The sequence below is a fragment of the Aulonocara sp. 'chitande type north' Nkhata Bay genome, linkage group LG18 (assembly GCF_057382095.1).
Source record: "Aulonocara sp. 'chitande type north' Nkhata Bay isolate Kocher_YH1m ecotype deep benthic linkage group LG18, A_spYH_male_GT1.1, whole genome shotgun sequence".
NCBI classification, from domain to species: Eukaryota; Metazoa; Chordata; class Actinopteri; order Cichliformes; family Cichlidae; genus Aulonocara; species Aulonocara sp. 'chitande type north' Nkhata Bay.
Genome location: NC_141361.1, coordinates 5,592,932 through 5,646,863, shown reverse-complemented (window position 1 = coordinate 5,646,863; position 53,932 = coordinate 5,592,932). Strand labels below are relative to the sequence as shown.

Here is a 53,932-nt window from a genome sequence, read left to right as displayed (position 1 = left end):
TACTGAGAGGTAAAGTTAAAGAAAACGAGTTTCCTTCATCTCACTAAACCTGCCCACTAAACATGACCCTGAATGAACCCATATGTAAAGGACTGTAGGTTTTAAGCAGGCTCAGGTAATGGCAACACAATAGATGAGGAAAGTGGGGGAACTCTGACGACATCTAGTGGACATCTTGAAGATGACGGGTCTGAACAGAGAGCAATGCAGGTCTGTGGAGAAGATTGCAGCACACTGTGAAATATGAACTATGAATAATATCTACATCTGTAATGATGTAATCAAAATAGGCTCCATGTAGTTCAAGTTCTGTTACTGTACTTATGAAGCAAACTGCACACACAGAGTTGGCAAACATTGAGTTTACTTGCATTTAGGCAAAATGATATAAACACTTATCATGAGCCAATATAGCACATTTAACTGCTTTTATTTAGCAGGGATTACACAATACACAAAATTAGTCACAAACATTTTTAATCAAATCTTGCAACATGTTGCTAAGAAGAACCAGGACAACCAGGTCAAAGCCATACTGAAGTATAACCTTCATTAACATAAATCACAAAGAAAACATATTTAAATAAAAATTGTATACTTGTCTTGAACTTTTTTTAAATCTTTAGTCCTGTGTATCAAAACTTATTTATTGGCTGATAAAAAGGAATCACATCATGGTTGTTACAAGGAACAAGTGATGAAAAACTCATTTTCATGTTTGTTTTCTTCTATACTGAAGAAGAAATACAAGTTTCTGTGGTAAATATTAAAAGAGCATCCATGTTCAATAAATATTTGTGTCACCTTTAAAGACCAATAAAAAAAATATCAAACTTAGAGAAACATAAAGTCAGGGCTGGAACAAACAACATAGAGTGCCCTTCACTGCTGTGGACAGGAAATGTACCGTGACTTGGAGCATGAGGTCATTTTCTACCTCGGGTGCTGCAGTGATTTGGTTTGTCACTCAGGTGGATCCTTAGATGAAAATTCAGTCCTGATTTCCAACTGAATCTTTCCCCACAGGAGCTACAAATATATGGTTTCTCACCTGTGTGGATCCTTCTGTGACTTTTCATAGTCGACAAGTCTCTAAACTCTTTCCTACAGACGTTGCAAGAATACGCTTTCTCACCGGTGTGGATTCTCAAATGAGTTTCTAGTCCTGATTTCTTACCAAATCTTTTCCCACATGTGCTACAGAAATACGGCTTCTCGCCTGTGTGGATTCTCACGTGACTTTCAAATCCGGATTTCTTATTAAATCTTTTCCCACAGGTGATGCAAAAATATGGCTTCTCGCCTGTGTGGATCCTTACGTGAGTTTCCAATCCTGATTTCCAAATGAATCTTTTCCCACAGGTGATGCAAAAATATGGCTTCTCGCCTGTGTGGATCCTTACGTGAGTTTCCAATCCTGATTTCCAAATGAATCTTTTCCCACAGGTGCTACAAGAATGTGGCTTCTCACTTGTGTGAACTCTCATGTGTCTCGTCAGGTTGGATTTACACTGAAAAGTTTTTCCACAAGTGTCACAGCTTACAGATTTTTTACTTGTATCAGTTTCACTCCGAGACTTATCTGTTCGGTTTTTGTGACGTCTCCTTTTCTTCAGCTCCGCATTTCTAGTTGATCCCGAGTCCACATGCTGGTTTTCTTCCTGTTCCTCAAGCTCTGGTTCAGGAAAGTTAAGAGCAAGGAGCTGGTCATCGTTTGGTTCTGATTCACTGAGGTCACTTTCCTCAAAACTAGAAGTCACCATAAAACTATTGATCTCCTGCTTCAGTACAATCTCCTCCAGCTCCTGACTGGTGCAGAGTTCCTCCTGTTCCTCTTTAATCTGTGGAGGATCTGGGTCCTCCTGGTCCAGACTTGAGTTCCTCTCCTGCTGATTGGCGACAAACTCCTCCTCCTTACAGGCAGTTTGCTGGTGGAGGTCTAAACGAACAATAAAAAAAATGTAATTATAGAAAAACACTTCTGAGAAGATAAAGTTTTAGTTAAAGTCTGTAATGAGGGCATGTTGCTCACATTTGCAGGTGAAATTAAAAGTGTGTAAAAATGAAGTTATTTGTGCACTCTGATGCAAATGAGAACTTGAGTTCTGACATTTTTCAGCAACATTAAGAGTAAAAAAAACCTTTCAAACAAAAAAGAACTCACTTATTACTGACTGACTGATGATCTATTTTGGAGTTGATCTCGAAACTGATCTACATCTTGATATTTTTCAAAATAATCTTCACTATTGGGGGTGGCTGTAGCTCAGGCGGTAGAGCAGATCATCTACTGATCGGTTCGATTCCCGGCTTCACCTAGTCTGCATTTCAAATATCCTTGGGCAAGATACTAACTCCAAGTTGCCTCAAGTTGCTCTTTGATCTGTGGAATGTGTGTCTGAATGTTGGTAGAAAGCACTAAGAAAAATGTGCTTGTGCGAATGGGAGTGAGTGGGTGAATGCACAAGTTTTGTAAAGCGCTTTGAGTGCTCAAGATTGAGTAGAAAAGCGCTATATAAGAACCAGTCCATTTAAAACTCCCTGTCATGTTTTCACGAATACACATTAAATAGATCTGACTTTTTTAAAAATTTTATTCTTTATTACTTTTCCATCAACCAAAAAAAACCAAAAAACTGAGTATATAATAATGATTTATGTACATCGTAAATGATTAATGTTAGGAGGACACAGAGATATATTATATATACTCTCCCATGAAAATCATTCATATATTATTTCAGAAAAATATATGCAACCCAAAATAACCCCCCAACAACAAAAGAAAAAAAAAAAAAGAAAAAAAAAAAGACCCTGAAGCAAAGGTTTACAGATAGTGCTCCAGAGAGAAAAAAAATCAAGCAAGTATAACATTCCAGGGTTTCGGGCTGAAGTTTAATCCAAGGATATCATGTTAGTTAGAGAGGCATCCAGATTAGTGGTTGCCATGATAAGCTGCGTCCTCTTCCGTTTCCAATCCATTTAATTTCACGTCCCTTCTCCTGTCCTTCTATTTAGCAGACCAGCAATCGCAGGTTCCCCAGGTTTTCTTTAGCAGCTGTGACGTTACTTCTCCATACAGGTTAAATAGATAGAATCATTTCTGTACATTATCGATCATTTCCTCACCTTCCAAAAATAACAAAAAATTTCCCCACATTTTTTTGAAGGAAGCATGTTTACCCTTTATCATAGACGTAAGTTTCTCCAGAGCAAGGGTTTTTGACAATGTCGATAACCAAATTCTCACGTGTGGTCTACTAGTGGATCTCCATGATTTGGCTATACTGTATTTCGCCTGTAGCAGGCAGAAGGTTGTGGTTTTTTGGTTAGCTTTGCTCAGCTGGATTTCAGCGGGGAAAATTCCTAGGATGCATAATTTAGGACATGGATCCAATTTGACACTTGTAATATGTGCAATTATTTCTAAAACTTCCTTCCAAAACTTTTGAATTTCTGAGCATTCCCATAGGCAGTGCATCAGTGTGCCTTTTTCCCCACATTTAACACATATGTCCGGAGTTTTGGGGTCAAATTTATTTAATAATGTTGGGGTAATATATGTTCTCATTAACCATTTGTACTGGATTAGTTTAAATTGAGTGTTTATAGATTGTGTTTGAGCTTTCAAGCAAGCTTTTTGCCATTCCTCTGTAGTTATACTACACTCTAAGTCTTGACACCATGCGCGTCTTTCTTTTTCTGAGGATATTTGAGAGCCGTCTCTAAGGTTATTGTAGAAGCGAGAAATTAAACCCTTCTTCAGCTGATGGTTTATTGCTATATCCTCTAATGAGTTTAGGGTGGGCGGTGTTAGAGATTTTTGAGTTTTTGAAATGAAGCTTCTGATTTGAAGAAATTTAAAGAAATGTTTGGTTGGAATGTCAAATTTCTGAGTCAAGCCATTGAAACATATTAAGGTGTCCTTGTCAAATAGATCTGCAACTTTGCACAGGCCTCTGTCGGCCCATATTTTAAAGCCCAAATCTTTCCAACCGGGTTTAAAGGCCTTATTGCCCCAGATAGGTGAGAATTGGGATAGTGCTGGCATTTCATTTTTAAACTCGAGTGCCTCGAACCGCACACGAATAGTATTTTTAACAAAGAGGTTTGATGTATCTTTCATCAGATCTTTATATTTTGCAGAGTACAGATAAGTGCTGAGTGGTAAGGGGGTAGTACTTGACCTTTCTAAATTTACCCAGGGTAGGGTAGTTGTTGAGAACCAGCATGAGGCCGCAGAGAGTTGGGCAGCCCAGTAGTACCATTTGAGGTTTGGAACACAGAGACCTCCTCTGTCATACGGAAGATATAGTAGCGAAAGCCGCAGTCTAGCTCGTCTGTTATTCCAAATGAATTTACTGAATATTGTTTTTGTCTTTGTGAAGAAGTCATCTGGAGGGTTGAGAGGAATGACTCGGAAGAGATATAGAAATTTTGGAAGGATGTTCATTTTGAGAATATTTACACGTCCAATCATCGAGATTGGTAGCATAGACCATCTATTGATTAAGCCAACAACAGAGTTGATAGTAGGAGAATAATTTGCGTTTACCAAATCGTTAATTTTTGGAGTGATTTTTATACCTAGATAAGTGAGACTGTCTCTGGCAATTTGAAACGTTGTTTGAATAGGTGGTTTAGTTCTTTCAGAATGATTAAAAAAGAGGATGGCCGATTTGGATTCATTAATTTTATAACCGGAGATATTGCCAAAGAAGTTAATTGTTTTAAGTAGCTGAGGAATTGAACTCTTTAATTTAGACAGCATTAAAATAATATCATCTGCAAATAATCCAATTTTAGACTCAATATTATTTGTTCTAATGCCAGAGATGTTTTGGTTGTTCCTTATCGCAATAGCCAGTGGTTCTATTGCTAGGACGAAAAGAAGAGGTGAGAGGGGACAGCCTTGACGTGTACCTCTACCTAGATAGAATGGTCTAGATATAATATTGTTGGTTCTAACTGAGGCTATAGGTTTATTATATAATATTTTAACCCAGGTCATGAAGTAATTGCCAAAGCCGAATTGAGATAGTACCTTATAGAGATAATTATGTTCGACCCTATCGAAAGCTTTTTCTGCGTCTAAGGAAAGCAGAGCCATGTCTAGTTGTTCTGAGTTTGTGTAAAGTACATTCAGTACTCTGCGAATCCCATGCTGCGTTTGTCGGCCTTTTACAAACCCATTTTGGTCATTATCAACAAGAAGATGAAGGTACCGTTCAAGTCTGTTTGCCAGTACTTTGCTTATTATCTTGGCATCAGAGTTTATTAGTGAAATTGGTCTATAAGATTCACATTTTGTAGGCAGTTTCCCAGGCTTAGGGAATACCGTTATAAGTGCATTTCGCAAGGAGGGGGGAAGCTCTTTTGAATCATAGCTTTCCACCAGCATGTCGTACAGAGGGAATATTAATTTATCTTTAAATATTTTGAAAAGGTCTAGTGGAATTCCATCTGGGCCGGGAGTTTTTCCCATTTTTAATTTATCGATTGCATTGGAGAGTTCATTCATCGATAACTGAGAGTCTAATTCGCATCGGGCTTCTTCAGAAAGTAAAGGGGTACTTATTGAGTCAAAGAAGGATTCTAGTGATTCTCGAGTCGTATCTCCTGTTGAAGTATATAGTTGTGAATAGTAGTGTTCAAAGAGTTCACTTATTCTATGAGGATCTGTGATATTTTCGTCTGCAGTTCTAATTTCATTTATTGTTTGTTCGTTCAGTAGCGTTTTTATACGCCATGCCAAAAGTTTTCCTGCCTTTTCCCCTTGGTCATAGTAGGTCTGTCTCAGTCTAAATAGTCCGGCTGAGGCTTTCTCAGTAGTTAATTTATCGTATTTTGCTCTTAATCTTAAAAGTTTTTGTTGGTTTTCTTTAGAGTCATTCAGGTTTATCTCAAGTTCCACTTCTTTTATTTGACCTTCGAGGTCCAACATCTCAGTATAGTTTTTATTTGCTTTGTTTTTGGTGTAGCCTATCATCTGTCCACGAATAAAGACCTTAAAAGCTTCCCATCTTACTGAGGCTGTAGTTTCGGATTTGTTGAAGTAGAAATAGTCATCAATATTTTTGCCTACATATTCCAAAATATTTTGATTGTGCAGCCAGTGTGGTCTTAAACGCCAAATAGGGTTACGTCTAAAAGCTGCTGTGACTGAGAAGTTAAGCGTGGTTATTGAGTGGTCAGATATAAGCACACTTTTATATGAGCAGCTGTTAATTCTGGAGATAAGAAAGTTTGAGATAAGAAAATAATCTATGCGACTGCGGCTATTATGACTGGCTGAGTAGCAAGAATATTCTCTCCCTGTTGGATTTTTTAATCTCCATATATCTTTAAGATTCAATTCAAACATAAAGTGTTGTATGACTTGTCTAGATTTTGGATGGGAAGAGTCTAAGCCTGATGATCTATCAAGCCTGGGCTCTAGGGTACAATTAAAGTCCCCCCCAACAATTATCTCACCGTGAAGGTCTGTAATAGAGAGAAATAGATTATTATAAAAGTTGGAGTCGTCAATATTGGGGCCATATACATTAACTAATATTAAATCTTGATTCAGCACGGAGCATTGTAGAATAATGAATCTCCCTGCGGGGTCAAATGGTTTTTTTTAATACACATGGGTACTGATTTATGAATGAGTGTTGCCACTCCTCTAGCATGTGTTGAGAAGTGGCTAAAGAAAACCTGACCTGGCCATCTCCTCCTTATCCGGTCAGTTTCATTCACGAGTAAGTGTGTTTCTTGAATGAAGACTATCTTTGGGTGATATTGTTTTATTCTATCCATTACTCTTTTCAGTTTAATATATTTTCTAAGGCCTCTTACATTCCAGGAAATTAGATCAATATTTGAATAACTACTCATACAGTTTGTACCTTTAGTAATCTGGGTTTGACTACATCTCGTCTCTCCTGTCGAGACTCACAAGTTGTTATTTCAAGAGCACTGCACTTTAAAAACAATCTCTTATAAACCAGAAAACAAAAGAAAAAAAGAAAAAAAACAACCCAGAGATCTTCCATCGGTGTAGATCTCAAAACCTTCCCCCCCAAAGTCATAGCGGATTGGTTATGCATCAGATCCGTGTGAAGGAGCTGATAGAGCGTCCTCATGATTGAAGTTACAAACTTAGGTCCGACCGTATTAACTAAAGAAGTGGCCATACAAATGTAACTGAATGAAAAGATTTAGACATAGCATACCTAAGGCCATCTATATCATACCTGTACACCAGCAGCCGTTATATGTCCGGTTTGGAGTTGTTCATCAGAGTTGCATATATTTGATGTAGCGTTTCTGAGTGGGCGTGAAGTTTATCCCTCGTTTGGTTGCCGGACTTTTCGCATGAAATCTTCCACCTCCGCTGGTGTGTGGAAGAGGAGCCTGTTGTCATGGTGGAGAATCCTCATTTTTGCTGGAAAGATCAGTCCGAAGTTTATATGCATTTCACGGAGTTGTTGTTTTACCTGGTTGTATTGTTTCCGTTGTTTCTGGACTTCCGTTGACAGATCAGGAAAAAACATAATGTGATGTCCGTTGTGCGTTATTTTTCCCTTCAGACGTGCCGCTCTCATCACCCTCATCTTGTCTTGATAATTCAAAAATTACATGATGATCACACGGGGTGGGCCATTTGGAGTATTTCGCCCTTGTAGTCTGTGTGCTCGTTCAATGATAGGTGGGGATGGGAGCGCGTCTCGTCCCAAAACATCAATTAAGAAAGTTTGCAAGAATATTGTAATTTCTCCTTGTTCAGTATTCTCAGTCAATCCGACGAGTCTCAGATTAGATCTCCGGCTTCTATTTTCGAGGTCGTCCACCTTTAACTGTAGTTCCTGAATTTTCTTATGAAGGGAAGTCTCTTTACTTACGAGGGAAGAGACGTCGTCTTCAACTTTACTGATGCGAGTTTCTGCGGAGGTGAGCCTCTCCGAAAACACTCCAATCGCCTCTTTTATTTCTTGGTTTGATATTTTAACTTCTTGCAGTTGAGCAGTGAAATGTACTTTCAACGACTGAATTGCGGCCAAAACACTCGCCTCGGTCTGTTGAGCACTAGCACTAGCGCCTTCCATTTTCTCGGTTTCAGGTTCGTTGTTAGGGTCATCGTCTGATCCATCCTTTCCGGCTGTTTTAGGCTTGGACCTATGTTTGGTCGGCATCTTGGTTGTTTAGATCAGAACAGAAGCTTAAGTCGGTGAGGCAGCCGCTAAAAGATTGGATTTTAACCGCTGTTGGGCGTAGGCAAAGGACGTTGAGGTCGGAGCTCGAAGTCTCACTGCCACTCAGGTGGACGCCATAACCAATCTCCCTTAAATAGATCTGACTGATACAAACTGTAGGTTTAATATTAATGTTAACACTTCAGAAAAGCGATTACAGTTTTACCGCTGGTCTGTAAATCTTTCTCAGGTTTCCAGATGTTATGCAGCTGTCTGAGCCGCTCTTCCCCGCTCCAGACGACGATGCCTTCATCCTCGTGTTTCACTACAAGCTGTTCTCCCTCTTGACTGATGCAGAGTTCCTCCTGTTCCTCTTTGATCTGTGGGGGATCTGTGTCCTCCTGGTCCAGATTGAAGTTCCTCTCCTGCTTCCAGACCTGCTGGCCAGCCAGATCTTCCTCCTCCTTACACTTCATGTTGATGTGGGACTTGAGGAACAAAGTAAAAAGAAAAAGATTAGACAGGTAAAGGTGCAGCCTCAGTCAGCAGGGCTGTACACTGTGAGCATGTTGCTCACATATGTGAGAGAGGTTTGTACAAATGTTTCAGAAGCACCATGTGACTCCCTCTCTTTGTTGGAAAGTCTTATTAATTCACTTTATAACTATTACTTTGAAGATAAATTTCTACCATCACAAAAATATTATGACCTCTTTAAAAACAAACAACGGCAACTACATGACTTAAATTCCATGTTTAGATGAAGGTAATGGTCAATGCCTTTTGACAGGGGAAAAACCTCCACACAGAAGAATCTTACTTGGCTGAATCATAAATTATTCACCATGATTAAAACTGCAGATGAGCAATAATCTGCATTTTATTTTAGCCAAAGAGGAATGTTTCTGTTTGTCTGTGATCTGACTTTTTCTGCTGGCTCCAAATTTCATTTTATCCTGTGTAAGTTTGTTTCTCTTCCTGTTAACTAGCAAAGTCAAAATCACCTTGATTCATTTAACTTTAATTCAATTATAAATGTAATCATTTTATTGAACAATTAATTTCATTTCAATGAAAAACAATTACTTAAAAGAAAGAGATTAAGTTGGAGAGAGACATGTGGCCATCTTTTAGTGAGTTAGACCCTGATTAAGGGCTATTTTTAAAAGTAAAGCCCATCTCTCAAAGTCCCTGCCGGCCTGCCTCCACCTCGGGAAGTCTGTGGGTGCAGACGGAGGTGAGGAGCACCACAGGCGGCAGAGAACTGTCTGTAGCCCCGGAGTGAGGCGTCGTGAACCGAAGCAGACAGCGAACTGTGGCACAGTGCAGAAAACCGAAGCTTTCCCTCCCTGTTTGGTTTTGATGTGTCTCATGAAAGTCTATTGTTAAAAGTTGACCTTTAAAAAAAACGGACGCACTTGTTTGATTAGCTGCTCTCTGATTTTAGCCTGTTAGCTTACAGACTGAGCTCAGATCGTTCCTGTGTTAGTTCATTGAGAACATCACAGTTTTACATACCTGCTGCGTGACTTCATCTCGGGTCTCCGGCTGATATACAGCAGTCTGAGCCAGTGGCGGATCTCATCATCCTGGACGACTGTTTTTAATGTTTTTAACCACGGAGATTTCTTCTGCATCATCAGTCTCTCATTGTTAAACTCTCCCAGAAACTGAAGACAGTTGTGCCATTTCCGCGCTTCTTCTTCTTCTATTGAGTAGACGGCAGACTACACATGTCCAAGGGTAATACTGTCCTCCTCAGGCCATTGGCATCAAGTCAAAGCCTTAAAGTCTGGTACTTTGCGCATGGTCATTTTTTACGAACAGCAGAATCACAAGACAAAGCGTGCCAATGTTTATACTTTTCACTGTGACTGCCAAATAGATGAAAAAGTAGATGTTAAAAAACAACTTATAGTTTTGTCATTGGGCTGGTAGAAAGCTATGAGTTTCTGTCCCTTTGTCTGACCTTAGAGACTTATTTTAAAAGGAAACATTACAATCCTTTAAAGCAAGTATTTTCACCTCTGTTCCCCCCTCTGTACTTAGCTTTTTTGTTGTCATGTCAGTAATTGTCCAGTTGATGGCTCCCTTGGATCACAAGCCTGTCTCATGAGTCCAAGTGAATATATTCTTAATAAACAGCTTTGAAGAATTTGTGACCAACTTTGTTTAATTCGGAACATCATCATCATGAGTCAAACTCACTCTTGGATCTACAAAATATTTAACAAAAACAAACATCACTGAATCATAAGGTATTTGCTCCAACTCTTAGTCCAGAAACACATGAGTGAACTAGATCAGCTGCTCCTCCAGTTCAGCTGTGGATTTATATCATTATTTATATTTGTAAAGTGGATATGCAGTTTTTCAGTACTAATATAAGCATTTTATATCATTGCTTTATTGACAGATGTTTGGTGTTCAAGGTCAGGCATCAGTTTGAAAAAAACAAACAAACACACTGAGTTGAACTTGAACTTCCTACTGACAAAAACTAAAATTGGTGCAAAAATAACCAGAAACATATAAGAAGCATCCTGGAGGTGCTGCAGACAAGATAGGACCAATAACATGTCAACAGGAAATCCTTTTTACTAATTTGTTTATTTCTTTTTAGATTTTTACTCTCCATTTTAAGCCATGATGTTTGCTGATACTGTGTTCCTACTGTTTGTTCTCATTAATAGTTCTGTTTTTAACATTCTGTGCTGAAGCTGGAGGAAATGTTTCTACAGTGTCAGATGATACAGCTCCAAACTAAATAAGTGACTAACTAACGATGCTTTAATACACTTTACTATAAATTATGATATAGTGCACTTTCTTAAAATTTCTTATTGCTCTGTAATTAATTGTTTTCTTTATAAATGTACAAATGAGAATAAAATCTGTGTGATAAAGGAAGGTCTGTAGACTTCTCTGTTAAGATCAGTGAAGAGAAACAACAACATACAAATACCTAAGAAAAATATTCAGTAAACATTTAGAAGATAGAGAAGTTTATGTTGTCATGTGGAGAAATTTTTCAAATAAAAATATCCATAAGCATTGATAGTCTCCATGGCTGAACAGACACAGGAAAGAGCTCCACCTATAAAACGTAAAAACATCAAGACAACATGTTGAAGATGTCGAGGTACTGCCCATAATGTTTGACTGACATCTGATTTATGTGCAGCACATAAATACCACAATAATGATGGAGAGAAACTAAAAGGGAACTAAAATACAGATTTAAACTTACAACAATATGAAAGACTTCAGTCTATTTCACTTTAATCAACTCAGCAGTGGTTCCATAACAGTAAAGCCTCAGTCCAGCATAGAGCGGCTGAGTGAATGTGGTCTGGACTCTGTGGAGGAGAGTCATGGTTTCAGAGACGCTGTAGAAGGACAAAATACCTGCTCTGTGATCCAGGTACACTCCTACTCTGGAGGAACGAGGACCTGAGACAGGAGTTTTAATGTTGTTGTACCAAAATGTAAAACTGTTGTTGTAACAATATAATGACCAAGATTTGTCATTACATCCAAAAACACATTCACCTCCTTCTCTGCTGATATTCTTGTATGCGACTGCTACATCAACTCCTCCCCCTCTCCACTCCACCTCCCAGTAACAACGTCCAGTCAGACTCTCTCGACTCAGGACCTGAGACCACCATCCAGTGAATCTGTCTGGATGATCAGAATAAGACTGTTGTTGTTTCATTAATGTTGCTTTTCTGTTCCCCTCTGATAATAACAGCCATGTGTTTGCTGTGTTTGGATCCAGTGTGATTTCACATGAATATTTTAAGAATCCAGCTCTGGTCTTTGGCTCTGCTGGATCTGACAGTAAAACATCCACTTCAGTGACTGTCAGTGAGATGTTTGTCCATTCCTCTCTCAGAATGTCCTGTAGTTTATCTCTGACCTCTGACACAGCTGCTGTCACATCCTCAAAGTAGCTCAGAGGACGGATATTGATGCTGGATGAGTCTGTAGACTCACTGAGTGCTGACAGTGAGGGGTAGTTGTGTAGAAACTGGATGTGATCCTCTGTGTGTGAGAGCTGCTTCAGCTCAGCATCTTTCCTCTTCAGCTCAGTGATCTCCTGCTCCAGCTTCTCCTGAAGCTCTTTGACTCGACTCGCTTCAGTTTCCTGCTGGGATCTGATCTGCTGCTTCACATCAGAGCTTCTTTTCTGGATGAGATGGATCAGCTCAGTGAAGATCTTCTCACTGTGCTCCACTGTTTGATCAGCAGACTGATTGATGGCCTCCACCTCCTGTTGAAGCAGCTTCACATCTTTCTCTCTGTCCTGGATTCTCTGCTGGATGTTTTGTCGACTCACCTCCAGCTCTCTCTGCCTCTCAGTCCTTTCTGCTGCAGCTGAGACTGTGTCGTGGCCTTTATGTTCATCCACAGGGCAGAGATAACAGATACTCTGCTGATCAGTACGGCAGAACATCTTCATCACCTCATCATGACGAGAGCAGATGTTCTCCTGGAGCTTCTTGGAGGGCTCCACCAGCTTGTGTTTCTTTAATGGAGCCACATCATAATGAGGCTGAAGGTGTTTCTCACAGTAAGATGCCAGACAGACTAAACAGGACTTGAAGGCTTTCATTTTTCTTCCAGTGCAGACATCACAGGCCACATCTTCAGGTCCAGCATAGCAGTGATCAGCAGGAGCAGCTTGGAGTCCAGTCTTCTTCAGCTGCTCCACTAAAACTGCTAACATGGTGTTTTTCTCCAGGACAGGCCTCGCTGTGAAAGTCCTCCGGCACTGAGGGCAGCTGTAGATTTTCTTCTTTTCCTCTTCATCCCAGAAGCTTTCAATACACTTCATGCAGTAGCTGTGTCCACAGGGAAGAGCCACCGGATCCTTCAGTAGATCCAAACAGATCGAACAAGAGAAGGTTTCTCGGTCCAGCTGAACACTTTTCTGCGCCATTTCACCCAACAGTGTCAGTGACTGTGTGAGTTTCACTTCCTCAGAACTGAAACTGCTCTGATCTAAACAACATAGGTTTCTGTAGCGAATGGGATCTGTCAGCTCTTATACGTCACCACATGTTGGTTGCACCCATCTTCAAACTGCAGATCAGAAGGGGAGGGAACAAGGGAACATGTGGACAGAGAGGAGGTGCTGAGTTAGAGAGCAGGAAGAGGGAGGGTTATCAGACACTAATTCAATCCTGGAACATGTGAGCCTGTGAGTTTTTCATTTAAAAATAGCACTGCTCAGCCTTTAAAGTTGTTAAATAACCTTAACATTTAAAAGACAATCTTTTTATGTAAATTTGTTTAAATTATCATTTTAGTCATTACAGGATATCAAATACTGCAGCTGAACTAAGAAATTGTTGTAGAAAAAAGCAATAAAAGGTCGTTCCCCCTCTGTCCCCTCCTGGTCACCTGTGCCTCAATTTTATGAGATGAGATGGATCAGCTCAGTGAAGATCTTCTCACTGTGCTCACTGTTTTATCAGCAGACTGATTTTATTCCACAACCTAGACATCCACATTACTCACACTCTCATAACACATACATATAGGGCCTTGGGATCGGGCATGTTATACGGTGTCCAGAGGACAGTCTTTGTATTCAACCTCACCTCTGGCGCCGGTGCCCACCTCTCAGTTTTAAATGCATGTAGACATTGAGGGTTCTCAGGAGGGGCCGTGCTGTACAGTACATGTACAGTGTCCATTTGTGTCTGTATCCAGGTTGGATGAGCGCCGAGTATTTGTATATGTGTGTGTAACAGGGCAGCCCTTAGCGGCTGGAAACACAGTGAGACAGACCAAGGCAAGTGTAGTGGAACAAAGTATTTATTTGCTCTATGGCTCTCCTTACAACAATTAACTTGTCGAGCTTCTTCACAGCACAAAAAATCCATCCTCTAATGACAACTGGCAGCCTTAAATATGTTCAGCTTTCACAGACTTAACCATTATTCCACTCTCAGGTAAATTCTTAAATCCCAACCTTCCACCACAGTATACAATATATCAATAAGAATAAATAAATAAATAAATACATCTTCACATTTACATATTAATAAATATTTCACACTTTAATGTTACACCAAACCCAATATTATAAAAACCCAGAAACCCAAGCACAAAAAGATTCACCACACTCTCTTTACCAATGGTCTCTCCCGGAACCTTTAAATGGTGTCTGGACCCCCGGGGAAACATTTGCCCAAACACCTTGAAGAGGACACAGGCAAGAAAGGTGAGTAATCATTAACTTACAAACACTTATTTGCACCACTTTTATCCCTAGATTTCACACACACATTTGCCTTAGTTTTCCTTATTGGTAAACCTTAATCACAATCTCAATCACCATTCTTCTCTCCTGACAGACAACCACCACATTCCTTGACGAGGAGCAGCTGTGCAGGATCTGAAATAAGGCTACCAACTGATTTTAAAATTCCCAATAAATAGACAATAAATATTTAAACTGCTTGTGTGCAAATCCATGCTTAAAGTGCAATGCTCATAAAGTGCTTGATAAGGTGCTTTTAATAAAGTGAAAGGTGTGCTCTAAAGTGCTATACATATAATATAAATAAATGCAGTAAGGGAGTCCTCTTCCTTACAGTGTGCATGAGGGTGGGAATGCATGTTTAGGTCTGTGTGCGCCTATTCGTCTGTGTCTATATGTCAGCTCGGGTCTTACACTCCACCCCCTTGGAACATCTCAGGCCCTCCAAGGTATGGAGGCTTATTTCCCCTCACCACACTCCCTGCTGTTGGCTGATGCCCTCAGACATCGGTGCGTTCTTGGTGTCCAGGGCTGGGCGCTCAGGTCTGTACCAGCTCACTCCCCGGTACGGCTGCTTGGTGGGGCCTGGTGCCTGTGGCTCGGTCGGGCCCCTTGCGGGGGTTCGATTCACTCTGGCACAGCTGACTGCCGGCAGAGCCCGCGTGTACGTCACTGCAGCCCCCTCTGGCTTCTGCTCTGTGGCTGTTGGGTGACCCCTCATCTGGGGTTCTCCTCAGCTCTTCCCAGGAAGGTGGCACGGTTGCCCCTCCGGTGGTCCTCTTTGGGCGCTCGCACTCTGGGGGCCTCTGGATGTCTGGGGCCTGGATCTCCTCCATGCCTGCTTCATGCCCTGGGGGACGGGGCTGTGGCTCCCCACACCAGCAGATCGTTACATGGAGAAGCCTTTTGAATAGACGAGCACTCATCCACACAGGTGTTCACACACACAAGCTACACCTTTCTTGGCTGCTACCTCAAACCACATTATGCGATGTCAATCTTGCGTGCTGCACAATCACATTCAGTATTTAATATTTACTGTTATTTACACTTAGCTAGATTATTGCAATGGTGTTGTGTTATTATGTTGCTCTCTTTTTTGCTTGTTTTCTCTTATTTTCTTCTCTCAACAGGTGACCTGGGAGATATTTTTTAAGTGCCCTTTCTCACTGTCCCTCTTCCCCTTTTCTTCCTTCCTTCCTTCCTATCCCCCAGTCATGTCTGTCCTATCTGTAACAACTGAAAATAAATTAAAATAAATAAATAATAACAAAGGTTGATCAAATGGACCAATATGGCAAGGCCGTGATGGTCCATTTGGTAAATTAAGTTAGTTGGGCATCTTTTTTGGCCTTCAGACAATAATTCTGATGGCTAAAAAACGAAACGGGACAACAACAAGAAAAGAAAGAAAGAAAAAAGTAATAAAAATGTATCTAAAACATATTTTAAGATGAATCTTTTTATGACTGAGTAAAAAAAATGCTAAAATTCGAGTGCAGTGTTGAGTAAAATGGTTTTATTAAAATTTAATTGACCCTTTGAAATTATTTGTTGGAAGTCTTAAATCCCACTGAACAGGGGAAGAGAAAGAGACAGAGACACAAAGATAGCAACACAGAGGTAAATAAACATGGAGACAAGACACTGAGAATAAGACAGAAGGGGAAATGCCCAAAGTCTCATATCTCTGACAAGTTAAGTCACTTTTATTCATAAAAAAACCCAGAACTTAAATATAATTATAAACCACACATAAACATAATCATAGAACAATTAAAAGTAAAACATACCAAAAACACATCAAATGGAGAGTGAAGCAAATATTATTAATAACAACAAATGCACATATTAATAATATAAACCAAAATCCTTCAATAAAAAGGCTACAAACAGAAACAACAATTTGAAACAGCAATAAGAAAACAGTGAAAGTGACTACAGATATAGACCTTCCTAGGGAGGCCTGAAGTGCAAACATACCCTCTACACTCTGTCGAGGAGGGAAATTATTTTACTGCTATTGTTAAATAATTGTCATTGCATTAATAATATAATCTGCAGCATGGATATTGCATTCCAAGGTTTAAACAGTGTCTCTTTCAGAAAGACTGAGTTGCAGGCTGACAGGAAGTTGTATGTAGAAAGAAGCAGGAAGTTATTTTGAGCCGCAGGCTAAGACGAGGCTTTAACAATGTAACAGATAGCTTTAAGAAGGCCTTAAGCAGTTATGACTATTTTATACACAATGCATATCTGTGCTTATTAAAGAGTTGGAGCTCGGTCAATTAATTGGGGGTCGGAAGCTTTGTTCGGCGCGATGTTCGGACAATCTATTGTGCAAGTGACTTGGAGCCAGAGAAGGAATTGCAATACATGCTTACAAAACACATATATATCAGATCATTTTATATTAAGGTTTTAGTAGAGGTTCTTGATTAAAACATTTATTTAGTAGAAGACATACACATAGTCTCAGTGAGCTTCTGGTCTGGTAAAAGGTCAGAAGTGCAACAGGTGAATTGAGAAAGAGCATTTGAGGACGAGACACAGACAGTAGGTGAAGAGGTGACACAAAGAGCATGTGAGGTCAACACACACACACACACACACACACACACACTTTAAATTAGATTTATTTAGAGGAGAGGGTAGTTATGTTTGGCTGTAACTGCAAAATTGTCTTGGTAAAAGAGGAACCGTTTCTTGGTGTCTCGGCAAGAAAGAGGAACAAGACAAGAACTGAAAGGTAGACAGGAAGGGCTAGCCATGAAAATAGAAGATGATTTTCTAGGTGAAAAGTCATGATGATGTTGATCTGATCTATGTATAAAATGTATCTGTGACGTATGAAGGGGCGTCAGTAAATAAACCCTGATGCTATAAAATATCTGTTCATGCTTTGATTAAGTCGAAGACTACTTCCTGTCTGCGTACAGAGTTGTCTTCCCACGCGTGTATTCATTAAAATCATCGTTTGACTTCACCCGGCCGGATCGGTGTGGTTATTCTTCGATCACCTCTTGTACCCTTCCTCAATACTGAATCTTAACATTTGGGGGCTTCGTCCGCGGTTATTGAGGAGGGAGAGTTGGAGGTTTGGACGGAGAAATCCGGGGTCTTGGGTGGTCTGACGGGCAGACATGAATTCCAGTGGTCTAAGTGAGTGGGCATAAGCCGGCTTATCCAAAAGGTAAGGCACTACCTGTTGAATTATTTCCAAAGTGTGCCAAATTGGACATGATAAAATTTAAGTCCACTCACTGAAATTACTGGTGGATGTCTGTTTTGATTTTGATAAGAATCTGAGGATTTAAAGCAGTTGGACTGCTGGTAAGGATTTAATACGGTTAGGACCGTGGGAAGCAGTGGACTGCTTAATGATTTTAGTATGTTAGGGAATTTGCTTATTTTTTGGTTATAAGGGTGGACCTGCTTCAGTTATACACTTGTTTCGGGTGTTGATTGTTGTTTCAAAGTATTATAAATTATTTTAGAACGGAACCGTGGGGGTTCTAGGAAGCGCAGTTCTCGGAGGTAACGCTCCCTCCCGGCCAAGGACGCTTGGCCCTGACCTATCGGCGAATAGGGTTAGTACGGTTGGCAACCGGGGAGAACTTGGGAACCTCCAAAATAGCTAGGAGCTAGAGTCTCCTTACCGTTTGCAACGGTATCTGCGCTTTTTTGGCCAGCAGAAGTGGATTTCGGGCGTGTAACTTTAACCTAAAACTTCAAAAAGTTTGGGTTGGTTGACGCTTTTAAATTGAGTTAGGGATTTTAGAAATGAGGCCAGAAACAGTTAATGTCTTGAGACTGGTTAATTGATCGCAAAAAACGGTTATGTTAAATTTGTCGAAATTTGATAGGTGTTAAAAGGTTTAAAATCTGTGCAGTTGTAAATATAAGACGTCTCTGTATTAAAAAAGATCTCTGTGGGTCGAGTCAGCAATGCACTGACTGCCTGCTGCTATTCTTAGATGAAGAGTGTGTGTGCATGCAAATGAGGCAGCTGATGCAGAGCGCATGAGAGGACTATGCTTTCGGTTTTGCGTGTCATTCAGCTCTATAACTATTGTTTGCAAATGTGGATAAATGTCTGCAGTTAAAATGCTGGCTTAGTAAATAACAACATTGTAAATATATGAATGGTGACAGCGTTTCAAAATAGAATATAAGAATTGTTTGTGTTTAAAACCAACGTTTAGGTAAAGAAGATTTAAGGTGGATTTGAAGGCATAAACAAAAAATAAAAGGGTTACAGTCTGCAAGGGTTGTTAATACATGAGCTGACTGGATGCAGAGTAAGTGGAGTGGTCATCCTGAGAGGATTGAATGATGCTCTAACTCTGTGGTCAAGTCAGACATAGGCTTTAAGCAACCATGAGCCACTAATAAGCGTGACAGATTAATGAGTATGTGTAAATTGAACTTGTTAAATAGCTTTGATAGGAGTAACTCAATGAGCACGCAATAAAGTGGACCTGTTAGAACCTGTTTGACATTTGTCGCTTTAACAGTAAATGATTGTGTTGTGTCCCATGCACTAAACAGTCCCATTTAATACTGTAAAATCGTTGTTTAAATAGAATAAGCAAACATGCTTGTGATTTATTTTGCAACCTGTAACATACAAATTGCAGAGGAAGAGGGTCGACTAGAGGTGACCTGTAAATGTCACATAGTGACTGAGGAAGGTGTTTCACCTTATGAGATGACAGTGTGGTCCGAGATTGAGCTGCATGAGCTAAATGCCTATATACAACGTTGTCTATTTCTATTTCAAGGCTTAAAGGAGATGACTGAGCATGAAAATGATCCAAATTGGGAGCCCACAGAGGCCGCCCACTTTGCTCAGGTTATGGTAGAGTCGGTACTAGACGGTTTTGATTCTGATATGCTTGCTTGGGAAATAATGTAATTATCTGTGGAGATGTCTCCAAGCGATTAGTAGATTTAAAGGAGACAAATGTGCTTGAGAGTGCGTGGTTGAAATTGTATGTGTGCGTGTGCGTTTGATATGTGGGAGCCTTCTCGGGCAGCGATTTTTTGTTAAACCTGTGGCAGGCTGTGCAACATGGAGAAAGCTTTGACATAATGTCATAAAGGTGATTTCTTGGTTTTAGATTTATTAGTACGGGATGCTTGAGGGTGTGTTGCTGTAAAGTATATAAGGGACGCGCAGCGCCGTTAATGGGTTTAAAATAAATGAAAAAAACACTAATCCGAGGAACTATTGGAGAGGTAAGTATACGGAGATGAGCGCGTTGCGCATAAGGGTTGCTGGTGTCATATATTAACACTTTGAGGGCGAATAATTTTGATTGAGTGTCAACGCTTGAGAACGCGAGGACAGCGTCTAAAGGGCTGGGTTAAACTTTGTGTATCACCGAGCAGGGGAAGAGGAGCCAGTGGTTGCGAGAACAGCGAGACGAAGACTGAAACCGAAAGTTAAGCGTGTCTGGGTGACCTAGACCAAGAAGGTGGAGTCGACCAACGCCATTGGAAGAGGTAAGTCTGTGTTTCAGAGAATGGCTGACAGCTCGGGTGCGACACCTAGTAGGAAAAGGGGATGCAAACCTCTGAAGGATCAGCTCGAACAGCGTAAGAAAGTTGTTCGCTTGGCTTCCCCTGGAGTATTAAAATCAGCAGAGAAAGAGTGCCAAGCGATGGAGGTTGAGGTAAGTAAACCTATTATATCCCAACAGAAAGGGCTGGGTGATAAAATACCTCTGAGCTTGGTGTTAAAAACTGAAGGAGAAGTGTATGGACAAATGCATGAGGCCCTACGTGCGTCCATAGAGGCATTAACGGCATTGGAGGTTATAAAGCAGAGAGTAATGCAGGGAGGGCCAGAAGAGGAGAATGAAGGCCGTGCGACGTCATCAGGAGAAGAAGACGATGAGGAGGACGAAGATGGAGGAGCTGAACCTCAACCAAGTACAAGCCTAATTTTGAGGAAAAGAAGTGTGAAGAGAGACCAAGCACAGAGACAGCCCATATTTAAGAGCTCAAAGAGTAGAAAAGTGAGTTTTGAACAAGGAGCTCCTGACCCTGGTTTAAGTCTGCCTCTAATAGCAGGTCCAAAGAACGAACCAGTTTATCGCGCCTATAAGGTGAGAGATTTGGAAGCATTGGTTAAACAACTTCCACCAATAACCAAGGGAGAACATTGGGAAGGAGAAGAATTAGCGCTGGGCGACTTTCGCACTTTGGCCGGACGTTGTATGCTGGGTGGTGGGTTAGCAGATGTAGAGCAGATAGCTCAAACAACCAGATATGCAAATGACCTGAAATATCATGAGGTGCAGAGTGACTTAGCAGATGCAGTTCGGGAAAAGGACCCAACTCCTAACTCTGGAGCCATTCCAAAAACACACCCAGAGAGTGTTTAGCTAAAGCAAAGGAACAATGGTTGTTAGGAACAGGAATACATCCGGGGAAGGAGGGTGAAAGTAGAGCGTGGTTTCGTTCGGCAATGCTGGCAGGGCTGCCCAACCAGGTTGCAGTTGACTTGGAAAAGAACCCAGATTTTGCCGTTGCAGACTCGGTGCAGTGGGAGAGACATGTGACCCACAGACTTCAGCAGGAACAGGATTTGACGAACAAACAAAAGAAAGAGTTAGATGAAGTATAGGCGCAGCTGCTTAGGCTGCAGCTGGGTGAGGCTCGCGAAAAATATAATGCGAAGAAAAGAACCGAAAGAACTAAATAAGACTATAATGGTGGCAAGGCCTCAGCCCGATCCTGTGCCTGACTGGCCAGATCAGGATCCGGGTCTCTACCCTGATGATCGTTGACCCGCCAATGCACCAAGGCAGCGTCAACCCGTAGGGAATTGGGGGACCGGTGGACCGCAGAGAGGGCGTGGTGGATCCGTGAGGGGAGGACAAAGGGCTCGGAATCCGGGGAATCCTGGCAGTGTGTCTTGGACTGGCTGTTACAGCTGTGGAGCAGAAGGACACTGGTCCCGAGAATGCCCTGAATCGCAGCGAAATTATCAGAGGCGAGGCTATCAACCCCAGGCACGAGGAGGCCCAAGACAAAGAGTTGCTTACAGGGGAGCACATCAAGCTCCAAACCCGAATGCAGCACCAGCCCCCAGTACCCAGTAGCCGACTGGGGCTGGGAGGGGGAGCAATACTGATGGAGCCCGGAGAAACTGAACAGCGTGGGGACGGCAGAACCTATGCTGTCAATGATGATGATCCAGCATTGACACAGCTGGGAAAACAGACTTTGAAGCACCAATATGTGGTGTCCTGACAGGTGCCTGGAAAATCTCATGGGCAGGGACCTGCTTGTGAAACTGGGATCACCTTCAAAGACTCAATATCTAGTCCAGAACTCTGAACAACCCACTGCCGAAATCTACTGGGGGAGGCTAGTGGAAGAAGGTATTCTGAGACATTATCAGCTGTGGAAACCCTGGATAATGAGCCTGGCCGTCTATTCCCCACCGCGAGATCCTTTCCACGTTACACTCTTTTATGATAGGGAAGATAACGATATCTATTGGGAACAGTTCCAGTCTGATCTTGAGGGACAGACGTGGAATGTGCAAACACATAACATTTATGTTGGACCAGAAGGTGTGGCCGCGGCTGTGAAATTTACTGATGAACAACTGCCTTGGTACAATGTGGGAGAGGATTCAGCCCCTCACATTACATTGGCGGTCCACGAGGGTCATGGGCCAAGAGATCTGGGACCAATGGTCAAGCGGGCGCTGGACAACGCATGCTGGCCAAGCACCCAAATTCCAAACGTCTGGTATGCACCAAAATGTAAAATATATCGCATAACTTGTTTGTCCAACGATGCAGTGATCTTAGAACATAAAGAAATCTCCAGAATACATGGCAGGGAAAGAATGGATCATCCTGATGCAGTAGCTGAGCTCTCAAAATTGCCTGATACTTTGTGGTCCGCAGGGCCCACAGATGTAGGTCTAGCTAACTGTTCGCCTGTCCTGTTCCGGCTGAAGTCTGACATACCATTTAACAGACCATAATAGAAGCACAAAACTGAAGACCAAAAGTGGTTCACATGTATTGACCTAGCGAATGCATTCTTTTGTCTCCCACTGCACGAGTCACTCAGAGACATTTTCTCATTCACATACAGAGGCCGCAAATTTAGGTACATACGCCTACCACAAGGCTTTGCACTCTCACCAGGAATTTTTAATCAGGTGTTGAAAGAGACATTGTCCCCATGTCAACTGCCAGGGGGCTGTACATTAATAGAGTATGTTGATGATCTTCTTATTGCAGCCCCGTCAGCAGCGGCCTGTGCGGTAGCATTGCTCGTGGTGTTGAACAGATTGGCGGAGTGTGGCTTCAAAGTGAGCAAAGAAAAACTGCAGTTGGTCCGGCCAGAGGTAACATTCCTGGGCCGGGTGATCGCACACAGATCAGTGGGGTTAATGAACACACACAGAGACCAAATTCTGACACATCCAAAACCAAGAACTGTGAAGGAGTTGCTTTCCTTTCTTGGCTTGACAGGTTACAGCAGGCAGTTCATTCCGAACTATGTGGGTAAAACGGCCCCTTTAAGGGACTTGATCAAGAAAGTTGGTGTTCGAAATCTGAAGGCTGAATTGCCTTGGACGCCGGACACAGAGACAGCGTTCATTTCACTAAAACAGGATTTGTCAAGAGCCACAGATCTGGCCACACCTAACTATGATGAGGCATTTTATCTTGATGTTTCAGAAACAAAGGGAGTTGTGAATGGTGTGTTGTTTCAGAAAAAAGGGGGAGGTAGGGATGTACTTATGTATGTTAGCATAAGATTAAATTCAACAGAAGCAAGGCATCCCACATGCACACAACACGCAGCAGGAGTAGCAAAGATAATTCAGAAAACAGCACATATAGTGAGGGAACACCCACTGAAAGTGCTTACTACACACAGTGTAGTGGCCTATGTGAACTCACAGGCATTCACAATGACTCCACTGACGCAACAAAGGTTGAGCAAAATTTTAGAGGCGCCAAATTTGATATTCACACATGAAGGAATAAATATGGCAGACCTAATGGGGTCAGGAGAACCACATGACTGTATTAAGAAAGCCCAGGTTGAAGGAAAAATCGAGGGACAACAGTCGGCCCAGAGAGCTGAAGTGATAGCCCTAACTCGAGCCCTGAGGTTGGCTAAAAACATGAGAGTGAACATCTACACTGACTCAGCATATGCGTTTGGAGCAGCTCATGTGGAACTGGCTCAGTGGAAGAGAGCAGGGTTCAGAACGGCCACTAATGCACCCATCTGTCACAAAAAGGCCCTGGAGGACCCAGACGAGGTAAGTATTATAAAATGCAAAGGCCACTCACAAGCAGACAGTATGGTGGCAAGAGGAAATCAGAAAGCTGACGAAGCCGCAAAGGAAGCAGCGGGCTACAAAGGACAGAGACAACTGGTGCAGGTAACCCCAGGAGAGGAGGTTAGCACTAACAGCATGGAAGAAGTTAGACAGGCTCAGGAGGAGACATCCCCAGAGGAAAAGGGGGTGTGGGAAAACAAAGGAGCCTGGCAAGATGGCGGTTTGTGGAGGGGGCCAGATGGGCGTCCCGCTTTAACGGCCAAAATGGCGGAACAAAAGGTGAATGAGGCTCACGGGCTTGGTCACGTGGGAGTGAAACAGATGGAGAGAAATTTGTGCCGATGGTGGCATCCTGATTTGAGAAGGATGATACTGGAAAAGGCCAGAACGTGCCTAATTTGTGGGGCACACAACCCAAAGCCAGCAGTAAAACCTGAAGCTGGTAAGTTTCTCATGCCAGAAAGGCCAGGAGAAGAGGTCGTGATTGATTATACCGACATGATTGATACAGGCCCAGGTGGGGTGAGGTATTTGTTGGTGTGTGTGGATGTTTTGACTGGATGGCCCGAAGCATGGGCGACTAAATGTGAAGACGCGAAAAGCGTGATTAAGTGCTTAATCAATCATTACATTCCAAGGCATGGGTTTCCCAAGAGAATTAGATCAGACAATGGTACTCACTTCAAGAATAAAGATTTGCAAGAGGTAGAGAGGATGAACCTAAATTTGAAAAACAAGTTGGCTAAAATTTGTGCGCAGACAGGGCTAAATTGGGTCGCAGCCCTGCCCATTGCTTTGATGACCATAAGATGTTTATGATGATGTTAACTTTGTATTTCAGGTGCAGTTATAACTATTTTATACATATTGCATTTTGTGCTTTTAAAGGAGTTGTGGCTCAAATTTGTCTCTGGAGGGTCATGAGCCTTTGGCTAGCGCTATGATTAGCCAATCTACTGTGGGGATAATATGAGTTCATGAAGGATTGCACACGCTTACAGACACAGAGTTAAGAAACACACATGACAGTAGTGATTCCAGGCAAAAGGCCCTAAATTCATTTAGCTTTTAACTGAACTTAAAGAAGGACCAAAGAGGAAGGAAAGTATATATTTTGGTTAAGTCTGATACATTAGAATTAGAAGGTATTGTTACATTAAGGGAGCAAAATGAAATAAAAAGGTTATACCAAAACAGGTGATAACATAGGAAATGTGAGGTTTTAAAATGAAGTTAGTGTTAACACATAGGAGTTGTTTCAAGGCAGCATTTAGCTATGATGAAATGTATACAGGAGCAATTGCTTATATGCTTAAACATAATTGATTAAAGTGGTTGTTTTCTTTTGGAGTAGGTTAACTTGCAGCAGCGACAACTTGTGCACAGGATGTTGATGATCAGATAAGGGAAAGTAGAGCGAGCAACTGGACGTGAAACCAGCGCTTAAAGAATTTTAAAGTGATGAGTAACGTTGAAGAGTATACATAAATACAAGTCAATAAGTTAAGAAGAAGATCGATCTCGGCGACCACAGGAGGGGCGAGGATCCTGGAGATCTCGAGGTTCGAGACCACCAGAGAAGGGTCTGCGTGAGGACACAATGTATTGTGACCTCTGGTGTTCCAGAGGTCAAAAGGGGGAGTGTCGAGGAGGGAAATTATTTTACTGCTATTGTTAAATAATTGTCATTGCATTAATAATATAATCTGCAGCATGGATATTGCATTCCAAGGTTTAAACAGTGTCTCTTTCAGAAAGACTGAGTTGCAGGCTGACAGGAAGTTGTATGTAGAAAGAAGCAGGAAGTTATTTTGAGCCGCAGGCTAAGACGAGGCTTTAACAATGTAACAGATAGCTTTAAGAAGGCCTTAAGCAGTTATGACTATTTTATACACAATGCATATCTGTGCTTATTAAAGAGTTGGAGCTCGGTCAATTAATTGGGGGTCGGAAGCTTTGTTCGGCGCGATGTTCGGACAATCTATTGTGCAAGTGACTTGGAGCCAGAGAAGGAATTGCAATACATGCTTACAAAACACATATATATCAGATCATTTTATATTAAGGTTTTAGTAGAGGTTCTTGATTAAAACATTTATTTAGTAGAAGACATACACATAGTCTCAGTGAGCTTCTGGTCTGGTAAAAGGTCAGAAGTGCAACAGGTGAATTGAGAAAGAGCATTTGAGGACGAGACACAGACAGTAGGTGAAGAGGTGACACAAAGAGCATGTGAGGTCAACACACACACACACACACACACACACTTTAAATTAGATTTATTTAGAGGAGAGGGTAGTTATGTTTGGCTGTAACTGCAAAATTGTCTTGGTAAAAGAGGAACCGTTTCTTGGTGTCTCGGCAAGAAAGAGGAACAAGACAAGAACTGAAAGGTAGACAGGAAGGGCTAGCCATGAAAATAGAAGATGATTTTCTAGGTGAAAAGTCATGATGATGTTGATCTGATCTATGTATAAAATGTATCTGTGACGTATGAAGGGGCGTCAGTAAATAAACCCTGATGCTATAAAATATCTGTTCATGCTTTGATTAAGTCGAAGACTACTTCCTGTCTGCGTACAGAGTTGTCTTCCCACGCGTGTATTCATTAAAATCATCGTTTGACTTCACCCGGCCGGATCGGTGTGGTTATTCTTCGATCACCTCTTGTACCCTTCCTCAATACTGAATCTTAACAACTCCCTTCATAAAACAGGGGACCATGATTACCACCATAGTTGGCCGGTCTGAAGGCACTGACCTCAACTTCCATACAATGTTTGAGCAGGACAACCAGGACAGACCCACAACATACAGAGCCTTAAGTGACCGCAGGCAAATCTCATCCACCCCACCACCACAGTGATGGGCAAGTCTCCCTGCCCACTGTACAAAATGTGCTTCACAGACGTTGTTTCATGTTGTAAAGATTGTGCCTTAAAAAAATAGCCACAAGAAGTTTTAAAGAAATCTTTATTTCACTTTTAAGACACATAACCAACACCAACATACGAATCAACAGGATGAGCACATGCTGAAATTCAGTCTTCATGAAAATCAAGATTAAATCACAAAATGTTTGGTCTCATGTGTGTTTCTTTCCAGCTTTGACTCTGTGGAGTAAAACCTCTCCACTAAACAAAAAAATAAAACATCTCAGCAACTTTTTTGTCACCTCCACAGCTCAACACGATACAAATATCACATCAAATGAATGTAAATACGTGTTTCATCTTCATTACAGGTTTTAATGGAATATGCAACAAACAGAATTAGGGCTGTGACATATCATATGATCTGCAATAATACTGGTATAAATGTTTACAAAAAAGTGTGTTTAGAGGAACATCATGTGTTTGCATTCACCCCAATGAGTCAACCCCAGTCATGTCTCACAGCCAGAGCCATATGTCGGGCTCCAGTCACAGTTTGGTAGCTGAATGTTCGCAAAATATGCAAGAAAACTTTTCCCACTGAAAGTGAAAAAAGCAAACCTGTTACAACACTTTAAGCAAAAACACACTTGAGTACAACCGGGCTGTGAAGGCACGTGAGCAGGAGATACTAGCAGCAGTGATGTGCGACCCAAAGGTAAACAAATGATTCAACCATGCATCACTGGAGCACTCGCGAGTTACATTTCATATAACAGCAAGAGCAGTCAGTGGATGGAAATTACTGATGTGCTACACGGTGGAAAAGCAGGAGGTTAAAAAGCTCGACCCAAGATGAAACAAACCAGGTAGAATTTCTTTTCCTTATATGCAGAGGTGGAAAGAGTACTAAAATATTTTACTCAAGTAAAAGTACTATTACTTTGCTGAAATTTTACTCAAGTACAAGTAAAATTACCTGTCTAAAAATGTACTCAAGTAAAAGTAAAAAGTAGCTCATTTAAAATGTACTCAGAGTAAAAGTTACATAGTTACTTTTCTGTCAGCAGGAGGACAGCCGCTTCTGAGTAGTGCAAAAAAGGACAGTGGGATATAAATCTCAAAGTAGTTCTTTTTTAGTGAAAAGAAAAACTTTACAAATTAAAGTGCAGTGGCAGTTAAACTGCAAGTCTATACATGAAAATGGATAATGGTCACCAAACCAATCAACCAAACCAAACCGTCAGGTATCACAGTGTTTTCAATACAAAACCATATCATTCTTTCACATGAGAATGTGTTCTAAACTGTCAAATAAGAGAACAAGTACTGAACTGAACGGCAGCTGCTTTAAAAATGTTTTTGAATTTTTTAAACTTGGCCCTGCCCTACTGTACCTCTAGATTAAAGTTCCTTTGTATCCATCCTAGAGTGTTACTCTCTGAACTTCCTGTTAATTTTGAGGAGCAGTTGATTTTCAGAGTTAGTAGAGTTCATCCTTGCTCACTTTGCAGTGAACAGTAGTCCAGCACAGCTAAAGAGACGCTCGAAGGCAGCTGAGGCAGGCAGGCCAGTGTTAAGTTTGAGAGAAAGTTTTTTGATGTCCCTAATAAGACATCAATGCATTACATAGCTACCGCTGGTAAATTATACCAATATACCTCGTGGGTTTTTTTTATTGGACAGTAACAGGCTAGTTAACGGGAGGTTGCAAGTGCTAATTAACAAGTAACAGAAGTCAGCTGTCTTTGACTAATCTAAGGTAAGTGAGCGCTCTGTTATTCTTTTGCCTGCAGTGTGAACATATGTGGGTTAAGTAAGAAAGTAGCCGCTTCTGTCTTTAATTTAACTATTTTTTTAAATAAATTCTTATTATTAACAAACAGGAAAAACGTAGGTAAACACATTTTCTTTTGGCAATTTACCAACCCAGTAAAAAAAATGTAAGTTGCGTGGACAACAACGTGCCCGATTACAGCAAGTTGCTAGTACCAACCAACGTTATCTGTGTTCTTCACAGATGTCTTAACTTAATGTGATTAATTTGAACACAGCCTTTTTGCTACCATAACGGTACGAGTTGTATTTAACTTACCTCCACATGCTTGCGCAGGTTTGATGTGGAATTTTTAAAAGCTGCTAACTCGGTCTCTCTGGGCAAACACAGCTTACACTGCATAATAAAGCTGTTGCCTTTCTTGCACTTGAAGCCGAAATGGTCCCTTAAATACGGCCAGGGGTTCACATCCGTTTCTTCGAGTTCAGGGTCAGCAGAATTCGACGGGGCTTCTTTTTTCACTGGATCCATAACACCGATGTCAGACTCCATCTTTAACGTGACCTTAGCGCCAATTTGTTCTACTACCCATCATTCCCTGCAGTATTTCCGAAGCGCAATGGTTTTTTTAATTTACTCAGTAACGGGTGTGATTGAAAACGTAGCGAACTACAATACTTTTTAAAAAATATACTTAAGTAAAAGTAAAATTACAGACTTGAAAAATGACTTTAAAAAGTACAAATACACAAAAAAACTACTCAATTACAGTAACGCAAGTAAATGTAATTCGTTACTTTCCACCTCTGCTTATATGACAGAATTGTGCAGGCTCCGCATTACAAGGTTATTTTGGATATTAAGCTAGAGTGTAAGCACTTGTAATACACTTTTCTTAAAACTTCCAGGAAAAACACCCCTGAGGATACTTATGTGCTCATATTTCATGTATGCCGTGTCACTAACATTGCACTATAATGTTGTTCATAGAGTATTTAAAGGTAGAATGGGAGGCAGAGCCTTCAGCTTTTAAGATTAGACTTAAAACTTTCCTTGTTGCAGATGGGGGTCCCTCCCTGAGCCTGGTTCTGCTGGAGGTTTCTTCCTGTTAAAAAGGAGTTTTTCCTTCCCACTGTCGCCAAAACGCTTGCTAATAGGGGGTCATATGACTGTTTGGGTTTTCTCTGTTTTCATTGTATTATTGTTGGGTCTTTACCTTACAATATCAAGCACCTTGAGGTGGCCACATTTTCACACTTTGAATTAGCTAAGCTGTCATCAGTGACAGCAGCTCACTGGAAGAGAAAGATGGAAAATCCATCATTTACTTACACATATAAATGCTGCTGCCTGCCGAGCTGATAAAATGTACATTATTTTTTTTAAATGTAAGTTTCTTGAAATATTATTTTGAGGCTATATCTCCCACCCCTACATACAATAAACAATACAGAGTTTTTTAAGGAAGGAGGTCATCTGATCTGCTCTGATCTGGCTTCTCAGTGGACTGCTTCATCTGACAGTTCTCTCTCTCTCTTTTAACTAGTGTGAATCCTCATGTGTCTTTGTAACTGTATCCTCTGAATGAAGCTTTTCCCACAGGTGCTACATGAATGAGGCTTCTCACCTGTGTGAATTCTCATGTGAGTTTTCAAGTTTATCATCTGACTGAATCCCCTCCCACAGGTGCCGCAGGAGTGCAGCTTCTCGCCTGTGTGGCTTCTCTGGTGTCTCTCCAGTGTTGGTTTCTGACTGAAGCTTTTCCCGCAGGTGCTACAAGAATAAGGCTTCTCACCTGTGTGAACTGTCATGTGCTTTTTGAACGTTGATTGGTCTCTAAATTCTTTTCCGCAGATGCCACAAGAATAAGGCTTCTCACCTGTGTGGATTCTCATGTGAGTTTTCAAGTTTATCATCAGGCTGAATCTTTTTCCGCAGGTGCTGCAAGAATGTGGCTTCTCACCTGTGTGAACCCTCATATGTCTCGTTAGTTTGGATCTGTACTCAAAGGTTTTTCCACAAATCTCACATTTCACAAACTTTTTACTTGTGTCAGTTTTACGCTGACTCTCTGACACAGGAAAGTTGTCTTGCTGATCTCTGCTCTCTGGTTCAGGAGAGCTGGAAGAAAGGAGATGTTCACTGTCCAGCTCTGGCTCACTTTCCTCATAAGTAGGAGCCACCATGAAGATAATAATGCCTTCAGTCTCCTGCTTCACTACAAGCTGATCTACGTCCTGACTGGTGCAAGGTTCCTCCTCTTCCTCTTTTATCTGTGGAAGCTCCGGATCCTCCTGGTCGAGGCTGAAGTTTCTCTCCTGGTCCCCAAAAACCAGTTCCTCCTCACATTCATGCTGTTGTGGGAAAGCTGAGGTGACAAATGGACAAAATTACTTGTCTTAGATAAATATAGAAGTATAACAAGAATGACTACTCGGCAGTGGTGTCTACAGCTGTCCATTTCCAACTCTACAACAGAGTTTAATCAAAATATCATCCGAAATATCATCATATCATTTACCCAGACCTGGAAACTGTTAAAATAAGATTTCATGCACTCACTTCTAACACGTTAGTAAATTTCTATGCACCAATCACAGTTTGTCCACCAATTACTGTTGGAAAGATGTTTATGTAAATGATAAGACAAACATCAGACAGAAGGGGAAATTTAAAAGTAGGATTAAAATATGGGGATAAAAAGCAGCGAAGCTCTCAGAAAACCTCGACTAACAATCAGCTGAGTTTATTTAAACACTGGCCTTGAAGAACTCTGATGTGTTTCCAAAATATCTTTATTGAATGAATTAAAGTCATATTAATTTTTAGGTAAGACCATTACGGTTTTACATACCCCTGCTGTGTAAGTTCATTTCAGGTTTCCAGATGTTATCCAGCTGTCTGAGCTGCTCTTCTTCAGTCCAGATGAGGCCTTCATCCTCCTGTTTGAGTACAATCTTTTCTACGTCATCGCTGATGCAGAGTTCCTCCTCTTCCTCTTTGATCTGTGGAGGATCTGGGCCCTCCTGGTCCAGACTGGAGTTCCTCTCCTGGTTGGAGACCTGCTGGTCATACAGGCCCTCCTCTTCCTCACACTTCATGTTAGGGGGAGATCTTGAGGAACAAAGGGTCACTGAGGAAAAAGGTTAATAATGTGATGACAGGAAAACACATCTGAGCAAATATAGTCCACTCTGAGCATGTCCTCATATGTGAGTGAAATTTAAACTGTACAAATGTGAAAAATGAAAGTGTAAGTTACTCTCGAGCTCTGATACTCTTATTAGGAAAGTTCAGAGTACAAATCATTCAGGTAGCTGCTGCCAGCTTCACGCTGCAAGTAAATGTTTGTCATTGTTGTAGATTAAACTGAAAATCTCACAGTGCCATAGCAGATAAGTACCAGTCAGGTTTCACAGCCAGTCATTGCACAGAATCAACCCAACTAAAGTCATCAGTGATCTGAAGATTATTAGGGACTCAGAGTTTCAGTCTTAGTTCTATTTGATCTCATTGCTGCCTTTGATACTGTTGATCATGACATTTTAAATCAAAGGTTTCATCATTTAGTTGGTTTAACCGGACAGTTCTCAATTGGCTCTCGACCTTTGACCCAGTTAAACCTCTCAGGTCATCAGGTTCAGATCTGTTAACTGTTCCCAAAATCAGATGTAAGTGTGCTAAGAGTGTGTTCAGTTACTGTGCTCCTGTTCTTTGGAGCATGCAGCCATAGTTTGCCTGCTGTGGCTGCATTCAAAACTAACAACTATGTTTCCATGCTTTGTGAATAACACTGACATCTGTGAGATTTGAGCTGATTTAGTTCGAGTTAAGACTGTTTATTAGAACATTACAAAGTTATTTTAAAAACTTCATCATTTTCTTGAACCCAAATATAATTCAGTTGAAAAATATACATTTTAACATGAAGTGAGGATGGTGGGGGAGGCACGATGGTCTTGTAGGGTTAGACCCCCATCTCTCAAAGTCCCTGCCGGCCTGCCTCCACCCCTGGAAGCCTGTGGGTGCAGACGGAGGTGAGGAGCACCACAGGCGGCAGAGGACTGTCTGTAGCCCCGGAGTGAGGCGTCGTGAACCGAAGCAGACAGCGAACTGTGGCACAGTGCAGAAAACAGAAGCTTTCCCTCCCTGCCTCCTTTATCTTAATCTTCTAAATAAATCTTCTATAAAGGCACTTTCTCTCGGTCTCAAGGTTTGTTTAATGCTAAAAGTTCACCGTAAAAAAGAGACGCACTTGTGTGATTAGCCGCTCCCTGATTTCAGTATGTTAGCCTACAAGCTGAGCTCTGATCAGGTCCTACATGAGTTGTATTCTTGTGTTAGTCCACTGAGACCATCGCAGTTTTACCTGTTATGCGTAACTTTATCTCGGGTTTCCGGCTGATATCCAGCAGTCTCTGCTGAAGGTTGATCTCATACTGGACGATCAGACGTTCTGTTAACCTCAGAGCAGATTTCTTCTGCAGCAGTCAGCCGGTCTCTCCACTATTGCTTCTAAACGAACAATAAAAAAAATGTAATTATAGAAAAACACTTCTGAGAAGATAAAGTTTTAGTTAAAGTCTGTAATGAGGGCATGTTGCTCACATTTGCAGGTGAAATTAAAAGTGTGTAAAAATGAAGTTATTTGTGCACTCTGATGCAAATGAGAACTTGAGTTCTGACATTTTTCAGCAACATTAAGAGTAAAAAAAACCTTTCAAACAAAAAAGAACTCACTTATTACTGACTGACTGATGATCTATTTTGGAGTTGATCTCGAAACTGATCTACATCTTGATATTTTTCAAAATAATCTTCACTATTGGGGGTGGCTGTAGCTCAGGCGGTAGAGCAGATCATCTACTGATCGGTTCGATTCCCGGCTTCACCTAGTCTGCATTTCAAATATCCTTGGGCAAGATACTAACTCCAAGTTGCCTCAAGTTGCTCTTTGATCTGTGGAATGTGTGTCTGAATGTTGGTAGAAAGCACTAAGAAAAATGTGCTTGTGCGAATGGGAGTGAGTGGGTGAATGCACAAGTTTTGTAAAGCGCTTTGAGTGCTCAAGATTGAGTAGAAAAGCGCTATATAAGAACCAGTCCATTTAAAACTCCCTGTCATGTTTTCACGAATACACATTAAATAGATCTGACTGATACAAACTGTAGGTTTAATATTAATGTTAACACTTCAGAAAAGCGATTACAGTTTTACCGCTGGTCTGTAAATCTTTCTCAGGTTTCCAGATGTTATGCAGCTGTCTGAGCCGCTCTTCCCCGCTCCAGACGACGATGCCTTCATCCTCGTGTTTCACTACAAGCTGTTCTCCCTCTTGACTGATGCAGAGTTCCTCCTGTTCCTCTTTGATCTGTGGGGGATCTGTGTCCTCCTGGTCCAGATTGAAGTTCCTCTCCTGCTTCCAGACCTGCTGGCCAGCCAGATCTTCCTCCTCCTTACACTTCATGTTGATGTGGGACTTGAGGAACAAAGTAAAAAGAAAAAGATTAGACAGGTAAAGGTGCAGCCTCAGTCAGCAGGGCTGTACACTGTGAGCATGTTGCTCACATATGTGAGAGAGGTTTGTACAAATGTTTCAGAAGCACCATGTGACTCCCTCTCTTTGTTGGAAAGTCTTATTAATTCACTTTATAACTATTACTTTGAAGATAAATTTCTACCATCACAAAAATATTATGACCTCTTTAAAAACAAACAACGGCAACTACATGACTTAAATTCCATGTTTAGATGAAGGTAATGGTCAATGCCTTTTGACAGGGGAAAAACCTCCACACAGAAGAATCTTACTTGGCTGAATCATAAATTATTCACCATGATTAAAACTGCAGATGAGCAATAATCTGCATTTTATTTTAGCCAAAGAGGAATGTTTCTGTTTGTCTGTGATCTGACTTTTTCTGCTGGGTCCAAATTTCATTTTATCCTGTGTAAGTTTGTTTCTCTTCCTGTTAACTAGCAAAGTCAAAATCACCTTGATTCATTTAACTTTAATTCAATTATAAATGTAATCATTTTATTGAACAATTAATTTCATTTCAATGAAAAACAATTACTTAAAAGAAAGAGATTAAGTTGGAGAGAGACATGTGGCCATCTTTTAGTGAGTTAGACCCTGATTAAGGGGTATTTTTAAAAGTAAAGCCCATCTCTCAAAGTCCCTGCCGGCCTGCCTCCACCTCGGGAAGTCTGTGGGTGCAGACGGAGGTGAGGAGCACCACAGGCGGCAGAGAACTGTCTGTAGCCCCGGAGTGAGGCGTCGTGAACCGAAGCAGACAGCGAACTGTGGCACAGTGCAGAAAACCGAAGCTTTCCCTCCCTGTTTGGTTTTGATGTGTCTCATGAAAGTCTATTGTTAAAAGTTGACCTTTAAAAAAAACGGACGCACTTGTTTGCAGAGGTGGGACCAAGTCATTGTTTTGCAAGTCTCAAGTAAGTCTCAAGTCAAGTCTCAAGTAATGTCAGGCAAGTCAGAGTCGAGTCTCAAGTCACTGGTGTAAAAGTCCGAGTCAAGTCACAAGTCTGAAACTTTGAATTTCAAGTCCTTTCGAGTCTTTAAAAAAAAAAAAAGAAAAAAGCATGTTGCAGTTATGCTAAATGTAAATATTAGACCATGTAATTTTTAAATCTGTGTTTTTCTCAACACATGACAAAATAGTGAACTTAGAAAATATACACAAATTGTGAAATTGCACCTCTTTAAAATGCAGCTCAATTAAACCTAGCTCCAAGAATAATTTTCACCGACAGTTCTGAGATAAGCTGCATGTTATTCTTGGATGCGGTTGTAGGACCGGTGTTGTGCCAAAAAGTGATTGTCTGCCAAAAACTGATTTCCGGTATTTGCCAAAAAGCGATTGCTCATATTTAAAGTGCTATAAGTAACTTGTTGGGCTATAATATGTTAAACATATGTCAAATGCATCCCTTATGGATGACATAAAGTCATCTTGAGCCACAAACAACATTCGTGTAGCAAGATACAAGCCGCAATCAGTTTTTGGCAGCGACTTTTATATAACCTTTATTTATGCAGTAAAAAAAATCTCATTAACATTAAAAATGTATTTTGTAAGAGTAAGTTGCCCAACAGGACAGCAGAAATGGCAGCAAATATTACAATAGTTCTGTAAAAATATTTTAAGTGGGGATAAAGGACCGGATTGGTTATAATGTAAGTACAAGTTGTAAAGATACTTAAAAAACAGATAATTTTTTAATTCTTTATGTAACCCCTTTGTATCCCCTGTTCACCGAAGTCTATTTACGAACATACGTAAAGATATTACACATAAAAAATACACAAACACTGGAAATCAGTTTTTGGCAGACAATCACTTTTTGGCACAACACCGGCTTTAAAATCGCATGACAAAAATATCATATACATTAAAAAAACTGCATCACCAACGTAGCCTGGACAACATTTGCTAGTTAGATGAAGTCAGCTATCTCATCGTAGCATATTTATATGCATATTTATAATTATACGGTTCTTGGAGTGAGCGCATACACTCATGAAGTTTAGTAACTTCCGGTCACTGCAACAAGCCCAGGTACAGTTTACCGACGGATGGGTGCAGGACCTTGAAATGCACCGTGTAGAACTAAAGACCATCGTACGTATCATAAGTTTACCAGTCTCACAAATCGTCCTCATAAATACACATTCGTTATACGTTTATTAATATAACCTTTGAGCTCAACGGTAATTAATTAGTAGTGGAAATAATTTCTGGTTCATTACAGAAATGTAGCAGTGACAATAATATTGTATGCTGTAATCGCACTGGACAATTAGTGATACAAAAAACCTGTTTTATCCTGTGAATAAAAGTATATGTTTTTGTCAATGTACCATAATAACAGAAGCGAAACGCAATATTGTGTCAGGACAATTCACTATTTATGCACAATAAATAAAGGAGCATAGCGCGACAATTTCTGTTCAGCGCCAGACTTGCTTGTAACCTATATCACCAATTATGTTATGAAAATGACGTATTAACTACAACAGCAGACTAACCTGTGAGCTGGAGGGTTCTGGGACGTTATATTTGATCTTTGAATGGCTGCAATCCAGTCGTGTCTTTGTTACTTCGGAAACACGGCTCGAACAATTTCTCTTCAACGACGTAATCCGATAACAACCGATCTCTTTACCCGTCGGCTTCCCGTGGCTGTCATGTGACCGGCTATTGCAGTTAATAATACAACAGCTTCTTGACATTTTTGTGTTTCTTTTTATCGCTGTGTGACTGGTTTCAATTGAAAGCCTGCGTGCGCTAGTACCGCTTGCCACGAGTTCCCAGAATCCTTTGCGGTTCTACCCGTGAATGACGTCACATTTTCAATCTCTATATAATATGCATGTTAAATTTTATATTTGGGGTAAAATATCAAGTCTTTTCAAGTAAACCGGTTCAAGTCCAATTCAAGTCCCAGGTCATTGGTGTAAAAGTCCAAGTCAAGTCACAAGTCTTAGAACATTTTTTCAAGTCAAGTCTAAAGTCATAAAATTAATGACTCGAGTCTGACTCGAGTCCAAGTCATGTGACTCGAGTCCACACCTCTGCTTGTTTGATTAGCTGCTCTCTGATTTTAGCCTGTTAGCTTACAGACTGAGCTCAGATCGTTCCTGTGTTAGTTCATTGAGAACATCACAGTTTTACATACCTGCTGCGTGACTTCATCTCGGGTCTCCGGCTGATATACAGCAGTCTGAGCCAGTGGCGGATCTCATCATCCTGGACGACTGTTTTTAATGTTTTTAACCACGGAGATTTCTTCTGCATCATCAGTCTCTCATTGTTAAACTCTCCCAGAAACTGAAGACAGTTGTGCCATTTCCGCGCTTCTTCTTCTTCTATTGAGTAGACGGCAGACTACACATGTCCAAGGGTAATACTGTCCTCCTCAGGCCATTGGCATCAAGTCAAAGCCTTAAAGTCTGGTACTTTGCGCATGGTCATTTTTTACGAACAGCAGAATCACAAGACAAAGCGTGCCAATGTTTATACTTTTCACTGTGACTGCCAAATAGATGAAAAAGTAGATGTTAAAAAACAACTTATAGTTTTGTCATTGGGCTGGTAGAAAGCTATGAGTTTCTGTCCCTTTGTCTGACCTTAGAGACTTATTTTAAAAGGAAACATTACAATCCTTTAAAGCAAGTATTTTCACCTCTGTTCCCCCCTCTGTACTTAGCTTTTTTGTTGTCATGTCAGTAATTGTCCAGTTGATGGCTCCCTTGGATCACAAGCCTGTCTCATGAGTCCAAGTGAATATATTCTTAATAAACAGCTTTGAAGAATTTGTGACCAACTTTGTTTAATTCGGAACATCATCATCATGAGTCAAACTCACTCTTGGATCTACAAAATATTGAACAAAAACAAACATCACTGAATCATAAGGTATTTGCTCCAACTCTTAGTCCAGAAACACATGAGTGAACTAGATCAGCTGCTCCTCCAGTTCAGCTGTGGATTTATATCATTATTTATATTTGTAAAGTGGATATGCAGTTTTTCAGTACTAATATAAGCATTTTATATCATTGCTTTATTGACAGATGTTTGGTGTTCAAGGTCAGGCATCAGTTTGAAAAAAACAAACAAACACACTGAGTTGAACTTGAACTTCCTACTGACAAAAACTAAAATTGGTGCAAAAATAACCAGAAACATATAAGAAGCATCCTGGAGGTGCTGCAGACAAGATAGGACCAATAACATGTCAACAGGAAATCCTTTTTACTAATTTGTTTATTTCTTTTTAGATTTTTACTCTCCATTTTAAGCCATGATGTTTGCTGATACTGTGTTCCTACTGTTTGTTCTCATTAATAGTTCTGTTTTTAACATTCTGTGCTGAAGCTGGAGGAAATGTTTCTACAGTGTCAGATGATACAGCTCCAAACTAAATAAGTGACTAACTAACGATGCTTTAATACACTTTACTATAAATTATGATATAGTGCACTTTCTTAAAATTTCTTATTGCTCTGTAATTAATTGTTTTCTTTATAAATGTACAAATGAGAATAAAATCTGTGTGATAAAGGAAGGTCTGTAGACTTCTCTGTTAAGATCAGTGAAGAGAAACAACAACATACAAATACCTAAGAAAAATATTCAGTAAACATTTAGAAGATAGAGAAGTTTATGTTGTCATGTGGAGAAATTTTTCAAATAAAAATATCCATAAGCATTGATAGTCTCCATGGCTGAACAGACACAGGAAAGAGCTCCACCTATAAAACGTAAAAACATCAAGACAACATGTTGAAGATGTCGAGGTACTGCCCATAATGTTTGACTGACATCTGATTTATGTGCAGCACATAAATACCACAATAATGATGGAGAGAAACTAAAAGGGAACTAAAATACAGATTTAAACTTACAACAATATGAAAGACTTCAGTCTATTTCACTTTAATCAACTCAGCAGTGGCTCCATAATAAAGCCTCAGTCCAGCATAGAGCGGCTGAGTGAATGTGGTCTGGACTCTGTGGAGGAGAGTCATGGTTTCAGAGACGCTGTAGAAGGACAAAATACCTGCTCTGTGATCCAGGTACACTCCTACTCTGGAGGAACGAGGACCTGAGACACGAGTTTGGATGTTGTTGTACCAAAATGTAAAACTGTTGTTGTTACAATCTAATGACCAAGATTTATAATTTCGTCCAAATCTACATTCATTACCTCCTTTTCTGCTGATATTCTTGTATGCGACTGCTACATAACCTCCTCCCCCTCTCCACTCCACCTCCCAGTAACAACGTCCAGTCAGACTCTCTCGACTCAGGACCTGATACCAGACAGTGAATCTGTCTGGATGATCAGAATAAGACTGTTGTTGATTCATAAATGTTGCTTTTCTGTTCCCCTCTGATAATAACAGCCGTTTGTGTGCTGTGTTTGGATCCAGTGTGATTTCACATGAATATTTTAAGAATCCAGCTCTGGTCTTTGGCTCTGGTTGTGACAGTGAAACATCCACTTCAGTGACTGTCAGTGAGATGTTTGTCCGTTCCTCTCTCAGAATGTCCTGTAGTTTATCTCTGACCTCTGACACAGCTGCTGTCACATCCTCAAAGTAGCTCAGAGGACGGATATTGATGCTGGATGAGTCTGTAGACTCACTGAGTGCTGACAGTGAGGGGTAGTTGTGTAGAAACTGGATGTGATCCTCTGTGTGTGAGAGCTGCTTCAGCTCAGCATCTTTCCTCTTCAGCTCAGTGATCTCCTGCTCCAGCTTCTCCTGAAGCTCTTTGACTCGACTCACTTCAGTTTCCTGCTGGGATCTGATCTGCTGCTTCACATCAGAGCTTCTTTTCTGGATGAGATGGATCAGCTCAGTGAAGATCTTCTCACTGTGCTCCACTGTTTGATCAGCAGACTGATTGATGGCCTCCACCTCCTGTTGAAGCAGCTTCACATCTTTCTCTCTGTCCTGGATTCTCTGCTGGATGTTTTGTCGACTCACCTCCAGCTCTCTCTGCCTCTCAGTCCTTTCTGCTGCAGCTGAGACTGTGTCGTGGCCTTTATGTTCATCCACAGAGCAGAGATAACAGATACTCTGCTGATCAGTACGGCAGAACATCTTCATCACCTCATCATGACGAGAGCAGATGTTCTCCTGGAGCTTCTTGGAGGGCTCCACCAGCTTGTGTTTCTTTAATGAAACTGCAACAATATTATGAGTCTGAAGGTGTTTCTCACAGTAAGATGCCAGACAGAATAAACAGGACTTGAAGGCTTTCATTTTTCTTCCAGTGCAGACATCACAGGCCACATCTTCAGGTCCAGCATAGCAGTGATCAGCAGGAGCAGCTTGGAGTCCAGTCTTCTTCAGCTGCTCCACTAAAACTGCTAACATGGTGTTTTTCACCAGGACAGGCCTCGCTGTGAAAGTCTGTCTGCACTGAGGGCAGCTGTAGATTTTCTTCTTTTCCTCTTCATCCCAGAAGCTTTCAATACACTTCATGCAGTAGCTGTGTCCACAGGGAATAGTCACCGGATCCTTCAGGAGATCCAAACAGATCGAACAAGAGAAGGTTTCTCGGTCTAGCTGAACTCCTTTCTGCGCCATTTCTCCTCTCAGTGTCAGTGTCTGTGTAAGTTTCACTTCCTTAATATAGAAACTGGTCTGATCTGAACAACAAGTGTTGCTGCTGTGAATGGGGCCTGCCAGCTCTAACACACGTTGGTTACACCCATCTTCATAATGTAGATCTAAAGGGGAGGGAACACAGAAAGATATGGACAGACAGGAGGTGCTGAGCTAGAGAGCAGGAAGAAGAGGAAGGGTTTTCATGCTGTGATTCATTCCAGAAAGCAGGAAGAGGCTCTGTGTTTAATTGTTTTTTGTTCAAACCTTTAACTAAATAATATAAATGTCAATAACTGGATGCCTCTCTATTCTTTTTGTTAATCTGCTAAATGAAAAGTTTGTTTCTTTTAACAATTCAAATAGCAGAAATGAACAGCTGACAGCTTGTCAGACTCAGACTGTAAACCATAGAGACAGTTTATATATACATTTAGTCAGGGCAGTGCAGAGATGTTTAAAGGGGCGGGTGCTCACAGTTAAAAAGGGCACATAGAAGCAGGCTGAAGAACAACAACCCACATTCATCACGAATCTAATATGGAATCACATCACACTACATCACTGTCATCAGGTGGGCACAATGCAAAGCAAACGTAGCCCATTTTTTACCTGATGGGTACAATGTTGCTGTTTGGGGGGTTGCTTCTGCTCTTGCTGCTGATAGTGCTGGAGGGCAGGGCTGTGTTGATCTGAGACTGTAGAGATTAAACAGTCCACAGGAGAGAGGGTAGCTGATTAAACAAGTGTTATGAGATAATAATAAAACGCAAAGATTGGTCACGGCGCTTGGAACCATAAGGCAACAAAACTGGGAAATAAACTAAGCTCTGCCTGTGAATCACTCTTTGCCTCTCTTCTTCCTTCCATCTCCTCATCTCATCTATCACATTCCACTTGCTGTCCATCTGAGAACGAGGCACAGTTTGCTATTGAATCCATCTATTATTTAATTATTGTTACAGGAAAAATGATTCTATGTTTCTTTACCTTCTTTTAAATGTACAATGATGCCTTTTGTCTGCCCTCTGCCTATGGTTAGATTAGTTTAGAATTATCTTTTTAGACTTTCCCAGCAAACACATCTTGTTTCTGGGACATATTGTTTTAGATTGTTTTATCTTCCCTAGCTCTCTGCTGACGAGACTAGCACCATATATGGAGTTGTTTTATTTCATCTGTTTATTATTTGTTATCCTGTTCTCACTGTCTCTGTGCTCTGTGCCTATAAAAATTACCAAGCCACTGTGCATGGTGTGAGTTGTTCTTAGCAGCTCACCCGTGTACACGTTTGATAAAGAAAGTAACTTTGTCTCATTGTGTCTTTATTTCTCCTGGGTTTTTTACAGAGTTTTCCCCCAACATTTCTTGGTCCTTCGGAGCCGGAGCGCCTCCATCGTGTCCCATCTCCGTGACCAGTCCACGTTGCTCGTCTGTCGACAGCTCACATACTAGGTGTGTGATAAAAGACCAAGAGCGTTAAATTCGAGTCTTGGCCAACGTTCTTAGAAAGCGACCCACGGTGGTGGGGCCCGATCGAGGTGGACCAGACCCGGCGACACTGACCAGGTAGATACAGACACACTGACACAATCTTGCGTAAAAGCGCATTTTGAATTCAGGGAATTTAAAATAGCGGAAGTAGCTCGTCGACTGGTAGCTCTGGGAGCTCGTCGACTGGTAGCGTAGCTCGTCGACTGGTAGCTCTGGGAGCTCGTCGACTGGTAGCTTTGGAGCTCTGGGTAGCTCCCCCAGCTGGGTCTAGGGAGTAAGTAGCTCTGGGAGCTCCCCTTATCATAAGGGTTCCGGTCGCGCGCGCGTCGAAGCTGTGAATGTGAATGTGTGTGTGTGTATTGTTTTAATTAATGGAGCAAGCTGAATTTTCACGGTCCAATAAGAGACTGAGCTGCTCCTACTGTGTTTTTCTTTTACTGCTATTCACTGACGTGCTGGTGAGTTGAGAGAACGGTCGAGTTCCGTCTCGTAAAGTTCACACCGCTTTTGGAAATAGTCCGAAAGTAGAAGGGCGTGTGAGCAACCACTCTCGTCTCTAATACCAGCGAAGGTGATAGCAGCTGTATTGTGTATATATTACTTAAACAAAAATAAGTAAATACATAAATAAGATGGGTAATCAAGCAAGTGAAATTAAAACTCACTCCTGCTGACGAGCAGTGGTGAGAAAAGAAAAGTCCAGACGCCGGACAAAAACAGTGTCTGTAAACTGAGAGATTTAAGAAAACAAACTATAAACAGTCAGAAGAATAGAACTCAACTGCCAGTTTAGTAAAACCAGAAGACGAGACACTGCAGTTCCCACAATCCTTTTAGTAAACCATCACTCACTCCTGCAGCCGCATCTGCAGCAACACCCATATCAGGAAGAACTTAATAATCCCTTATTAAGTGAAAACTAGAGATCACAGTAGTTTGAAGTAGTTTAAAAGGGTTGAAAACAGACCCCACTGAGTAGATATAAATATAAAAAGTACGAAATAAAGATGAACAAAGGGAAAATTACAGTAGAAATTATCTTTAGAGTATTTGAAATTAATAATAGCAAGGATAACAACCTGTAAAGTGATATTAACAATGAAACACAGTTGGCATGATGACCATGCCCACAATGTATAAAATGAATATAAAGCAAATAATTCACACGAAAATATTTTAATAAGGTATATTAAGGCTGTGTCATTGTTCAGCCAAGGACAGTGTGTGAAAAGGTAACTGTCTCCACCCTGGGAAAAGGATGATTCTGCAGGTCATCTGAAGCCCTTGATGGATACAAAATAAAATATAATATATTATAATAGAACTGCCTGGTCCGCCATGCAACAGAGAGAACAAATGTGACCGCAGATTGGATGAATCCAAAATTATCTGTTTGCTGAATAAGATGATCCTAACTATCAAATTGGCTCAGGAGTAGTATAGTGGTACACACTGATAAAATATTATAATATGCTATTGCTGTCATATAAGACAAAGAGGATAATATTAACAATGACATAATATTAATATGAAGAGGCACCTTAATCGGTTATGATGTAAGGTGGATAATTGTTAAGCAGTAGTCTGCATCAAGCTTAAGGTTTGCTGAAACTCAGTGTAATGACATGTGAGATGAAGACAATACAGAGAATAACTAAACTAATGAAGTGCATAGAGGCACTTGACCAGCTTGAAACCTATCATCCTAGAATGACACATTGCTGAGATATAGAGCACACCTATAATAACAACCAATAAGCAAAACCCTGTAGACAACAGCTACAACTACAGGATTGAGAAGCTGAATTAAATATGTAGACACTGCTAAGCTGATGAGCATGTTACACATTTTCTTTTCTTTTTATTTATTTGTTTCTTTTAGAGCAGAAGCTGCTGTAACACACCAAAAGAAAGACTCTAGGTCTGACCAACCGTCTCAGTCGTGGGCAAAAAGATGTCAGTCAATAAAATTCTAAAAGATAATTTATTGACAAAAAATATATCAAGAGATAAAAGATAAAACAGTCCAGTGTCCCACTTATGAATTGTATAAAAACACACAGTCCCAAGGCCAGAGCCAGCTATGCCACACAGCCAAGTTGCACCCCACATGTTGCCTTTAACAGGGTTAGAAGTTGTCCTTGGAGACCCACCACCCTGCAAGCATATAGTCAGTGGTCACTCAAGCCTCTGCAACTCTGCTGCCTTTAGGCTGTGGCATATAATAGGCCCTGGACTGCACAGAGAGACAAAACGACACACTTAATATAAAATTCATAGCGCAAAACCAATCCATCCCAATCATATCTGATTTCATCACATTACATACCTGCACAGAGAGACAAAACAACACAGCAGTGTTTGTAGTGTGGGCTATAAGAAGACCAGTGTATCAGTGCAATCAAGTACACCTGCCTCTAATTAGTCCAACCCCATTCCAGCCATTGGCTCACCAAAAATGTGACACACACAAAACCACTCCCAACCCAGTGCAACTTCACACAATAATATGGAGCTGAATTAACACAGGCACATTAGTCTACCATGTTACAAGCTGCATGCTATTAAAAGCCAACATATGCAGACTTCTGCCTTGTTCGGGTGGCAGCATTTTTCTTTTTTCTTTTGTGTCCTGACACGTTTATGTTTTTTGTTTTTGTTTGATTATTTTGTTGGTTTTGGAAACGAATTTAAACGAACTTGTGACCATACTTGAGAGTCACAGTGACACATAGTGATAGGCATATGATTGAAAAATGCCTAGGTTTAGAGCTGTGAGCTATGAGCTGTGAGCAATGCAAAGTTAAATATATATATATTTGTATAAATGGGAAACAACCCTAACTTGAAAGTTTGAAATGTGTGAGATCCATGAATTGTTTGAAGAACTAGAAATTATCTAAAACTGCCTTAAGTGAAAATGTAGAGTTGCATCTATTCTCCCAAACCAAAAAAAAAAAAAAAGGAGAAGCATTCTGTAACTTAAAAATAAGGCTGACTGTTGACAATAGACTAAAACACTAATCCGCAGGTGGCTATCAGGAACAGAGAGGCGAGCAAAGTCACAAACACCAAGGCTGCAGACAGCCACGCAGAAACAGCAGATAACATAGAGACAACGCCTGCTAGAACCGTGGAGAGGAAGGTCACTTCACACGAGATTGTAGGAGTAGAGGACAAATTAGTTGTAAAGTCAGCTTCAGGCCACACAACTGTACAACAATTAACTGCCCTTTTAGAACTAGTACACACAGCAAGTGGCCGCAGGTGCTTTATTAAATGCATATATGACCCGTCGTGTCCAGTAAATTTGCTAGGTAGAGACGCTCTGACAAAACTTAAGATAGCAGTCATGCCATTCTTTTCTGGTATTACACCTGAGTGCCAGAAAAAACCACTTTCTTCTTCATGTCCTGCACAGAGCGCTGAGCTGATAGCTGTGATACGCGAAAGCTAAATACACAAAGACAAACTAATGAACATACATACAGACAGCCAGTATGTTTTCTCTGCTGTGCATCATTTTGCAAAAATTTGGCATAACAGAGGAATGATTACACCAACTGGAAAACCGGTTCACCATGCCAACCTCTTACAACGCCTACTGACTCTTTCATTACTACAGGCAACAATTTTGCTGACAGAGCAGCAAAATAGGCGGCACAAAAGACAAACATCACATTGATGGCAGTGAACACACATCAGATTCCACTGGATGTGTTGAAAAATGAACAAAAGCAGCAAGCACAGCAGAGCAGGCAAAATGGCTAAAACACGGTGCAGTTCTGACAAACGACTTAATGATGTGTTATGGCAAGCTAGTGTTGCCAAAATTCCTCCACAAAATGGCGGCATTAGTGACTCATGGCTGTACGCATTTGTCAACGGGGGGACTGACCAGTATTGTCAACTCTCATTTCTACACTGTAAATTCTACACAATACTCTCATTTCTACACTGTAAATTCTACACTGTAAATTTTGAAACCTCAGCAAAACAATTTGTCAGAACGTGCATGACGTGTCAAAAATATAATGCTCAGGGAAACCTGAGACCACACAATCCATATGGACTTTATTGAGCTAAATGAATGCCAAGGGTAAAAATACACCCTAGTGGTTATAGATGTATTCTCAAAGTGGCCAGAAATCTACCCAGTGAAAAAGGCAGATACAATTTCAGTAGCAAAATGTATGTCTAAGTTGTAGGAAAATAAAGAGATGATTGTAAATGACGAAGAATGTAATGATGTCTATCAAGTGTCTTGCAGATCACAGCCCGGTGACTGGGTTCTGATCAAAGTGCTCCAAAGGAAAAACTGGAGCTTGCAAAATAGCGGAACGACCATCTTGCATCCATCAGAGCCAGTAAGTGAAGCCATCTAAACACAGCTGACGGCAGGCTTGCCCACTTGTTGTGATCTCGCCCGGTGGAGGGGTCAGCTTTCCTGGCCGGGGGGTCTATTCGCGACAGGAGGGTGTGTCCCGTCGTCATGAGGTGGTGGCTCTTAATAACTGCAGCGGCCCTGACCATGGCCGGGCTCCTCATCTTTGCTTCCGTGAGGGACAATAAGTCACGCTATATGAAGAAAAGGCAGACACTGTATGACAAAGGAAAGTACACCAAGTTTCCCCATGGCTATGCCACTAATTTCTGGTGGCAGTTTATGAACACTGCAGCTTACTTGAATAATAAAACTGACTGCTATGCAAATACATATACACTTTCTGCCCACCGAGGAACGAGAGGAAGTGTATGGACTGTTCACTCAACGAAACCTGTGCCAGTAACGCGACACTGATGAGCCTCAACTGTCGCTCCAACTACAGCTACCGAATGATACTACAAACAAAGACTCATTACCAGACAGGATGTGCACGGACGGCACCAAGCAGTAAAGGAACCAGAGTTTCGCATCTGAGGAGGAGTGAAATTCTTACAGAGCTTGATCCCCGGCATTGGAGTTGCCGAGGTGCGGGATCATGTGGAAATCAACCGATATGCTCTGCTACGACACATCAACTTAACTAAGGCCCTGGGAACGGCCTTAGCAGGAGAACAGCAGGCCATCAGAACGATGGTGCTGCAGAACAGACTGACACTAGACCTGCTAACAGCATCACAAGGAGGAGTTTGCAAGCTGATCGGGGAAACATGTTGCACTTTTATCCCTGATGGATACGAAACTGGAGGAGACATTTATGAAGCTTTGCAGAATTTGACCGCTCTGCAAAAATATGTCACTGACCACACATCTGGAGCAGCTACACCGCCATGCCTAAGAGTAATGATTTCAAAGATGATAACAACTACAATGACTGCTTATGTTGCCGTGCCTAAAGAAGAACAGCATCCCGTTGCAATTCTGTTAGAGGAGAACTTGTAATAACTGCTAATGAATGACGTGGTGATTAAAAATGACTTCTGCCTTTTTCAAGTGATCATGCACTGATTAACACATTAGTAGTTTATGCAGGTACAATATAAGGTTTTCATCCTTTTATTTTTTGAAGTTTTCATTTTACATATTAGGTTTTCATCATTTTTAAATACAAAGTTTGCATTTTAGTTTTCATCCTTTTATTTATTTATTTTTTTTGTAGTTTAGTTTTATTATTTTTTCTTGTTTATTCCACTTGTTATTTCATTTACTATGATTTTCTTTTTCTTTTTCTTCTTATTATTTTGTTTTGTTTTATTCTTTAGACCAAATGATTTCCATTTCTGCTATGCTGACATTTTGAAAATTAAAAAATTGCTTAAGATACTTAATAAATAACCTTCACAGACAATTGTTGTATACATTTAAAATAAGTTAAAACAGGAGGGAATGTTACAGGAAAAATGATTCTATGTTTCTTTACCTTCTTTTAAATGTGCAAGCATGCCCTTTTGTCTATGGTTAGATTAGTTTAGAATTATCTTTTTAGACTTTCTCAGCAAAGACATACTGTTTTGGGACATATTGTTTTAGATTGTTTTATCTCTCACAGCCTTCTCCCAGCTCTCTGCTGACGAGACTAGCGCCACATATGGAGTTGTTTATTTTATTTGTTTTGTATTTTCTTATCCTGTTCTCACTGTCTTTCCTATAAAAAGTGCCCAGCCTCTGTACACGGTGTGAGTTGTTCTGAACAGCTTACCCGTGTGCACGTTAAAGCATAAAAAGTGATCTTGTCTCATTGTGTCTTTATTTCTCCTGGGTCTTTTACAGAGTTTTCCCCCAACATAGATAAATATAGAAGTATAACAAGAATGACTACTCGGCAGTGGTGTCTACAGCTGTCCATTTCCAACTCTACAACAGAGTTTAATCGAAATATCATCAGAAATATCATCATATCATTTACCCAGACCTGGAAACTGTTAAAATAAGATTTCATGCACTCACTTCTAACACGTTAGTAAATTTCTATGCACCAATCACAGTTTGTCCACCAATTACTGTTGGAAAGATGTTTATGTAAATGATAAGACAAACATCAGACAGAAGGGGAAATTTAAAAGTAGGATTAAAATATGGGGATAAAAAGCAGCGAAGCTCTCAGAAAACCTCGACTAACAATCAGCTGAGTTTATTTAAACACTGGCCTTGAAGAACTCTGATGTGTTTCCAAAATATCTTTATTGAATGAATTAAAGTCATATTAATTTTTAGGTAAGACCATTACGGTTTTACATACCCCTGCTGTGTAAGTTCATTTCAGGTTTCCAGATGTTATCCAGCTGTCTGAGCTGCTCTTCTTCAGTCCAGATGAGGCCTTCATCCTCCTGTTTGAGTACAATCTTTTCTACGTCATCGCTGATGCAGAGTTCCTCCTCTTCCTCTTTGATCTGTGGAGGATCTGGGCCCTCCTGGTCCAGACTGGAGTTCCTCTCCTGGTTGGAGACCTGCTGGTCATACAGGCCCTCCTCTTCCTCACACTTCATGTTAGGGGGAGATCTTGAGGAACAAAGGGTCACTGAGGAAAAAGGTTAATAATGTGATGACAGGAAAACACATCTGAGCAAATATAGTCCACTCTGAGCATGTCCTCATATGGGAGTGAAATTTACAACTAACTGTACAAATGTGAAAAATGAAAGTGTAAGTTACTCTCGAGCTCTGATACTCTTATTAGGAAAGTTCAGAGTACAAATCATTCAGGTAGCTGCTGCCAGCTTCACGCTGCAAGTAAATGTTTGTCATTGTTGTAGATTAAACTGAAAATCTCACAGTGCCATAGCAGATAAGTACCAGTCAGGTTTCACAGCCAGTCATTGCACAGAATCAACCCAACTAAAGTCATCAGTGATCTGAAGATTATTAGGGACTCAGAGTTTCAGTCTTAGTTCTATTTGATCTCATTGCTGCCTTTGATACTGTTGATCATGACATTTTAAATCAAAGGTTTCATCATTTAGTTGGTTTAACTGGACAGTTCTCAATTGGCTCTCGACCTTTGACCCAGTTAAACCTCTCAGGTCATCAGGTTCAGATCTGTTAACTGTTCCCAAAATCAGATGTAAGTGTGCTAAGAGTGTGTTCAGTTACTGTGCTCCTGTTCTTTGGAGCATGCAGCCATAGTTTGCCTGCTGTGGCTGCATTCAAAACTAACAACTATGTTTCCATGCTTTGTGAATAACACTGACATCTGTGAGATTTGAGCTGATTTAGTTCGAGTTAAGACTGTTTATTAGAACATTACAAAGTTATTTTAAAAACTTCATCATTTTCTTGAACCCAAATATAATTCAGTTGAAAAATATACATTTTAACATGAGGTGAGGATGGTGGGGGAGGCACGATGGTCTTGTAGGGTTAGACCCTGATTAAGGGGTATTTTTGAAAGTAAAGCCCATCTCTCAAAGTCCCTGCCGGCCTGCCTCCACCTCGGGAAGTCTGTGGGTGCAGACGGACGTGAGGAGCACCACAGGCGGCAGAGGACTGTCTGTAGCCCCGGAGTGAGGGTCAGAGAGCCGAAGCAGACAGCGAACTGTGGCACAGTGCAGAAAACAGAAGCTTTCCCTCCCTGCCTCCTTTATCTTAATCTTCTAAATAAATCTTCTATAAAGGCACTTTCTCTCGGTCTCAAGGTTTGTTTAATGCTAAAAGTTTACCGTAAAAAAGAGACGCACTTGTGTGATTAGCCGCTCCCTGATTTCAGTATGTTAGCCTACAAGCTGAGCTCTGATCAGGTCCTACATGAGTTGTATTCTTGTGTTAGTCCACTGAGACCATCGCAGTTTTACCTGTTATGCGTAACTTTATCTCGGGTTTCCGGCTGATATCCAGCAGTCTCTGCTGAAGGTTGATCTCATACTGGACGATCAGACGTTCTGTTAACCTCAGAGCAGATTTCTTCTGCAGCAGTCAGCCAGTCTCTCCACTATTGCTTCTAAACGAACAATAAAAAAAATGTAATTATAGAAAAACACTTCTGAGAAGATAAAGTTTTAGTTAAAGTCTGTAATGAGGGCATGTTGCTCACATTTGCAGGTGAAATTAAAAGTGTGTAAAAATGAAGTTATTTGTGCACTCTGATGCAAATGAGAACTTGAGTTCTGACATTTTTCAGCAACATTAAGAGTAAAAAAAACCTTTCAAACAAAAAAGAACTCACTTATTACTGACTGACTGATGATCTATTTTGGAGTTGATCTCGAAACTGATCTACATCTTGATATTTTTCAAAATAATCTTCACTATTGGGGGTGGCTGTAGCTCAGGCGGTAGAGCAGATCATCTACTGATCGGTTCGATTCCCGGCTTCACCTAGTCTGCATTTCAAATATCCTTGGGCAAGATACTAACTCCAAGTTGCCTCAAGTTGCTCTTTGATCTGTGGAATGTGTGTCTGAATGTTGGTAGAAAGCACTAAGAAAAATGTGCTTGTGCGAATGGGAGTGAGTGGGTGAATGCACAAGTTTTGTAAAGCGCTTTGAGTGCTCAAGATTGAGTAGAAAAGCGCTATATAAGAACCAGTCCATTTAAAACTCCCTGTCATGTTTTCACGAATACACATTAAATAGATCTGACTGATACAAACTGTAGGTTTAATATTAATGTTAACACTTCAGAAAAGCCATTACAGTTTTACCGCTGGTCTGTAAATCTTTCTCAGATTTCCAGATGTTATGCAGCTGTCTGAGCCGCTCTTCCCCGCTCCAGACGACGATGCCTTCATCCTCGTGTTTCACTACAAGCTGTTCTCCCTCTTGACTGATGCAGAGTTCCTCCTGTTCCTCTTTGATCTGTGGGGGATCTGTGTCCTCCTGGTCCAGATTGAAGTTCCTCTCCTGCTTCCAGACCTGCTGGCCAGCCAGATCTTCCTCCTCCTTACACTTCATGTTGATGTGGGACTTGAGGAACAAAGTAAAAAGAAAAAGATTAGACAGGTAAAGGTGCAGCCTCAGTCAGCAGGGCTGTACACTGTGAGCATGTTGCTCACATATGTGAGAGAGGTTTGTACAAATGTTTCAGAAGCACCATGTGACTCCCTCTCTTTGTTGGAAAGTCTTATTAATTCACTTTATAACTATTACTTTGAAGATAAATTTCTACCATCACAAAAATATTATGACCTCTTTAAAAACAAACAACGGCAACTACATGACTTAAATTCCATGTTTAGATGAAGGTAATGGTCAATGCCTTTTGACAGGGGAAAAACCTCCACACAGAAGAATCTTACTTGGCTGAATCATAAATTATTCACCATGATTAAAACTGCAGATGAGCAATAATCTGCATTTTATTTTAGCCAAAGAGGAATGTTTCTGTTTGTCTGTGATCTGACTTTTTCTGCTGGGTCCAAATTTCATTTTATCCTGTGTAAGTTTGTTTCTCTTCCTGTTAACTAGCAAAGTCAAAATCACCTTGATTCATTTAACTTTAATTCAATTATAAATGTAATCATTTTATTGAACAATTAATTTCATTTCAATGAAAAACAATTACTTAAAAGAAAGAGATTAAGTTGGAGAGAGACATGTGGCCATCTTTTAGTGAGTTAGACCCTGATTAAGGGCTATTTTTAAAAGTAAAGCCCATCTCTCAAAGTCCCTGCCGGCCTGCCTCCACCTCGGGAAGTCTGTGGGTGCAGACGGAGGTGAGGAGCACCACAGGCGGCAGAGAACTGTCTGTAGCCCCGGAGTGAGGCGTCGTGAACCGAAGCAGACAGCGAACTGTGGCACAGTGCAGAAAACCGAAGCTTTCCCTCCCTGTTTGGTTTTGATGTGTCTCATGAAAGTCTATTGTTAAAAGTTGACCTTTAAAAAAAACGGACGCACTTGTTTGATTAGCTGCTCTCTGATTTTAGCCTGTTAGCTTACAGACTGAGCTCAGATCGTTCCTGTGTTAGTTCATTGAGAACATCACAGTTTTACATACCTGCTGCGTGACTTCATCTCGGGTCTCCGGCTGATATACAGCAGTCTGAGCCAGTGGCGGATCTCATCATCCTGGACGACTGTTTTTAATGTTTTTAACCACGGAGATTTCTTCTGCATCATCAGTCTCTCATTGTTAAACTCTCCCAGAAACTGAAGACAGTTGTGCCATTTCCGCGCTTCTTCTTCTTCTATTGAGTAGACGGCAGACTACACATGTCCAAGGGTAATACTGTCCTCCTCAGGCCATTGGCATCAAGTCAAAGCCTTAAAGTCTGGTACTTTGCGCATGGTCATTTTTTACGAACAGCAGAATCACAAGACAAAGCGTGCCAATGTTTATACTTTTCACTGTGACTGCCAAATAGATGAAAAAGTAGATGTTAAAAAACAACTTATAGTTTTGTCATTGGGCTGGTAGAAAGCTATGAGTTTCTGTCCCTTTGTCTGACCTTAGAGACTTATTTTAAAAGGAAACATTACAATCCTTTAAAGCAAGTATTTTCACCTCTGTTCCCCCCTCTGTACTTAGCTTTTTTGTTGTCATGTCAGTAATTGTCCAGTTGATGGCTCCCTTGGATCACAAGCCTGTCTCATGAGTCCAAGTGAATATATTCTTAATAAACAGCTTTGAAGAATTTGTGACCAACTTTGTTTAATTCGGAACATCATCATCATGAGTCAAACTCACTCTTGGATCTACAAAATATTTAACAAAAACAAACATCACTGAATCATAAGGTATTTGCTCCAACTCTTAGTCCAGAAACACATGAGTGAACTAGATCAGCTGCTCCTCCAGTTCAGCTGTGGATTTATATCATTATTTATATTTGTAAAGTGGATATGCAGTTTTTCAGTACTAATATAAGCATTTTATATCATTGCTTTATTGACAGATGTTTGGTGTTCAAGGTCAGGCATCAGTTTGAAAAAAACAAACAAACACACTGAGTTGAACTTGAACTTCCTACTGACAAAAACTAAAATTGGTGCAAAAATAACCAGAAACATATAAGAAGCATCCTGGAGGTGCTGCAGACAAGATAGGACCAATAACATGTCAACAGGAAATCCTTTTTACTAATTTGTTTATTTCTTTTTAGATTTTTACTCTCCATTTTAAGCCATGATGTTTGCTGATACTGTGTTCCTACTGTTTGTTCTCATTAATAGTTCTGTTTTTAACATTCTGTGCTGAAGCTGGAGGAAATGTTTCTACAGTGTCAGATGATACAGCTCCAAACTAAATAAGTGACTAACTAACGATGCTTTAATACACTTTACTATAAATTATGATATAGTGCACTTTCTTAAAATTTCTTATTGCTCTGTAATTAATTGTTTTCTTTATAAATGTACAAATGAGAATAAAATCTGTGTGATAAAGGAAGGTCTGTAGACTTCTCTGTTAAGATCAGTGAAGAGAAACAACAACATACAAATACCTAAGAAAAATATTCAGTAAACATTTAGAAGATAGAGAAGTTTATGTT

General features: G+C 40.7%; 4 protein-coding genes across 6 annotated transcripts; all 4 read right to left on the bottom strand.

Annotated features, from left to right (window-relative positions):
• Positions 1–490: 490 nt before the first annotated feature.
• On the bottom strand, positions 491–8,653 carry LOC147307809 (uncharacterized). 2 transcript variants are annotated; one of them, XM_086273132.1, is made up of 2 exons: positions 8,404–8,653; positions 491–1,939 (listed from the first exon to the last, which is right to left on the bottom strand). In XM_086273132.1, exons 1-2 carry the CDS (start codon positions 8,651–8,653, stop codon positions 927–929), a joined length of 1,263 nt encoding a protein of 420 aa, XP_086129258.1. In that variant the 3' UTR covers positions 491–926. The 2 variants fall into 2 exon arrangements, with proteins under 2 accessions (XP_086129258.1, XP_086129257.1); XM_086273131.1 differs by lacking the exon at positions 8,404–8,653 and adding an exon at positions 7,239–8,375 and having other exon boundaries at positions 502–1,939.
• A 2,789-nt stretch (positions 8,654–11,442) lies between these two features.
• Positions 11,443–13,161, bottom strand: LOC147307808 (tripartite motif-containing protein 16-like). The gene has a single exon (XM_086273108.1). The coding sequence runs from the start codon at positions 13,120–13,122 to the stop codon at positions 11,449–11,451; it is 1,674 nt and encodes a 557-aa protein (XP_086129234.1). The 5' UTR covers positions 13,123–13,161; the 3' UTR covers positions 11,443–11,448.
• Positions 13,162–26,738: 13,577 nt separating this feature from the next.
• LOC147307807 (uncharacterized) lies at positions 26,739–31,609 on the bottom strand. The gene is made up of 2 exons (XM_086273169.1): positions 31,287–31,609; positions 26,739–30,800 (listed from the first exon to the last, which is right to left on the bottom strand). The coding sequence occupies exons 1-2, from the start codon at positions 31,531–31,533 to the stop codon at positions 29,971–29,973; spliced, it is 1,077 nt and encodes a 358-aa protein (XP_086129295.1). The 5' UTR covers positions 31,534–31,609; the 3' UTR covers positions 26,739–29,970.
• A 7,259-nt stretch (positions 31,610–38,868) lies between these two features.
• LOC147307806 (tripartite motif-containing protein 16-like) lies at positions 38,869–41,055 on the bottom strand. Of its 2 annotated transcripts, XM_086273005.1 has the most exons (2): positions 40,213–41,055; positions 38,869–40,038 (listed from the first exon to the last, which is right to left on the bottom strand). In XM_086273005.1, the coding sequence occupies exons 1-2, from the start codon at positions 40,551–40,553 to the stop codon at positions 38,883–38,885; spliced, it is 1,497 nt and encodes a 498-aa protein (XP_086129131.1). In that variant the 5' UTR covers positions 40,554–41,055; the 3' UTR covers positions 38,869–38,882. The 2 variants fall into 2 exon arrangements, with proteins under 2 accessions (XP_086129131.1, XP_086129130.1); XM_086273004.1 differs by having other exon boundaries at positions 38,869–41,055.
• Positions 41,056–53,932: the final 12,877 nt, after the last annotated feature.

Bases quoted from the DNA above. Each gene is read 5' to 3' on its own strand.
- LOC147307808 (XM_086273108.1), bottom strand. From the start codon at position 13,122: ATGGCGCAGAAAAGTGTTCAGCTGGACCGAGAAACCTTCTCTTGTTCG.
- LOC147307806 (XM_086273004.1), bottom strand. From the start codon at position 40,553: ATGGCGCAGAAAGGAGTTCAGCTAGACCGAGAAACCTTCTCTTGTTCG.
- LOC147307807 (XM_086273169.1), bottom strand. From the start codon at position 31,533: ATGAAGTGTGAGGAAGAGGAGGGCCTGTATGACCAGCAGGTCTCCAAC. The intron at 30,801-31,286 runs GTATGTAAAACC...TTGTCACCTCAG, and splicing joins AATGAACTTACACAGCAGGG to CTTTCCCACAACAGCATGAA.
- LOC147307809 (XM_086273132.1), bottom strand. From the start codon at position 8,653: ATGAAGTGTAAGGAGGAGGAAGATCTGGCTGGCCAGCAGGTCTGGAAG. The intron at 1,940-8,403 runs GTAAAACTGTAA...TTGTTCGTTTAG, and splicing joins GAAAGATTTACAGACCAGCG to ACCTCCACCAGCAAACTGCC.